Genomic DNA, 70,224 nt, shown 5'->3' on the forward strand with positions numbered 1-70,224 from the left:
CAGAAAATGATATAGTGAACCTAATCTTTTGCTTTGAATGCCTCTTGAGGAGCATGTCTATCTTCTTTGATCATACCTGGAGTCTCTTTAAGAGAGACTAGCCAAGTAACCTAAGCATGTGAAGTTTGAGCATCCACACCTCCACCATATCGACAGGAATCAATAATCCTTGAAAACTCAGCTGCCATCAGTCTTCTAAAATATAATCTCTCCATGCCAGGACTAAGATATGTTAATAGGAAACATAGGAAAAGCAGCTGTTCCATCTCCTTCTCTACTCCTGTTCTGAGAATGAATTATAGGGTTCCTTTTACAAGTCCCATTACCTTGGCACAATTTATGAAGTGACTATGCCTCCCGATTTGTGTGCCCAGAAACTCTTGAGTAAGAGTCAGATTTGTTGCTGAGGTAAGCAGCTACATCACTACTGAAGTCTTATTTTTCTGTTTTTCTTTTTCATTGAAGATACTTTCTTCTCCAAGGAGAAAACAACATCTGTGGACTTTTTTCTCTGCATTGAGGATACTGTAGCATGTGAAAAACATGTGTGTGAAGTTTTGTTAAGAGTTTGTAACTCTTACTGTAGTGCAGTGCAGGTCATGAAGGAGGAATGTATTCCTCAGATGTAATTATTTTCCTTAACATTTGAGGTTAAAATGTATGAGAAAAAGCATCATAAAGAGTTCTTGTATGAGGTACACCTGTATTACTGTTTCCAGTTAGGGAGTTCACTTCTTGTAATCTTGAGTCCTTACTTTTCCACAGGCAGAACTTTGGGCCAGGTTTTCTTCAGCCTGCAGAGTTAATGCACCCAGACCAGCAGCCACCTGAGGTTCAGTATTCCTCCAGAGGGATATACTCAGAGGAAATGCCATCAGTGGCACGGCCACGACCAGTTGGAAGCACTGCAGGTACACTTTACTTAAGTTGAATATGTGCTAAAATAACTGATCGTTTTCTGTATCTACTCTTACACTGAGGTCACCGTTAAGACATCAGTCTCCTTCAGCTGCTACACTTGAAATGTGATTCTTGTCTCCACTGCCGAAAAAAGTGATCACAAAGTGAGGTTAACTTTGTATCCATAGGACCTTGCAAAAAAACTCAGTGCTTTGCCACCTTTTTAGTATCTCAAGAGCATTGGTTATCACACAGCATATTTTCAAAAAACCCCTTTCTCTAAAAATGGACAATTACTTGTTTTAGAGCATACAGTGGATGCTAACTTCCCACTGCCAACTATTTTATTGTACTAAATGAGCTAACTAATGCATCCCAAATCAGCCTGCTAAATAGCAAATCTTTTTAATACTTCTCTGCATCTTTATTTCTAATTTCTCATCCTAGAAACATGCATAAAAGCAGGATCTTTTAGCTTCTGATGATATTATCTATTGCTGCTCTCCTGTATAAAATCTTCCCTTCCCTGATTCGGTTGAGGTAATTTCTGTAGCACTCATCAATGCTATCATGAATAAGATTCTAACGTCACATGGCAATTAAGCAGCGAACACTGATTCTAAGAATAAAAGATTCTATTCTTATGCAAATGCCACGGTTAATTTTCTCCCAGAGAAATGTTTCCTTCCTCGGGAGTTGGAAAAGACTGAAAATACAATCATATACTCCTGTCAGAGGCCTAGTTTTGATAGCTGCTATCCTCTCCCTGTAAATGTTAAATGAATGTGAATGACAGGGATGTAGTGACTGCTACAGTTTAATGATGATTGTGTTATTGTCCGATTCACACTATTCTCTAAATGTTCATGTATATTCTGCTTGAAAGTTTGGAGGCAATTCAGATGATTAGTTCCTGTCCTTCAGCATAATTATGTGCAAATATCAAACTTCTCAAATATTGGGATTTTTTTGAGAGGAAAATATGGAAGTGACCTAAATGTCCATCTGTTGTTTTTGTCTTTTCCTCCCTTTTTGTACATATGCACACAGTTTTCTCTTATGTATCTGTGGGTTTATTAAATGTGTTTCGTTTCTAATGAATAATAAAATACTATAATAATAATAATAAAATAAATTTTGTTTCCCTGTGGGAGGAAATTCAGGAAAAAGGGAAGCTGGCATGTTGTTACATATCTCTTGCAATTAATGGTGGTGGCTATCCTTGCATGTGTTTGAAAACAGCAGGAGGGGAGGGAAGGGAAGAGAAAAGAAAAGAGAAAGGAGGAGGTTAGCTTTCAGGCTGAAAGGAGATACAGTGTGTTCTGACCTTCTCGTTAGTCAACGACAGCATCGTTTAATATTTAACCACAAAGCAAAGCTGAAAGAACTATACTCTTTTATAGTCATGTATTTTATTCTCCTGAGAGATGGAATAGAAAGCAGTCTGGAGAGTTAGGGTCTTGCCAGTGTGATGCAAATAAGGTGTACCACAGAAGCAAATGTCTTCTCTTTGCTGCTAAGTAATTTACATGAAAGCATTGCCAGGGCTTTCAGTAAACGCTGTTTGGAAAGGGCTGGCATATTTTTGGAATGAAGCGTAGTCCATGTCTGAGACGCATGTATCTCAACCTCTTCTTTTCTGTGCAGTGGCAATGGAAAGCATCACACTCAAACTGCACAAAATGCACATAACTTTTCCTTCTTTATTCTACACTGAAGCCTTCTTTCTGCTGATTTTTTTTTTTTTTATTAATTGCACAGAAACAGAGCTCCAATTTCTTCTTTTTTCCTGCTTCCAACAAAGTTTTATGTTGTCATTTGTCTGCCCTACAAACTTAACTGTGTATAAAGATGAAAAAACAATATTTGCTTTTAAGGTTCTCAGATACAGCACCTCACTCAGGTGGGAATTGCTAGCAGGATCGGAGGTCAACAAGTGGAGATCCCCTCAGGCAGAGCAGGGCATGGCCAGCCGGGGGGGCCAGGGTGGCCCCAGTACCGTGGAGAGGATGAATATGCTAGGCGAGATGCAGTGAGTACTGTGTTACACATTTGCATAGTTTCCAAAGTAGTGATGATATGTTCGGGTATATTTTTTTCCTGCATTATTACTGTTTGGAACTTTTTTCCCCTGGAATACTTTCAGTTGCTTCTCTGACATTCTTTGCTTTGCTCTTCGAACCCTTGTTAGCTCTTTTAACTTTTGCTTGCTGTCACCTTTGCTTCTCTCTAACTGCTTTCTCTCACTTTACCCTAACCTGTTTTTTTTTTTCTCACTTGAGGCCTTCACCCATTAATTGCAGTTCACCCAGTTCTGCTTCTGAGCTCCAGCAGAGGTGGATACTGCTTTCCATTTTCTTCTTTGAAATATGCCTCTGTATTTTGAGACCATTGTAAGTAGAAAAGTTGAATTAAATTGTCCCAGACTACCGTCCTACTTTGTATTGGTATAGTTCTTTTGTCTTACGTATCAGTGCACAACAGCAGGAGCCAGGGCAATGGAATAAGGTACATACTTATACGTAAAAGTAGAGGTGTTTCTAAACAAGTTATTTTACTAGCTTCCGTGAGCAGGATGTGGTAAATTAATATGTACTCATTTACGAGTGCTGCCTAGGCAGCCATCATGATTTCATGGTCTTGGCAGTGGTGCTTCTAGAAGTTGATTCAACCAGATGTGTGAGGTTGAAGATGGTATATGGCCTTTCCAGGAAAGATACAGCTGCCTGCTACCAGTCCATATTTGATTACTTGCATCCTGAAGCAGACTGACCTGTGACATCTTTGTTGAAGTGCTCTTAAGAACTTTATGCTCTTTCTTTTGCTCTTTTGCTCAAAAGATCATTTTTCTGGTTTCTTCCTTGAGGGAGGAAGGAAGGATCTCCTTCTTTTGCATACTTAAGGCAGTGTGTGTTCACACTACTTGAAGTTACTTTGCAGTACTGCATGATCTCAAAATGGCTTTGCAGAGAAGAAATGCAACAGGATATTCCTTCTCTCTAGATTTGGGTGTAGCCAAGCTGCCACTACTCCAGATCAGCTAGAGAGGAGCAGCATAAAGCTTTTGAGAACTTGGCATACATGAGACAAACTTTACTAATACTATTCAGAAATTTCAACTGTCAAAGCTGAAAGATGTATTTGCCTGATTTAACTTGCTATCTGTGCTTAGAACTGTGACATTTGAGTGCAAGAACATCATAATTTCAGTTTACATGTAGAAGAGCACTTGCATGAGAGATCTTAGTGTTGCTCCTGTTCCATTTTCAGAGGCATCTCTAGGTTACCATTCATTGCCCCTTATAACTTGTCTGTCTTCTCTGAAAATTAAATTTCTTTTCTAGATCTGTGGGCCTTTCCCTTCTGTCCCCCAAGTGCATGTTCAGCTGTTAATTTCTTAATATTTTATTATATGAATTTCAAATGTTACTGAGAATTCAATTACAGACCCGTTATCTAAGATGCTATGCAAGCTGTTGGGTTTGACATGTTACCTGCACAACTTTAAAAGATTCATGGCCCAGTACAACAAGATTTGGTTGCAGTTTGCATCTTCAGTCACTGTTTCGGATGGGTACATGTCACCTGAGGCCAGGTTGACTTAATTTATCAGAGTTTAAAACATTTCCTCAGCTTTGGCAGAACTTTTAGCTCACTGGTTGCTGCAGCTCTTACGTTATTGCAGTGTTGTATTTTTCAGTTTGTTCTTTTTAAAAATGAAAAAAAGGCAAAAGGAGGAGATCATGAACTAAAGCTATTAGAGTATGGTATCATTCAGTTGTAGGAGAGCTTATCTAGTGCCTGCACTTTCCTTTTCCTATGAGGAATTCTTTCTTTTTTTACAAAGGATCATTCCCATTTAAAAAAAAAAAAAAAAAAGAAAGCATTATTAGTTGAGTCTTTTATTTTTCTGTAGTTAAATAATTACCTTCAGAGTTTGGATTCCTTCAGTAGGACAGAGCTCTGAATTTGTCTTTTCTCCTTTTGGAAAGGAGGTTTTACTTTGTGATAGTTATATTCCTTATGGTGTGGTATTCTACTGATCCTTTGTAAACAGTCTTACTGTTCCCTCATTCTGAGCAAGTTTTCTGCTTTTAAGATGATTAGGCCTAGAGCATTCTTCTCGCCCAGAAACTCAAGAAGAGTCTGGATTTGTCTTCCAGCAATGGCCCTTTTCCTCACACTATCGTCAGCTATTATTCCTGGAGTTGACACCTGATTCTCCACCGAAACATGACCTCTCACTTGTATCTCCTCATCCAAAGCCAGTGTGCAGGTTATCATCAATTCACCTTAATTCTTCATCTAGAAGGCCTGGGAAACCAGGTTAATTACAGCATTTCTTTAGCTGACACAAAATACAGTACCGAGAAAGTGGTCATTTGAGCAGCAGAATAGATGAAACCTCGTTTCTTACAGATGTGTATTGTCTTGCATATCCACCTCCCTACCACCTCCTGGCATCATTTACTACCCTTCTACAATCCGTATAGCTCTCCACTGTTCTCCCAAGTCATCTTCAGATTTCCAGTGTTTCCCTCAAGCCACTCTTATCATTTTACTCTATTTTTATACTCTGGCTGCCCACTGTAGTATCTCCAAACCATCTCACCATACTTCAGGTTGTCTCTCATGTCCCCTAGCTAACCCCTGTGAGATACATGCTGGCTGACAGCTCTAGCTACGCACAGCCTAACTTGGCCTTTCTGCCACTCAGAAGCAGATTCGGTGATGGCACAAATCAGGGTATGCTAATTAGCTACCTATTTTTGTGGATTTTATGTATCTGTTCATACGTATATACTTGTGTGTATTTATCCATGCAATTCAGTTGAAATTGGCCACAAAGTTCAACAGTTATTAAATGGAGATTAAAAAATTCACAATGTCATCTCTTACATCTTCATTCCTTAAGAAGGAAGACTCAAAGATATTTTTGACAATTGTTTTGTACTGCTGTTAATTATACAGAAGTTTCTATATGAAAATAGGTCCTATATAAAACTATATATTGTTACCTAACTAATATTATATAATATATCAATGTGTATTTCTGAAAAGAAATTTGAAAATTAAAAAACTCAGCAAAAATTTTTCCAACCTTTTTACTCTCCTTATTTCACTGATGTAGTTTAGTATAGGTTAGGTTTCTAAGCCAGTCTGGTTTGATTTTGATGGTGCATAGAGATCACAGAAACACACACTTCTGTTTTTCTGAGGTATTTAAGAAAACTTTAATAGCCTTAATGTTAAAAAACAGCCACTGCAGCCATCAGATTTCTTCCTAACTTCCCTTAATAAACCACTCTTATGGTGGTAATTCAGTGCAGTATGTGATAGGAGCTGAATCATGTAATGCATTTTAATGTGAAAGTACCCTGAACGTAATTTAGGTTGCTGTTAAGACTCGTGTCAAGGAATGTTTGCTTTTCCTATTTTTCATGTCACCTCTTTCCTATAAACCCAGAGCATTTGTCAGGTTTACTAACTCTAGACTTCATATATGAATTAGTTTCAGGTTTCACTGCCAGATAAATAACTGAACAATCAAAAGACCCATTCATTCCTTTCTGGTATTAAAATCACCTTCCTTTTATAACTAGTAAGACAGGATGATACTTGGAAAACCACCTTTATCTATCATTCTTCTATTAAAGCCTCTTTTCTTCTTAATCTCTCTCCCCAAATTAACTGTGTAAATGATGAGTGCTTCACATGAGCTGTAAAAGAGAATCAGAATCTGTTATGAGCTCTACTTTATATAAAATGTCTTAGATCTTAGTAATTTATATTATGGGAGATGTTAAGGAGCTGCCAGTTACGCTAGGTCCCCCATATCCTTCCCAGGCTCTGCGCTGTAATCCTTTCTTTCCCCTCCCTCTCACCCCCAAATCCTCTTCTAGCTGACCTTGCAGTCCTTTCTTCCTTCATCAGATTGCTCTCTCTGCTACTGCTCAAGGCTAATCCACAGAGAAGGGTAGTTAGTGCTCACTAAATTGTGATAACTGTGACCTGAGCTTGCTGCAGTGAGCTGCTCTTCATCCCCAGCGCAGACCCTTTGGAAGGGGATTACGCTGCTTTGCTCGCAGCTGAGCGTTAAATATAGTGTGTTCAAGTCCTTTGTGTCCAGTGTTTTCTTCTGGCTCTCAGCCTTCAGCAGTACAAGGCAAGAGGGAACGCTTGCTTTAGGGATGGAATTTGGATTTTTTCACAATGTACCTCGCGTGTGCCCATACGGGAGTCCATGGAGTTGCCTAGTGTACTGTAAATTCATGCTCTGTTTTAGTGTAAGCAGATTTTTTTCCAGATAGACAAGCCCATAAACTCAGGCTTCTGTTTTGTTTCTCTCTTGTTTTGTTAGAAAATGTACCTTACAAACAAATGGAGAATTAACCCCTCTCTACCCTGAAACAATGATTGTCCCTAACCTGGGATAGATTTTCTTAGATATGTAAACCAGCTATTGAGTATAAAAAACTATACAGTCTTTCTGATTTTAATGATTTTCTCTTGCTGCTTTTTCTGTTGACCATGTTTTCCTGGGCACTGGTCAATCACAGGGTCCTCACAAGTGTACAGCCTGACCAGGCAAGCCAGGCAGAGAAGGGGAAAGTGAAAGTAGTAGTATCTCTATTTATAAGTAGTATGGAGAAATGACAGCTGGGAATAAAGTGATTTGTCTGTTGTCTTTTAGGAATTTGTTAGAAAGCCAAGGAAATAGAAGCCAATTCTGTTGAGTTCTAGTTCTGTGGGTTTTCTCCCCACCTCCTTCCACTGCAGTTTCTAAACATACCATAGATTAGTAAGGGGGTCAGGCTTTTTAATGGATGCTAAAGAGACTTTAAAAATCCCTGAACTTGAGGCAGTCCAACAGTTTTGTGTGCGCTTGTTGTTTTGTGCTCCATGAGAGGAATCATTCATCCATACAACTGAAGAACAGTGGCAGCAGATAGAAGCATCTCCATGTTGCTTTCCCTCTGTTCGTTGCGTTTTTGCTTTCTTGTCTTTTCTGAGATTATCATGTTTGTTCAGGAAGTACAATAACACTTTCTACCTTTTTCCAGACGCATACGCATGGACACCAAGAATATTCCTCCTCACCAGTATTCCCGATGCCGAGGACTTCAGCCAGGCAGCCCTCAGCACCCACTGCTCAGCTTCCACACAACAGCCTTCAGGGCCAGGGCCTTTGCTACACCACCAGTTCCACTGAGGACCTCCAGCCAGGTCACTCTTCAGCCTCTCTTATCAAAGCAATTAGAGAAGAACTTCTACGACTTTCTCAGAAACAGACAACAGTGCAGAACTTCCATAGTTGATTTAGCATTCCCTTGCAAATCTGCCATGTATCTGCTTCCTATGGAAGCAAAGACTTAGAGGAATTCAGCAATGTTGTTCTCTCACAAGAATGAACTTCACAGCTCTGTTGACCACACTCTGGAAAAACTGAAAAAGGCAGCACAATGAGGATAGTAGGGAGAGATGGGGGACAAACAGGGAAAATCATCGGTGTCATCACAAGTAGTATTAATCAATGCTAATATTACGGTGCTTCTCTTCTCTCCCTGCCCTCATTCAATGCAACATAAATAAAACCTTAGGTCAAGAACTCAATGCTCCAGCAACAAAAAAAAATCACTGAAACTCCAAGTATTATAGACTCCTTTTTCTAAAGAAGTAGGTGAAGGCTTGAATAAACTGAGATGACATTTTGCAAGAGATTGCAAATATTCTGATTCTCCACTGCTTATGGGGAACTGGGTTTTGTTGCTGTTCTGCAAGACTACAAACTGTATCAGCTCAAGGGTGTTGAAGGTGTGATTCCACCTAAGAATCACTTTGGTTGTCAGGAACAGTGGGACTACTTAGAGTAAAAGTCTTTATGAGCTACTTGTAACAAACTGGAACAATAGTTGTTATAGCTCTGTGCTTCCGAATGGAGCTACCCTCTGCACTCTTTCTTGTTTTCCTTCTGGTGCTGAAGCTTCAAGTGTTCCTTCATCTTCAATGTTTGCAAAGTGAAACATTGGCCTTGTATAACTAAGAAAATATCTGTAGTCTCATTCAGGCTGGAAAAACAAAGCAAAGCATCCAAACAGAAAGGGCTTGGTATTTATTTTGTTTCAAAATTACTGAAAACTGGGAGAGGAATACTCAGCCGCAGTTGAATTTGGGGCAATGTGTACATATGTCTTTAAACAGTATCTTTACATAGAATATGCTTTTGCAAGACCAGCGATAAAATATTGCCACTCTGTCGTTTGCTTTGTGGACAGAAACCAATCCAGCCTGACTGGTACAGGGTCACCAGCATTATGTTATAAATTGATGTCCTAAATCATTGCTTATGTTTGGATCTGAATAATTTTAGTGAAAGTCAGTGACAGTTTAGAGCATTAACTTAGGCTTAGATTTGCAGTTTCGAGACAGTTTCTATATTTATACAAGTTTCCACTGTCCCTTTGGACAAAGGGTGAGCATTCTCCCCATGGTAAGAACGGTACGTGCCATGGAACTGTTTGTCGCTGTTTTTTTCAGTTTTAATTTAATATTAGCTACGAATTTACTAATATTTGGCCATTGCATAACTGTAACTGACATAATACATACGGAAGTTTTACTTAATGATTTGTTGGAGTGTGTTTATTTTCACTAAAGGTAACAGAGCGACACAGAGATAGAGGGTAAGCTCAGCATCTGTGAGGATGCTTGGGAGCCTTGCTACTTGGTGCTACAGTGTGGGTGTTTCGAACACTAGGAGATGGTAGTTGTAAAAGGTCTATGGGATAGTAGTCTGCCAAAGAGATCACTGGGCAGTTGACCGTGGTAGGGCTGCATTTCCTTCACTCACTGGGGTAGAAATGGCATTGGTAAAACACAGGTATATAACACTGGTGTGGTATGGTGGTCGCTGGCTACCAAATCTGTTCTTGGTTCTAGCGCACAGTTCGCTAACTGTGACAGAACTAACTCAGACTGAAATGAAAACAGGTAGGTGGGCACCATGAAAAAAACCTATGTACCTTGTTCATGAAGTGTGTACATAATATTCATTGTCAAAGCCAAAGCTAGGAAGTGACTGGCTGCTCACTGATGCGGAAAAAAAGGTGGTATGTTCCTCTTTATTAGAAAGCTGAGTTATTTTTTCTGTTTATACATGATCATCAAAAGGCTGTATGAAATTGTTTTGAGGGATTTATTGTAGTGAAGCAGTCTACTACTTAAAGTCTTTATGGGCACTGGTTGAGACGTGTATGGAGTCAGAACACCAGCATGGTTGTGAACAGCAGTACTAACAGGTTATGATGTCTTGAATTTTTTAAGCTTTTTGTGTGGTAATCACTTCCAGGATAAAAATAAAGAAACGTTTATTTTCTGCCAAGTTTGTAAACACAAATGTTGCCAGCACTTCTGCAAAGCGTCAGGTTTTGAACAATGAAGAATGTATCAATCAGGCAATGTTCATTTGGTCTTTTTGACAATGCTGAATACTGACTGTTCCTGTGCTCTGATTAAAACGATCTTTTCCAGAGCCCACGTCCTTCTCCAGCCTAATTCTGCAGTGAGGTCAAAGGCCAGTGCTTATAATATTTACATGTTACTGTGATTTCATTTCAAGAAAATGTGAGCCTCTAGAAAGTAAGTTCATTGTCTGGTTGCTGGTGCCAGCTATTTAAGAAGGAATATGAAATAAGAGCTTTGAAAGTCTGAGGTACTTAAGCCATTCCTCATTCATTTTTGATGGTGATGGTGATTCTAATGTGATATTCCATCTTTTAATGTTTGGAAGAATACCCTTTTTCGTTTTCAGTCCCAAATCTTCCAAAGAACGTGGGATACAGGACAAATATGTACTGGTAAATAAAAGAGGCTTTCTGATGCAAAAAAATCCCTTTAAAACTTTACAAGTTCATGGGGCAGGACAGTAAAATCTAAGTTGGAAAGCTGTGTTTGGAAGTTGTTTAGGGCAGAGAATTCTGTTTAACAATGCTGTGTTCTCAAACTGTCTGGAGACCTGTTCACAAAAAACCAGTATGGCATAATCTGTATCTTCATCTGATAAGAAAAGTAACACATAAAGCACCGTTTCCAAGGATGGTCTTAACAAGGGAGACCCACACTGTAATCAGTGCAGCTCCAGGAAAAGTTGGGTTTTTCATGTGCTGCAGAAGGACTGTGTAGAATGCATGTGCCAAAATGTGTGTTTCCACTTGGGAATTCAGGGGAAAAATAATCTGTAAGCTTCTACAGCCCCATGTGCTTGAGCTCTTTTGCCAGTGTTTTTTATTGCCCTGATAGAAGGGAGGGGAATGGGAACCAAACCTTTTTTTTCTGAAACTTGAAATATCCTGAATTTAAGTATCTGTTAATGAATCTACGAGTTTCTGAAAACACTTGATCAGATGAGAAGCTGGTATGGGCACAGAAAGCTGTTACCAACAGTTACATCCATTTCCATGACTAAACCATCTGGTTCATGGAATCCTCAGGCTCTTCTCTTTCTTCTCAATTTTCCTTGACATTTGTGTTTAGTCTGTGTTTAGTTTGGCATATAGAAGAACTTGGCAAGGTGGAAACTATGCAATTTAGTTCGGTTGGTTTGCTTTTCCTTTTCATGGCCAAAATGTTGACCTCTAGCCTGCTCCTTGATTATCCTTGGAGCTAAGTGCAATTTACAATTATTTTTCATACACTCAATTTGAAAGGCAGCACACACTTCAGTGCTATAAAATACTCTCCACCAGGATGTAATACATGGTCCTGTCAGCGGCTGTGGGCATATGACTCGGGAAAGAAAACCTTACTTTTAGGAGTGAATTGCATAGGTGCTGGACTTACCATGTTAAATATGCTCACTTTGGAGCAGTAAGTGGAATTTAAGTGACCCTTTGCAATGTATTGTACTTGCAGTGGTTTGGAACAGTCTTCAGATACAGTGGTTGGAGAGCAGCAGCCTCACATGAGGTCTATGTATCACCTCTGTGCCCAAAGGAGTGGTTGGTGAGATGCAGCTGCCCCAATGTCATGCACATTTATGCACACACATAAATACGTAAATAGATTGATCACCCAAAAGTGCATGTTCCTACCAAGTGCTGAAGCCAGTGCCTTTAAGTTAGACCACCGACAGCAGGGCTACAGTGCTCTCTTAAAAGAGGTTGTTGATAGGGATCATAACTTCTCAAGAACCAAAATGACTGACACTGTCATGTGCAAACTCACAGCTTGAAAACACATCAAGTGGATTAAACAAAGAAACTAATATGTATTTGAGCCCAAGTGAAGTCACCAGTTGTGCGATGCGGATGGCAGTTGAACTCGTCTCTTAACTCTTGCCCTCGCTAATTCTCCCCTTTCCCAGCTTTAACACTTTTCCAGCTCAAGGAAGAAATGGGCATTTCCCGTGCCATGCCTTACCTAGCAGTTATTTGTTAACAGGTGCCAGTCCTTGGAAAAAACATCTTGGCCAAGAGCTTTGAAGTGTCAGGATGAAGAACATTTGTGACTTTGAGGTGGAAACATGTTGTGGGACATGTTTTTGCAGCAGCAAAAGAAATAAATGGATTAAAAAGTTAAAAAAACACCACCTGTTTGGTGTATTCTGAATATGGACATAAAGCTGGAAATGGATTAAAAGAAAAAGGATGGCATCTGATTGTCAGAAGGCAAAGGACAGCAGCCAGGTCTCCTGGACCACCTGTGACAGTGCACTGAAAAGAGAGAAAGAGTCTTGGGGCTCCCCCTGCCACCCCTCAAGCAGATTCATGAACACAACCCCTGTTCTGTGCAGTCCTTCACCACTTGTGATGCTGGTTTGCACAAGTGAGAAACATTTCCTATCAGTCACTCCCAAAAGCAGTTGACCAAGTCTGTAGGGTTTCTCCAAGACTTTAGATATGCCTAGAGAAAAGTAGCAGCATAAAGTTCCCTTTATGGTGGGCATCTTTCCCTCTCCCATTACATTTATTTACAAATGAGGGAGAAAGCTTGGGGATGTACTGTACTGTCACTAGTCTGCTTGTCAGGCATGTACTCCGCTGTCCATAGGTCCTAAATACTGAGGAAGCAGAATTTGGGAATTAAAGATTTTCGCAATGCCAGTGAACATTCACTGTAGTTTTGCAGTGGTTTGGTGTGAGTGCACTTGAGTGCTTGAAAAGTCTGGTATCTGTCTTACAGCGAGTGTTGTCCCATGAAATGCAGCTTATGTCAGAAGGACTGTAAAAGTTTTCTTCCATCTCTCTGACACCAGTTCAACGAGGGCAGAACAAGCTCAGCTTGTGACAGCTCATACCAACAGGATTGGGATTTCGGAGCCAAGTGCTGGTCTGCGTATTGTCCCTGGTCGCATCTGCATGATGCATTTAGTTGCACATATGCTTTGGAAGGAGAATTTATCCTACAAATTCCTTAGTACAGTTTAGGATGCACTTGGCAAGATGTGTCTAGCTTTGACGTACAAGTCCCAGGATGAGTTTACTTGCCCTGAGAGCAAGAAACTTGAAGCAAAAATCCTGCCTTTTGAAAGAGACTTTTTCCAGGGTCGGACTGCAGTCCTGTGAATCCCACTGAAGACTGACAGATGAAAACGAAGTGACATTAGTACTAGAAAAATACACATTTATTTGCACTGCATAGTTCGTAGAGCTGGAATGTTTTGTCTTGATTTCTTGTTCCTTTTTCTTGATACTCCTTACATTTGAAGTCTATATTTTCCTTTGTAATGGCCACCACTGTTTAGTTTTGAGTAGTTCTTACTCCCTAACTGGAAGCTTGTGTTTAGGCTGTTACATTGTACCTTAATCAGAATGAAATGTTGGCACATTTGAATAAATGCTTTAAAGAGTCTTTCGAAATGAATGCTAAACTTCCACGGATCCCTGACATGGTGGTTTCCAGGTTCGCTTACAGAGGGGAGATCTGGATTAGACATTAGGAAAAAATCCTTTACTGTGAGGGTGGTGAGACACTGGCACAGGTTGCCCAGAGAAGCTGTGGCTGCCCCATCCCCGGCAGTGTTCAAGGCCAGGTTGGACACAGGGGCTTGGAGCAACCTGGTCTAGTGGAAGGTGTCCCTGCCTGTTGCAGGGGGTTGGAACTGGATGATCTTTAAGGTCCTTTCCAACCCAAACCATTCCGTGATTCTAATCCTCTTATTGCCACATGTAGAGCAGGCGAAGTGAAATGAGAATTAAGAGAGTAGAAGAGAGACTGAAAGATGAAAATTCTTGGTTTGCATTCCCAGTTCTGTTCTAACATACACACTTCTCAAGAGCTCTGTCATGTTTCCATAAAAACTTCTCTAAGATTTCTGTCCCAAGGCTTCCTGGAAGTTGGTTTTCTCATCCATGTTCTTTGAACGCTTCAGTGCTGTGCACGATCCAGCAGTAGCTGGGTATTGTTTGTGTTTTGGAAAAACTCCTTTATATTCAAGGAAAATCAATGCAGTGTTACATTTGGCACTGTGCTGTGCTCTTTTGGTCCTAGAATTCAGATCTGAAAGAAACTTGGCTAAAGAAATACAGATTTTTTTAAATACTGTAATAATAAAAAAGCAGGAACCATTTATCTTTACACTTAAGGAAACAGGAGAAGGGATTGTGGATTTGCCACTATTAGTAGTACTTCAACATAGTTGCCAAATATGAAATTGTTTGATAATTCAGTACAGGTGATCTGGGCATCCACAAAATTCATAAACCTTTTACCAGATGTGTCAGTCCATGCATTCCTGGATGAAATGGTTTCAGGTAAGTTGCCTTGCATTTCACATGGAACACTTCCTGTCCATGGATGAGTTTGATCCTTAGGATAGTTTCTGTCTTCAGGCTTGATGATGGTAGTTTTAAACAAAAAATTCAAGATAAAAGGTAGGGAGTCTCCTGTTTAGAGGACTTGTAGATGTGGAGTCAAGTATTTACACAACTGCTGCATCCTCCTATACTGCACTGTCATGTGAAATAAAATTTGACAGAGTGCTGGAAACCACATTCTTGCTTTTGCAGAGTAGAACTGCAAAGCAGTTAACAGAAGTTGTTTGTCACTTCCAGTGAACAGCAGCACTGGCACAACATTGCCTACAATAATCTCACTTCTGCCTGGGAGCAAAGAGCACTGTTTCCTGCAGCTTTGCACTTAAGCACCACTCAGCACCAGTGCTAATGAGTATTATTAGTCCTCTTTATTTAGGGATGAAGCAACATCTCCTACCTAACATTAGCACACATCTGTATGAGATGTTAGTATAGCTCAGCTAACACATGGTGATTTCTTCATATATATCTGTGCCCAGATGGTTGCCACATTAGAATTGAATGTTGTTGGACTAATGTAGTTTAAATATACGATATGTTGGAATGCCACCAAGGGGAAACAGTCTGGCAGAGATAGCTTTGCAGATATCTCCCTTCTCTTCCTCCATTTAGACAAAGCAGACAGAGCTGTAGAGGGCCTGAAGACGTACAGTAACTCTTGCTCCAGAAAGTCACGCTGATAAACTAATTTGGCTGTATGTTTAATCACGTAATCTAGAAGGTACAAGCTAGGAAAAGTGGTTCTGGTTCTCCCAGTCACTCACCAGCTGCAGTTCTGCATGTGGGCACCACTTCTTTTGTATTTATGATTAGATAAAGAGACTGGAAAAGCCACTGATGGGGTATTAAACAAAGAACTTAGTGAAGAGAAGTCACCAGAAAAGAAGTATCAGTTGAGGGTCAATTTGCCTTCAGTTCCCCACTGCAATGGGAAGAGAAGGAAAGGACAAGGCAGGTCTTTTGGGTTTTTGCCACCAACATTGGGAATAGCTGTGAGCTGGGAATAATAAAGGGAAGAAAACTAGTATATTGAATAAATACCCAATAGTAAAGGTAAAGCTGAAATGAGTAAATAGTTTGGAAGATACGGCAATCATAGAGCACAGAGATAGCAGAAAGATTTAAGTAGGGCTTGGGGATTTGAGAAATGTCTTCTGCATGCTTGTCTTAAAAAACAAAGCCGCTCCTGAAATAGCTGAAGGGTGACACGCTCAGTTTAAGTTGGTGCACAAACTCAGTAGTGAATATGTGAAGTCCATGGAAAAGGAGATCAATAGGAGAGAGAAGGGTGGAGGGAAACGGCAGTGATCAAAATCACAAGGGAAATGTTGAAAAGAAAAAGTCATAGAAAAGTCCTATTGTATGAAACTATCTGCAGTCCTCAAAGGATTCCTTTCAAAATGCCAGGGGGAAGAGCTGCTGCAAGCGAGCTCAGTTCTGTATTGGAAGGGTGCTGTATTTCACCTGTCAGCAGGCAGAGGAGGGGAGGGGAAGGGAAGATTGCTGTGTGCAGCGTGGTTTTTATCTTCTTCCCCCAACACCTGCTGTTGGGAGACAGAACTGGACTAGGGGGGCCTCTGATCCCACCTGTTGAAGCAGCATGCGGAAGGGCTGTACAGCTTGTGGCATCTTCATATAAATTAGGTAGTAAATGGCCCCAGGCTCTTTTGGCTCCCTGAAGCAGCACACCGAGTTCTGGTGGGGGCCTTTGGAAAGAGAGAAATGGCGGGATTTGGGACTGACACAATGTGAATGGTGCTTAGTTCATGCTGTCCCCAAAATACGTGTCTAGCAGGTTTACAGGTACAAGGTGTGACTTTACCACACAACAGCAGAGGCAGAAAATGTAGACTTTTACAATTAGTTTGGTTCTTTAGCTCTTGCAGCAAGGGGCACCATGACAAGCAAGTGTGGGGTGTGGAACAGAGCTTCATTTGCTGGCTACCGAGACTGAACACTTTTCCCCTGTGACTGCGGAGAGCCTTTCTTTTTGGAGGGAGAAGTCAATTCTGGGTGAGTTTTATGTCAGCAAGACATAGAGGCCATAAACCATTAATGATTTCTGATAGGCAGGCAAAATGGTTAACTGAATGTGTCTAGATTTCATACCATCAAATTGGACAGGAAAAGCCTGTCTCTCTTCCAGCTGGTTTTGTTCCCAAGCGTTCTGCAGACTTGGGAGACAATACTGTATTGTTTACTCCGTGTTAATTTCCAGCAGCTTATTATGAAATAGGAGTTAGAAATAAACCCTTTGAAAAATGCATGTTTGATTCTGGGACAGAAACCTGCAACAAAGTTTGAATTCCACAACAGATGCTGGTATCATCAATACCACAGAATAAGCAGGGACTGGAGCCACAGTGATGAGAGGGAGTGGTTGCTTCCCATGAATGCCTGTATTTCATTCCTTGGCTGTAATTAATCCCAATAATTTTCTGAAATCTGAGGTTTTGTAATGGCTTCATAAAAATTCCTACAGAGTCCCAGCACGGAGCGCCTTTTCTTATGAATTTAACCTCTGTCTTTTCTCTGTGTGTTTCATGTGAGCAGGAAGCTCCAATGCTTGCCAGTTTTCATCTCTCTAGTGATTTTGCAAAGTGTAATCATTGTAAAGTGCAATTGCTTAACATGTAGCTCATTCACTAAAACCCCAAGGATAAAGGCAGTGAGTAATGTGAGTCATTACCAGAGCAATGGTATCTAAAAAGATGAAGATTCATGCATCAAGTACCAATCCATTTAGTCTTGAATTAAGAATTTTAAAAATCATTATTCAGATGTGATAGATACTATCTCCAGGCAAATTAGTTACCCTGGAATGCTGTGCTGCTTATTTTTTTCTCTTTTGGTATTAGAAGTACTGATGGTGATTACACATCCCTACTGCTCTGTTTGTCCATCCGAGATCAGCAGCTTTCCCAGGTGCCTTCTGCACCTTTCTTTGTTCTGCATCTCTCTTTCCTTTCCCAGCACTACATACCTTCATGCCTGAAATTCAGACACTCTGTCCAGAAAACATGACCAGCAATGTTTATGTTCAAACTGGTGGGTTTTGGTCACACTTATTTTTATTTAGCCACCTAGGTTTCAACCATTTTTTTGCTTTTCCTTGTACTAAATCCTAAGAGCTGGAATAGCTTTCTTCTCCATCTCATTCCAGCAAGGAACTTTTTGTTCCAAGGACACAGAATTTGACTGCACAGACAATGTACTATAAATGACTGAAGCGTTAACACTTCTATCATCATTCTGAGAAGGTACTTTGCAGTTTAATAAGTGATATGAACTATAATCTCATTTTCTACATGCTTTGAGATGTAAGAGAGCCTAGAACAGCTCAGTGCTATAGCATGATGTTGCATGTTCTGGGGAGGGACTCTTCGTTTGGGACTGTAGTGGTAGGACAAGGGGTAACGGGTTCAAACTTAAACAGGGGAAGTTTAGATTAGATATAAGGAAGAAGTTCTTCACAGTGAGGGTGGTGAGGCATTGGAATGAGTTGCCCAAGGAAGTTGTGAATGCTCCATCCCTGGCGGTGTTCAAGGCCAGGTTGGACAGAGCCTTGGATGACATGGTTTAGTGTGTGGTGTCCCTGCTCATGGCAGGGGGGTTGGAACTAGATGATCTTTCCAACCCTCACTATCTATGGTTCTATGTTGCAGTCTGAAAGGGGTACCAAGGTTTAGCACAGCTGATAAATCAGAAGTTCAAGGTTTCCTGTGGGAACAAAAACGACAGGCTTCCTGAATTACAACAGAAACAACCCAAACGACAAAACAAGGCATGTGTTGGATGTTTGTGTAGCCCTCTTGAAGTCAACAGGACTTGGGCAGCATAACACTAGTTGGGGATCTGTTATTGGAGATATTATAATGATGTTATTAGGAATGTGAAATCATACACAATAAATGAATACACCAGTCTATGACACTGCTTGAAGATCTCATTTATAAGGCCTTGTACTTTAATTTGTGCATTAAAACCAGACCACAGCCTTTTACTGTGACTTGATTGGTCTTAAAATAGGGATTATATTCCGCAAGATGTGCTCCTGTGTGTTCCCTAGCTAAAAACATGCCAGGAAATGCAACAGTGGACCACAGATAATCTCTGGATTATACTTCTTGTTAATCAGGTATGTATGATCCATTTTGCATACTAATTTTTCTCTTTCTATCAATTTCTCAAGTCTTTTGGGTGCTACATTTTTATTCCACACTTTCTGTAACTATTCGAACCCCTGAAACACTGCCAGTACCATCCGGGTGTTTGTCCTTCTTTTGCATGGTGTCTTGCTTTGCGTTGTCCTTGTGATTGCACACCATGCCTAGGATCAGTACCACACGTAACTTGTACCTTGGGGAGTCTCTTACCTTTAATTTTTGTGCTGAATTGCATACGAACAAATGAGATGTTTACATTGGTAGCCTCTGAGCTTTTGAGATACTGCCACTTTGTTTAGGGATCCTGAACATACTGGGATCCCAGAGTGTCCCATAAATACGTTTTATTTATGTTCGTAACATTCATTACAGGATTATATTTTTCTAAATGACTCAATCCACTGCCTATGAAATGAAATGACTTGAAAAGACGAAGCTATTGATCAAACCTGGCAATATCAGATGTGTGATGCAGTTAAGTCAAAAAACAGTTGTATTAGATCAGAGGTTTACAGGTCACTGGTCTAGAAAAGTATGCATTTCATAGCAGAAATGATCTGTAAGGCACTGCATTTGTATACCTGATTTCGTTGAGACTTGGGTGTTACCCTTGAACACAGGTATATAAAATCCTGGGAGGCATTACATTATATGGAAAACTATGGGGGTTTTTATCTTTTTTCCACAGTTCAGTAGAGCTGGGAATCCTCAGCAGAAGCCACAAGAAGCAAAACTTGAGGTTTAAATCCACTGCATTCCTTGAAGGTAGCTACACACAAGCAGACTACTTTCAGAGCGTGAACAATAAGCTGTGCTTTTAAAAGCAGGCTTTAGGAAGCCTCCCAGATTTGTTCATTTGAAGCTAGTTTGTGGGTGTTGTGCTGGGCTGTACTATAGGACATCTAGAGCTTGCATCACATGCTTGCAACACTTCAGACTGAAACAGATACACTTCCATGACTGGCTGCATCCATGCACTAATAGCCTTAGCCAAGGAACTGTGAAAGCTACGAAACCCATCTCCTCAAAGATGAAAACCAGTGCCATATCCAGCAGGTGCTGCTGTGTTCCCAACCAGGAGAATGATCTCCTAAGACTGGAGAACTGCAGGAAGAGGTCTGCAGAAGGTGGGGACTAGTGCAATATGTGGAGATTTTCTCACAGTATCCATCATGTTGCTTTCAGGCCAGTGCACATTTTTCCACCATTAAAACTAGTAAATTGGGAAAAAAATGTATGTAGCTGGAAGATTTGTTGTACATCAGTGATTGCAGAACTCACTGTTCTTTCACTCAACACCAACAAGAAGAGGTAGGCACTTTGCTCAGGACAACTCTGTGCCATTTCAGAGTGATGGGCGTTGCACTCCAGAAAACTTTTTGTGTTAAATGATCCTAATGATAGGGAAGGATGTCTTCTCCTCAGTGTCCAACTTGTACCCATTTCTGTTGATGGTGGACAACTGCCCATCACTCTGAAATGGCAGAGTTGTCCTGAGCAAAGTGTCTGGTTGTGCCAGAACCAATTTGAGAAGTCTTAAACTGGTTTACTGATCTGTATCTTTTCTAACTGGAAAAGTTATGCACTGATAAGCTGAAGGGAGGCTTTAATGGTATTTAAGAGATCTCCAATAGAGCTTGCTTTTATTAAAGCGTAACTATGTTTAATTTCAGTCTGTGTCTAGCAGGTTTGCTAATCCTTTGTATGTCTATATGGGTTTAACACTGGTTTATTGTTTTAATAATAGACAGAAATCAAACTGGTGCAACTGCCCCAAACCAGACAGTTTGACTGCAGAGACCCAAATCCTCCTGCACAAATATTTCTTGTTAGAATCATGTTTCTAACAATTTGGGTTGAGTATTTCCTTGCCAACATAAGCTTTATCAATATAAACCAGTGAGAATCTTCCCATCAGTAAGATTGTTTATTATCATCTTGCATGAATAGGAATCCTTTTGTGTACGACCTGGATATGCTGGTTTAAACCTGCTTGCCATAGTTCAGCTTGGCACAAGCTGAATAAATACAACCAGTGTTCAATTCCTACAAAACTTCACATATGAACTGCATTGGAAAAACTAATTTTAATTTCAAAACAGCCCAAACAATCCTTAAGTTTCCAGAACAGAGCTTTCACTGGTACCAGTTAATAGACTTTAAAAGAGTGCAGGTTAGTTAGTGAGAAGGACTCGGTATAATCAATGAGTTACATTCACTTACTGATGTAGTAACCTGGTCTGTAGCTTAGTAACAGATCTCATAAAACCGATCCTCCAGGAAATAGCTTTATTTGCCCACTTTCTGTTTCAAAGCCGAAGGTTATGTACTGGGTTGTCTTAAGGTAACATGCTATAAACTGGTAACTGGTCCTTCAGTTTCTCATTACTGTCGGGACACTCATAGCCAGCATGAAAGGTCTTGGGGAAAAGGTTTTCTGTGCACTGTGGGACGTACGTGGTGGCTTGCAGGGATATGCCTGCTCCACACCTTGGTCAGCAGCTCTGACCTACCAGGGATGATGAAGCCCCAGTCAGTGCCCTGCTTAGATGTGGCTTTATTTGGCTGCAGGCACACTCCCTTTCTTTTTTGTTTCTTAGGAAGTGATTGAAATGCTTTGTCAGTCTGTCTGCACCTCACCGCTCCCAGTGCTGCTGCTTGCTGGCTTGCCTGGCTTCAGGCCACCAAATATTTGGGTTCGTCAGGCTGGAGTTTCATGGCCTTGTCCACACAGAGCAGGATGAGAGTCAGAAACCAGAGGCTCCAGCCAACAGCCGCTGCAATCCATCCATAATCGTCCATGCCCGTCGTGCAGCACATGGCTGCTTGTGTGCAGATGTTCACGTCTGGTGGAAAAGAAATGAAGTGAGCTGATGGAAGGCTAAGGACGTACCAAGTTTGTTTCGCTGGAAGGCAGGTGAGATGGTGACTTCACTGTTTGTCCTGTCATTCTGCCTTGGCATCTTTCCCCTAAGCCTGGCTCTTAACCTGGGGGATGGCAATACGCAGTTTTATCTCTACGTCTTCAAGGCTCGGTCAGCCCTGCTGGCCAAACACCTGAGCTGCTCCTCTTTACCACTCAGTCCACCATTATAGAAATCTTTTAAAACACCTATTTAGCATCTACTCAGTCACTACTAGGAATGGAGTATGATAGAAGTAGCAATTTAAAATTAAAAATACACCTGGGATGGAGAAACCTTCATGTGAGGTTCATAAGAGCATCTCCAATAGTTTAGGTACCCAGCTTTGTGTCTGCATCCTGGCTGGTAACATGGAAATACCAAGGGAAGCCTAGAAGACCATGGTACTCCTTGGGCTGGAAGAGAAGGCGAGTGTGAAACCCCAGGCAGCCAAAACCACCTTGCATCTATGTGCATTGTGTATTGACATGCACAAAGCTTGTCAGCTGTGAAAACCAAATGCCTCCTGATCGTGATGCATTTCCAAGGAAAATACAGTATTTCCAAGGAAATACAATATTCCAAGGAAATACAAAACACAGTATTTCCAAGGAAAAGCCAGGTGAAGCTGCTGCTCAGGTGCTCTAGTTCATGTACGTCAGACACAACTATGTTCCTGTGTATTGGCTTTCAGCACACACAGTACAGTTGTCCTGCACTGTAGAGAGTAGCTCTTCCCACAACAAGAGATATGGTCTGTGCGTGCCCAGAGAAGGGAGAGAGGTGCCTGCCCCCTATGCCATGCTTTGAAGTAGCATACCTCTATGTGTATGCATACTAGAATTTGGGAAGTGCAGGACTGTAGGGATATTTGACACTGGGGCTGGAGGATGACTCAGGGAGTACTGGTGGGCTGTGTGGTTGTCTGGGACTGGCTGTTTGGGGAAGACCCAGTAGGGTGGGGGGAAGAGGCACTCTTGGGAATCTGCGTTGTGCCTACAGGCAGGCAGTCTGGCAGGGAGCTTTAGGACACTCGAATTAGCTATGAAATAGTCTGTTCAAAGGTATGAGTCCACCTGAAGGTACCTAACATATTACGGGCATCCCAACGGAGGAGTCCGAGAAATGCGTCCTAGAGTTTCACCCACAATGGTAGCCTTGACAAAAGATAAATCCTTTTCCAGGACAGCCTCTCAGTCACCTGCGTAGTCTCATCACCTGACTTTATCATTGTAGTAATGATTTATAAAGACTTACTAAGACATGGTGCTTCGTACTCAGTTGTGAGCGTGGAGCTTGTTGAAACATTGGAGACCTCTTGTGCTGCTGCCAGAAGGAAAGCACAAAAGAAAAGGCAAGTTGGATTAAAAAAGGCATATGGGGCATCAAGCACAAAAATCTAGAAGACATTGGCCTTGCAGGGGTCTGTAGGATGGCAACAACCTGAAGAAAGCAAGTTTCTTCTCCTAAACATTGCTGCAGCAGGGTATGCTTTCTCATTCTACCACTGTGAACATAGTTCTCTGCAGAGACCTGCTCTAGCACCAGCCATAATAAGCACCTGAATCATTGTGCCTCTACCTGAGTATGACCCTGGTGTGAGCCATTCAATCAGAGCTCAAATTAATCCTTTCCTAAGCTACAGGAGCAGAACAAGCAAGGACTGGAACGAGAGAGGGCATTCAGTGGCATGGGGAGATCCATGGCCAGCGAGCTCTACATCTACCTCCTTCTGCCCTTAGAAAATTCCCAGTAACTCCAGGGTGCGCAGGATGTGGCAGAGCTGAGGGCTGAGCCCGTCTGTGGAGAGCGCCAGCAGATCCACCACAGCCTCGGTGAGGAGCTTTGGCTTTGCCACAGTTCAGGAACAGCTGTGCCTGAAACTGTTCTGGCTGGGCTCCAGCTCAGGCCAGCATGAAAACTAGCTCAGGCTGGAAAACACAACATACAGGAACAGTAACGGAGGGAGAGGGACAGGGGTTTCAGGGAAGGTTTTGCCTCTTTGTCCTGTTTCCTACCAAGAATTGGAGCACACGCAACTCTGGCACAGCTCTATGGCTTCTCTCCAGCCCTCCAAAGCCGTACATGCTATCACAGGCCAAAGCCTCCTGCGATTTTTTAACACCCTCTTGCCCCTCAGCTTCAGCACTGCAGGATCAGATGCAAGGACAGCCACAGGATGTGTGCATGGGAAAAGCACAGGCTGCTGTGGTCCCTGTGCATTAACACCAGCCTGTCCCCTGCTGCAGAAGGAAGGGAGTCGAAGAAATATCTCCTCCTGTGCCACTATGTACAGTTTGAGTTCAGCCAGGTGAAATATCCCATGCTGAAATACATATCCTCTGCAGAAATACATGAGAAACAGCCTTGAGAAGCTACAGGAGTAAGGGCTCCTGCTGCACACAGATGGAGGGGCTCCAACATGCCGCTTGTCCGCAGACCAGGCAAAAGCTTTGAGAGAATTGTTGCCAGCCAAACCATCCCTCTGAGCTGATAATTTGGAGTGTGACGATCAATTCCAGCTTGATTTCACTGAAGACTTAAAAGTAACGGCCCGGGTTTAGTTTCAGCTCAGGAGAACAAAACATTGCAAGACCTCTGACCAAACTTTAAGTTTGGTATTTTCCACGTAACAGCAAATAACCTGAAGTTGACCTGCAGGTGATGCCTCTCTTAGGGTCACCTGCTGTGCCCAGCTTTGCACGTTGAGCTGACAAGCAGCAAGACCAGAGCTGCCACACTGGGAGCCTGTCCCTGGGCAGCCTGCTCCAGGTAAGGGTCTGAGTACTCCCCATTCCTCCTTCTGACTCTGCTGGGACTTGCTGAACGACCTTGGCCAAGCCCACAGCTTGTTTTCTCGGTTAATAAGTACCTCATGGGGGCACCAGAAAGAATCATTAAGAACTGTGTGTGACCTGTGGAAGAAAGCCCTACAGAATGCCAACCACTGGATCACGTCTATAGACTTCGCAGCCTGAAGGACAGGCTGTCAAAGCTAACCCATCTTTAAATACCTGGCAGGTCTCAGCTGGTGCTGATACAGGAATGCAGGTAGTAGCCTGGTGGGAAAGGAGCAGCTCACAAGTCTCAATTGTGTTTTATTTTTAGGCAACTTCTACAATTAAGGAGGCACCAAAGCTGTATTTCCCACAAAAAAGCACCTAATAAGAGCTAAACCAGACTACAGTGAGCCTCTCGGGTGGTATTCCATATGGTCCCTTGCCTCAGCCAGGAGAAGGCCAGGTAACTGTGGTTTCCTATCTCCTTGCCATTCGGTGGAGCAACCTGCGGCTCAGTCACATCTACAGTGGCTCTGTAAATAGCTGGTAAAAGCACATCTCTTCAGAAAGATGCTGTGATCAGTCATGTCACTGCTAATTCTCATTAGCATTAGTCATTTCCAGCTCTTGACACCTTTTAGATGAGACAAGGGAGCCCACCTTGTTTTTAAGGAACAGATTACTGCCAGTAGGCAATGTATTTAGGTGTGGAGTGGGGGAAAAGGCAGGGTATAGAAACTGGAGTATAGAAGAAGAGACATACCTGCTGAGCAGGAACACCAGAGCACGGTGGTGCAGAGGAGCACAGTGGCGGCTGCCAAGGGCTCGCAGGAGAGGTGCTTCATGCCGGGGACAGGTCAGGCTGCTGTCGCTGGCAGCTCTGGTTCGGCAGGTCCTCAGCAGCTCAGGGAGCCGGTGTGCAGGGCAGAGGGTGGAGCAAAGGAGCTTCCTGCTGCCAGGACACCTTGAACTTTCCTGCCACAGCCGGGTGAGGGGAGAGAAGGGCTCTGACCAAAACAGCTCCCGCAGGAGCTGGATGCCGACACTGAGGCAGGTGGAGGGCCCCTGAAGGTCAAGCCAGAAGGTTTCTCCCCAGGATCTGCTGCAGCTGGAGGGAGGAAAGGCCTCTGGAGCGAGCCCTTCCCAAAGAGGCCTCAGGCAGGTTGCTGGTGCTCTTCAGCAGCGGTCACTCACAGTGACACTTCGGGTGCTCGTGTGAGAACAAAGCTGTCGGGGGCCTGTTCTGGGTGTGCAGCCATCCCACGGGAGGCAAGGGGGAAGGTGTCTGGGGTGGCAGTCCTGCTAGGACGGGCAGTATTTAATAATTCTCTTTGTTTTTTTCCCCTCCACGCTGCTGAAACCCGTAGGGGAGGGACGTAACAGACTTGCCACATGAATGGCACGGTTCATGGCCGCTGCAACAGCTGCAAGACAGTCAGGTTTGTTTGGTCTCCTTGAGAGCAAAACCCATGTAGCCTTAGCCCTGGCTGATGTCTCTGTAGGGTGACCCCACTTGTCCTCCCTGCCAGCCACCCCTTGCCACCAAAAACACCCTGCTCCTTTCCAGTTGCCACTGTTTCCATGCTGCAGCAGGACACAGGCAGCCAGAGGTTTGCCCTAGAGGAAGCACACCGAGATGAAGGCAGGCCCGCTGGAAGAGGCATGTTAGCCCACCTTGTCTCCTTGTTTTCATGTCAATACGCTGCTGGGGCTGGCAGAGTTAGGGCTGTGGTGGCTGGTCCATGACAGCCACCTCCGGCTGTTGCAGGTATGCACGTCCCTGTCCTTCGGCTGGCACCCAAGCAAGGGGTGGCCCAAGGTGTGTCGTGCTCAGCTGGCAGCCAGGCTGGGTGCATGACCCCAGTGGCCATCACTCTTGGCCTCAATAGGCACAAGTCACAGCAGGGGAGATGGTGTAAGAACACTCCAGCTGCTCAGAGTTGCTTGAATAACCTATATGGACAATAATCTTCATCTCTGCCTCGTTTCAGCATCTAAGTCCTTTCGTGCTGGTTGTCTTTAATTCGGGTTTTTATCTGGGCACTCTGTTCTGTCAAAGCTAAAACTCAACTCTTTGCTGGGGAAGGGCCTTTCTTCCAGCTTCACCTTTTCCTCCTGAATTTCTCACCCATGATAGCAGTTAATTTTGCAAAAATAACGAGTACAGAAGTGTTCTGTGCAGCACAAAATGTTTGAGGGGAAATGAAAAGACAAAACTGCTCTGCTAGTGCATGAATGATTCAGTTTTTAATGAAATCTCTTTTGAATTCTGACTATTACCTAAATGCTCTTTGTCACCTTGCAGGTAAATGTGCCAATTTCTAAGGGATGCTAAAAATGTTTTGCACAATTAACATAGCGTATTTCTTTTCCTTTCCAAAATGTGTTCCCTCCATGGCTCAGAAAGGGCCTGCTCCAAAGCCTCCTGGAGCAGTGAACAGGCTGTGTTTGGCTTCGGTGGTTTTTGGATCAGATTGGAAATGAAGGCTTTGCTTGATAAGTTCAGGCACAACAGGAGCCCTATAAAATCATCTCCTGACACAGATTTGGTTTTGTTTCATTTCTTCTTTGTAAGGCATTCATATTTCAGTGCTATGACTGCCTGAAGAGTGGTAAGAGTCTCCAAAGCCTTCCCTAGGCTTGGTTTTTATGCATCACATGAATGCCTGTCTCCACAGAGGTGGCCCGGCACATGAGGCATGAAGGCTGCACCAGTAGAGATGGGGGCTTCCTCTCCTTGGGGTCCCCTTTCCAGGCATTTTTCAAGGCAAGACTTCATTTACTCTCAAATTAGATACTTCCCCACTTCTCCCCTTGGAGACTCTTCCACAGTGTGTGGGTCAGCTTTTCCTGTTGATTATGAAGGAGGCAGTACCTACTGTTTGGAATATTTTGTGCCACAGAGGAATTTTCTGTGCCAGTTAAGGTTCCCTGGTGACCAAGGTGTACCCTTGACACATCACCACCAGGTGTGGCTCTCAGAAAGTTATTACCTTTGTCACACACTCACTTTGTCTACGTATGTTTTTTTCTGTTTACACAGGCAACATGCTTACATTTTTAATTCCAAATGAAAGCTGATTGCTGCTGCAATCCTGTTCCATCCCAGCAGTGACCAGCATGATGTCAAGTGAGCTGTAGCACAGTATTTAACTTGGGGCAAAACACACAAGTCACAAGAGCACAGCAGAGCAGGTACATCATCTCTGGCGTATCAGTGATAAGAGGATAAATCTCTCTTCCATAGAACACTTGAGGTTGGGTTATCTGCACCCCCACTCTCGTTTTACTGTACCTGAGGTGCTACTCTGCTTAGCTGCTCTGATAGGAGGGAGCTTTGGTGAAACAGAGCTCAAAACTTAATGTCTCATGTAGCCACGCAAAACCTTCTGCATGGTGGAGCTAAGCATGGGGTGACTATAACTGAGATACTGATCCCAGAGCCACCTACGGCTGCAGGAACCTTCCCCATGCTGCTGAAAGTGATGATAGCCCAGCTCTGGAGGAGTTGCTTGTTTGGGACCCCCTTAAGCTCTATGTGTTGGCAATTCCAAGGGCTCTTTGCAGCCTGTGAGATCATGGTGCTCCGCACCAAGGAGGATGCTAGGTGGTGTAAGACCACAGGATTGGACTGTCTCCTACACTTGCTTTGTGGATAGCAGAATCTCCAAGTGATGCTCTAGAAGAGGCATGTGTTGAGAGGGCAGGTCTGCCTGTTGTTAGCATCTCACTGTCTTCGTACTGCAGGGTTAGTGCCCTCCCAGGTGGCCTTTATAAAGCTCAAAAAAAGCTTAAGGGCCTTTATAAAGCTCTCAAAATGGCTTTAAAGAGCTCAAAACCTCAAGCCTGATGCCAATAATTTGTCCATCGGGGAGGGCCCATTTTGTTTAGTATCTTCATTGACGTGAAAAATAGCCATCTAAGATAAAGCTACCTATGAACAAGGGATTTGGTTTTTTAAAGTGAGGCAAATGGAGGAAAAAAAATCAAACCCACAAAGGTTTTACTCTAAATGAAAGAAGGGGAGAAAGGATGTGCTTTCTGTTGCACAGAGGCAAGCAGCTGTAGCGTTTTGGAAAACTGCCCTTTCTGTTTTCCAGTCCAGGCTGGGGTTGCTATATAGACAAATGTTGAGGCTGTGGCCTTGCTGTGACTCCACACTGTCCCTCTGGAGACCCCAGTGAGGGAGTGCAGGGCTGCCAGCGCTGACAATGAGCGCACTCACAGGGCTTCTCTGTATGGTGCCTTATCATCAGCTGTCACCATCTGATCTTTAATAATAAGATTATTATAAAATAACACTCTTACTTCCACATGCCAGAGGCATGAAATAGGATATGCTTTCTGCTGTTCTTCTCTACCTGGGAATGGGGCAGAGGGAAGGGTAAGAGAGATGGCTTTGTCCCTGCGCTCCGTGTTAGCTAATGGGATGGAGTGACATGCGTCGTGTGGCTTGATTTGGTGATGAAGTATGTGTTGAGGGCCCCTTCTGCTCCCCCTGTCCTGACAGTTTGTAGGGGAGTAGCTGAGTGTAGCTTTGGGGCTGAGTAAGAGCAGCGTAGGTACAAAACAGGAACATATCCTGGTATCGTCAAATGAGCACAACAGCTTTGCCAGGGGGAAGAATGTGCTGTGGGTTCAGAGGTGGAGGGAGTAGCCCAAGAAGCTGCTTTATTTTGTTGTGTCAATATCGATCAGTTGATAACTGAATGATGACTTGTCTTATTTAGCATTATAGCACAGACTGGAAGGCAATGTCCTTCCTTTCCCACCCCAACTTCTACACAGCCCTGCATGATGGATGTGGGGTTGATGGCAATGACTTCACCTCTGCCTTACCAAGAGAAGTTCTGATTTCTCAGCAGAGAGTGCTGCCTTTCATCAGCCTTTGCTCCCTTTCTTTGGTAGCACTGATGGAGAAAGCAGAACTGATCCCCAGCAGTGGCTGGTACAGCAGGAGCACAGTGCAGCTAAAGCAGGTAGGAGGCCAGGGAGCCAGAGGGCCAGCTCAGCTAGGCTGCTGCTGAGCAAAATGGAAGTTTTAGGCCCACCTATCAAAATTATCTTATAATTTTGAATACGTCCCTTTTGGGTTGTGCTGATTGAGGCAGCTGGATTTCAGAAAGTGGCAGGAGCCCTCTCACACTAGCTGGTCGCACGAAGCAGGGCCATTCTTTGTTGCTTTTGAATCGAAAACCTCTGTGCTGGGAAACTCCCTGCTGTTACTCACCTTTCAGCATTGTTCCATTTGGACAAGCTATACCCTTCAGCTTGTCCACTCAGGTTACTGGGTACCCCTGAAAAAAACGGGTCTGAAAAAGCATTTCTTTAGGGGTTAGTTTATGATTTACATATAGCTGTGCATTTTCATTAGCTCTTCTTTTGAGATAAATCTTACCAGTGCTAGATTTATTAGTGACCCAGCCAGCCTTATTTACCAGGATGAAGCCCTGCCTCCTCTGACCTCTGTGGGAGCTAAGCCGCTGGTTTCAGGAGTGGCTGAATTTCCCTCTGGAGCTCCTGCTTTAGCAGCTGAAGCAGGAGAAAGTCTATAAAGCCACTTTTTCCCACAGCATTTGTTATTTCAAGGGATGAGAATCAGGTTTCCTGTCAGCATTGCCCCAGGCGAGCACAGCTCTGCTGACTGAGCCCCTGCCCTCCTAGCCCTCGCTTTACTGTCCAGCTCTGCCTGTCCCCTGGCTGCAGCAAAATCATTAATCTCCCATTGTTTCCCTGTCCTTTCCCGGTCTGCCTCCAGTGAGAAACAGCTCAGAAGTTTTCCACGTCTCTTCCACGTCTGATCCTCTATCCAGGGCTTGCAAATGAGTTTTTTATGGGTTTATAGCTCTCCGTATACAGGTTTCAAAGGTTCTTGCTCGTTTTCGGGTGGCCGGGGCGGTGTGAGCCGGCATGCCCCATCTGTTATTAGTCTCAACAAGCCGTGTGCTGCTGCAGCGCAGCTCACACTTGTTGCAGCCCTGATACAAGGGTTGTGGCTGAGCCAGAAAGTGCTGGGTCCGGACCACCCGAGGGGTGTTTCAGCACGGAAAAGGTTTCCCTCCTCTGGTCCAGACCAGTTCTGGCCTTAAAGGAAGGGTTTGCTGTGCCCTGTGCGAGGCAGGACAGTTGGCCAGGGTGCTTCGCTCACCACCTTCCTCGCCCGGCGCGGTGACTGCAGCCATGCCAAAGCACCGTCCTGCTGTCGCCGCCTGACGGGACCTCCGGCTAGCTGAGGGGGAGCTCGCCCCTTCCCCAGGGAGAGGGCCTGCCGGCAAGGAGCGCGGTGGCAGAGGTAAACCTGAGTACCGCCTTCTCCAAAGCGACTTGCAGCACCGGGGTTTACCCTGCCTGGAACCCGGTGTGCTTAATGCACTTCACTGCAGCGCACTCCTGCTGGCAAACAGCAGCTGGGGAAATTAACTGTTCCTCTGCCACAGTGAAAAACTGGAGGGAGGGAAGGAGAGAAGGAGGATGTTGATGGAGGCATTGCTGGCAGCAGGTGCCTTTGGGAAGCCTCCCGTCTCTGCAGGAATAGATGGAGGGTGAATGCTCTGCCTTCCCAGCAGGGCCGGGAAGGGTTTCCTGGCTGGAAAGAGGTTTCTCTTTATTTTTCATTTTGCTCTCATTCCAAATCAGGACGAAAGTGAGCCTTTGGGGGGTTTTGCTGACTGATTACCGAGGAAAAGCAGAGCCCTGGGTTTGGATGGTTTGAAGCAGTTTAACTGAGCTATTTCCAAATATTTCAGTTGTGTGTTGTTCTTTTAATTCTAAGGTTTAAATGCTTTTTTAATGGAAATTAACTGCAGGTTTAGAAGCACAAACCTGTTTTAAATTATAGTCTCTTCACAGTTAACCAGTCTAAAGAAGTTAAGATGGAATATTCTGATGGAATATTCTGATCTTTTAAACTAAGAGGTAAGGAATATTTTTACTTTCTGGATGAGTACTGAGGCTCTCTTGCAGCTTTTGTGTCTTTTTCCTGTGAAAAATATAGCTTGCTAAAACATACCCAACCAACTTTAAAGATTATAGCCTTACTCAACCCACTGGAGCTGGCACATTGTACATTTTCTTTTAGCAAGCTGCTTGTTCTCATATATTTTAAACATCTTAAATCGTTTAGTGAATGGCTACAGAGAGTAAGAAAAGGAAAACTCACAGGATAATAGACCAAATACAGGCTCGTTACTATGGTGCTCCTGTTAAACAAGCCTTTAATATCTTGCAAAGTGTTTCTCTCATATTTAAGATAAATCTTTCACATGGTATAAAGAAAATTATTAGAATCCACGTTTTAAAGAGTGTCGCAAGACAAGGTTCATGGAAAAAGAGAGACAATAGACTTCCCATCCCTGACAACAAGTAGGAGTGAGGTTATAAAGGGATTTTGTTTTGCTATTTATAGAATGTAGGCTTGCTGCAAAATTGTATGCATGCAAGAAGTGTATCTACTTGCATGTTTTTCTCTGGGAAAGAGGAATTATATGTGCATGCCAATCAGTTAATTCTGTGCAAGGACAACTAGTGGCAATTCGTATGTTCAGGTTATTAAAAGTCGATAATAAGAAGCATATAGACAAAGGGATCTTTTGTGAAATGCATGTGACATTTTGAAAACAGTCCTTTATGGGGAGAAATGCTTTTTAAATCTGAAAATTTGTTTTAATTTAAATGAAATAGTCTCCTCTTCTCCCCTGTCCCCATATAACATGTTCCAGACGTGTTTGCAATGCTGTGTTCACACTCCCAATGAAAGCGATAAAAACCAGTTAGGCTTCTTTCACCCATCTAATTGCAAGGTGAAAATAATGATTTTTCTTCTCTGTGTTATGGAAGACAAATAGAAACTGAGTTCTTCATTAGGTCATTGTGCCAAAACCCAAATAAAGGGCCAGAGTGCAGTGGCCAGAAGCATGTGGCAGAAGACAGGGCAGGGTATTTGCTCATCATCTGTCCTAGGGACCAGTGGCTCCCCCCTTTAAATACATACTTGAGCATTCATCACCGCTGGTGAGATGAAGCCTCATGTTCAAGGAGGCTTTTAGGAGGTAAAGAAACTCTTTTGAAGGACATGATGGGCAGCATTGGGTTAGCTTCTGGTATCGTAACTCAGTGATCGCAATGTTCTTGCAGTGTTTTTCACCTTCTGGCACCTCCCTAGGTAAGGAAGACTGTACCACTGCCACCAAGGCCCTCACGGACACCCGGGTTGGAGGAGGGCAGCGAAATGGCCTCGATCTTCCGGAGCGAGGAGATGAACCTGATGCAGCTCTTCCTGCAAGTGGAGGCTGCCTACTGCTGCGTGGCCGAGCTCGGCGAGCTGGGTCTAGTCCAGTTCAGAGATGTGAGTAACACCCAGCCAGTGCTGAGCTGTGGGAGATGTGCCCCGGGGTGTGCTTTTCCTTCCCTCAAAGCAGCTGGGGAAGATGCACCTGCAGGGTGGTTAAAAAGCCCATGGCAGTAGTGGGACTTCCCAAAAGCTGATTTGAAAGCAAATCACCATGCTGAGACCTGACCCATCGCCGAGTCCCCATCCAGTGCTTTGCACCCTCTGAACAACCTTAGGACAATTCCTTCCACTACCAGAAAGCAGGGGATCTTTCCGTAAGAGTCCATCTCTGACACCTGCTGTCACAGCAAGGCTGGGTGGAAATGAGCCTAGTGTAAGGCCACAATGTCCTTGGCCATAAGGGAAACCCAAGGTATTGCCCTGTCACTGGGTGTCTGTAAGATGCAGCAATGTTAGCCAGCTGCACCAAAGGCGTTCATTCTTTTCTGATGTTAAAAATGAGCACAGCAGTGTGCAGCCTCCAGGCTTGTTTTCCCTCCTGTTTTTAGCTGAATGTGAATGTCAACAGCTTCCAGAGAAAGTTTGTGAATGAAGTGAGAAGGTGTGAATCCTTGGAGAGGATCATACGTAAGTAAATGCTTGTCAAATGCAGTCGGCTTTCTGCCAACTGGTGGTGTGGGATTTCTTTCTTTGTTAAGTGCTCTCACACTCTGGAGCAGAATTAGTGGCAAGATGGTGATGTTTTCATCTGAGCCCCTGCAAATGTTTTGCATGCGTCAGCTAATTACCACTTCACCCCATATGGGCAATAAATTGCTGCCCCTGTTTTGAAGGTGGTTAACTGAACTGAAAGGAGGTTAATTAGCTTATATAAAATCACAGGATAAATCTGGGGCTGGGCAGGAGGCTAATCCAGATAACCTGACTGTTACACCAGTGCACACATGCCTCCTGTGGCCATGGGCTTCAGCCTGGGGACAAACCCTTAAAGCCCAAGCAGCAATGCTTGTGGTGTCTGCTCTCCCATGGACGTGTGTTCGGTGAGTTCTGCACTTCCCCACCAGTGCTATAGCCACTCTGGTAGCACTTGCCATTGGTAGAGCAGAGGAATGAAACCTGACCTTGCTGTGTGCTGTATTCACTGGCCCAAGAAAAGGGTTTTCCATGCTGGCTATAGGTTCAAGGGCTGAGGGTTCCAGCTACCATGACTTCAGGAGAAACAGAGTCCTCAATGAGGAAGGATGCTGCCAGGTGTCCGGTTTTTGATGATTGTGCATATGCACTTGGATGATGGCCCTTGTATATCGCTTCCTCTTGTCACACCTCCATATGATGCCTCAGTCCTGACAGGGGCCTTGGCAGCAGCTGGTGACCAGGATGGTGCAGCAGGGACAACTCTGTATAGACACTTCTGTGTCCTTTCCTTGCAGGTTTTCTGGAAAATCATATGGGAGACAGTGTTGAAATGGTCAAACTAGAAAAGTACCCAGAGACCCCTCTGCCTCGGGAAATGATTGATATGGAGGTACAGAATTTGGAGCGGACTAAGGAGAGAGAGAAGGGGATGTGCACCAGGATGTCTGTGTGATGTGCTTGATACAGCCCCCCCTGCAAGAAAGCATCTGGTAGCTGAGGCTGGCACAGCTCTCCCTGCCTGTGGAAGTGTTCTCCAAGTTGCTGTCTCAGCAGTTAGGTTAAGCCTGGTCTCACTGTAGGTTCCTAATGGAGCCCAGTCTTTTTACCATTCTCTGTGAAACATCCTTGTCCCACATATTAATGGAAAGGTATCACTATCACAGAATGCCCCCATCACCCTATAGGAGAGAATAAGAAGGTTTTTGGTGATGAATCATAGAATACCAGGGTGGAAGGGATCTCAAGGATCCAACCTTTCTTGGCAAAACATGACCTAGACTAGATGTTCCAGCACCCTGTACAGCCTAATCTTTAAAATGTCCAATGTTGGGGAATCCACTGCTTCCCTGGAGAGATTATTCCAGTGTCTGATTGTGAAAAGTCTTCCTCTAGTGTCCAACTGGAATCCCCTCCGTAGTAACTTGTACCCATTACCCTCCTCTTTCCCATGTGACTCCTTGTAAAAAGGGAGTCTCCAGCTCCTTTGTAGCCACCCTTTAAATACTGGAACACAGTGAGCTGATGTTAGAACCAGCTTCATTGCATAAGAACCTCAGGGCTGTCTGCCCTAATAGGAGTACGGTTGTGATATTGAGGCCTGACACAAGTATTTGTGCTTTGTTTTTGTTTGTGCAAGGGATGTTTTATTCTAGCTCAGCTGGAAGCTAAGATTACTGGCAGGGGAATTTTTACATGCTGCACATGTTCATGACTAGAAAGAAATACCATGCTTTCCAAGGGCTTCAGCTTCATGGGCAAGGTGGTTGTCTGGTGTGTTTCTAGACCCACCTGAAACATTCATTCTCACCTAATTTTTGGCTGATAGCTATGGACCTAAGCTAACGGCTGTGTGTAGGCTGCTTTTGTAGTCAGCCTGTTTTCAGGTGTGACAGCCAGTCCACCTGGGGTCTGAGATGTCCTGTGGGAACCACAGAGGTGCCAAGACAGGCTGATACCCCTACACCATGCACCCACTTACCTGTCTGTGCTTTGGTCAGGTGAGTCAGAACTCTAATGCCAGAAAAGGACAAAGCACCCAGCAGGGAATGTGACAATGGGAAAATGAAGCATTGGCATTGATGAATATCTTCCTACAAACTCAGTGTTTATTAAAGTGCTCATTGAATTTGTGTATTCCCTCCTGAAAAAAAACCCAACCATCTGTTTGAGAGGTGGTTGTTAGCTGAAGCATTGGTCTGCTTCAGAGTTTTTATGGATGTGCTTGGACCCTAAACAGACGGTGCTGAAGAAACTTGAAGCCGAGCTCCTGGAAGCCAACCAGAACCAGCAAACACTGAAGCAGAACTTCTTCGAGCTGATGGAGCTGAAACATCTGCTGAAAAAAACTCAGGACTTTTTTGAGGTGAGAGGCCTCTTTGCTCTTCCAACGTGGAAGGTTCCTAAAAGTACTGGTATTTTCATTTGGTATGTGTTGCTGTTACTGATTTTTCATCAAAACCCATCGGTCTTTACCACAAGCCAGTAAGATATGTTTGCAAAAGCACCTCAGTCACTTTGGAGCCTGCATTGCTCCGTGAGTCAATGGGGCTTAAGAAATCAGTTCCCAGTTCTCTTTGAAAAAGGCATTTATGCTTTTTGGTTGCTAAGATACAATTTACCTATTTTTTTCCCTTTGGTCTAAATCTCTGTGGAAAGCTAACTTTGGGGAGAAAATGTCAGGAGAAAAACGTGAAAATAGTTTTCAAGCTGGAAGTGCTGAATGTTTTTTTTCTAACTAATGTTTTCCAGGCAGAAACCAATCTGCCAGATGATTTCTTCAGTGAAGACACATCTGGACTGCTGGAGCTGAAAAGCACTCCTGCTACAGGTGCCAAGCTGGGGTGTGTATTGATGATGGCCCCAGCTTGGCCAGGCTTCCCACCTGCACTTCATTGCTCTGACACTGGTACACTTAGGCTTCTTAGCAGAAGTTGCTCACCAGCCTCTTCAGCATAGATATTTTATGAAGATGAAAGAGTGACTGTCCTCCAAAGTTATTAAAACTATGGTCAAGTTATGGACCAGTGGGACAAATGGGCTTTTACTTCCAGACCACCAATTCCAGTGACCCCTTAGTAGGTATTGACTGAAAATTGACATCTCGCCTGTGGCTTCTGGACACAGGCATCTGGCTACAAGCCTGGTCCTTAGGGATGGATGTTTAACCATACAAAAAGCTGTAGGATTGCTTGCAGTGGGCTTTGTCTGCGATAGAACGCAGTGAGGCACAGAGGGTGAGAGATAAGGGAGTGGAAACACCACTGTGCATATTGCTAATGATAATTCAGTGGACAGCATACACTCAAACAGCTTTCCTTTGTGTATACATCAACTAGGTGTGGTGAAAGTTGCTAGTGATTTTAGCTGCTCATGCTGCTATTTCTGATGTCCTGTTCAACTCTTAGGAGCAAACATATGCCTGCAGAGGGCTTGCCTTGGTGGGTGTATACCAGCATGTCATGCTGCAAAGGTGCAGTCTGGTGCTTTCTGGGAAAAAGAGAACAAGAGGGAGTAAAGATAAACCACCACTTCAGAATTGCTACCTCCTTCCTCTGTTATTCAGGCACTCTCTGTTTGTGTGACTTTAAGCCTCAATCTGTTTCTCCATTTCTAGCTAGGATTGTCTCATCTCTTCTTTTTCTGTTGGTCTGGAGAAACTTAAAATATTTTGAAGAAAGAACAACAGGATAAAGTCAGCAGATTGAGACAAGAGCCAGGCTTGAGCAAGGACTTCTTTCCTAGTAGTGCCTACAGTAACAGCAGTGCCATGGCTATCATGGACTAGGAAACGAGACTGTAAAATCATTTGTGCTACTGGTCCTAAAAGACTTAGAATGGGCTTGTAATTTATTTATCTTTTAACTCTGCTCAGATTCACAGCAGGGGTAATAAAGAGGGAAAGGATGATACATTTTGAGCGTGTACTGTGGCGAGCCTGCAGGGGAAATATCTACCTGAGGTACACCGAAATGGATACCCTCCTGGAAGACCCTGTGAAAGTAGGTGCCAACCTAGTTTTACTTCATGCTGCTTTTCATGCATGCCTGTGACCTGTAGGAACCAAACTGGTGCCCTGGCTGTGCTGCAGCACCAGCTGCCTCACCAGAGCTGGGTGTCTGAGGGCAACCTGTAGAATAAAGGTGGGAAGGTTTGAGGATTTAATAAGTTTATTTGACATTGCTTTCCCTTTCTGCCATTATTGATGCTTATTTTTCCTGCCTGGTTAAAATGCTTGTGAACCCTAGCAAGGTGGCTGTGTTACAGGGACTCTTCGCTCTTGGTAGCATCAAATTCTGCTTGAATTGTGTTGCAGAGAGAAGAGGTGAAGAAGAACGTGTTCATTATCTTCTATCAAGGAGAGCAGCTTAAGCAAAAAATCAAGAAGATTTGTGATGGGTAAGGCAGTCCTGTGGGCAAGGCAGAGGCAAGTAAATACCTCCATGGCAGGGACTCCCATGGAGGTATTTACCTGTCAGCTCAGGCTGGCTGAATTTGGAGCTGTAGATCTGATCTCCAGCTCTCTGGCAGTCAGCTCTGCCACCAGACTCCCTTCTCCTCCTCAGCTCTGCTGCTCTTAATCATGAAAGGTGTCCATCACCTTGGCACTTGGAAATCAAGGTCCTAAATTTTCCAAAGTGACTTCAAGATCTTCGAGCTTCACTTGTTGTGTTTTTAACTTGGGATATCTTAAAGGGGCATGGTTTTTAAGAAATATTCAGCATCCTTCCCCTGAAAAGCAGGGGCCCTAACTTGGGCACTGGGAACATGGTAATCCCCAGCCTGTTCTCAAGCTTTCCTGCATTTCATCATGAAAAAGAAGATGCTGTATTTTATTCAATCCCTTCCCAAGGCCTTAGAGCAGTATCTGTGCAATCAGAGACAGAGCCCAGGAAAGAAATGAAAGCTTCATACAACCTGACTTATTTCTACCCTGTTAAGCATCTTGACAAGGTAATTCAGGTTGAATATTTTGTTACTCTTTCATAACGCTGATGACCGATGGGCTTTGTTGCAGTGTAAATCAGATTTGATGAGAGGATCTGCCTGTTGTCACCAAATCCATTTCAGGTATATCCCTGGCCAAGTGGGGCCAGCCAAGTGGGGTCAGCCAAGCGCCTGCGGGCTGCAGAAGGTCACAGGGACGGGGTGAGCAATTGCTCTTACCCAACTTGTGTGCTTAAGGCAGGTCTTTCCTTACATCATGCCTTTAGTCAGAATAAAAGCAGGAAGATCAGTTCATCCAGCTGGGATAACTGAGTTCATTCCCATGAAGCGGCAGATCCCTGGGGACTAAGCTATTAGCAACTCCTGCATTAGAAATGGGGGCCCTCCAAGATGCCTTCTATAGGCAATGAAGGGCAGTGCTCATCCTGAGAGCAATCCAGCCCTCCTGAGGTGGGCATCTCTCTCTCTTTCTGAAGAAGCCACAGGAGCATGGCCAGCTGGGAGAAGACTCCCAGCTCTCAGTCACTGCTTTCTGATCCTGAACCTCAGACGTGAAGGGAGTTCTGCCATCACCACTGTGCAAGCTCAGTCTGCTGCTGCCAGTGGCCTTCAAGCTTTCAGCCAGTCTCATTCACCTGGATTACAGTTTCCTGCCCATGGCCCATTTCTTTAGCTGCTTTTCAGATGCTGTTCAGTACCCTTCTCCCCTTCTGCACTCATAGGCAATTGCTGGTGATGAACATTTCCCATTGCACCTGCCCCTGTACTGATGGCCTTGCAAGTTGCAGGCCATACATTTAGAGCTAGCTGGGGTTGCCCACGGAGTGCTGCAGGTGCTGTGTTTTGGAGGATTTTATTTTTCGTTTTTCTTCCTCTGCAGCAATTTAAATTCCCTGCAGTTGAAAGCTCAATACTGTTTTTTACTGGGGAGGGAGTAAAAGAATAGGCACTGCAATTCCTATCAACATTTTCATTATTGATTGAACCGGAATCATCCATGCTGGAGGCACGACTTTCTGCGGCAGGGTGCAGCTGGGAGCGTGAGCAGATGCCTTCAGGGTGGGTCACGACATGCAAAGTTGTTGCAAGCTACTGGCATGGATGTGGTGGTAGGTTCATAGAAAGGAGCATAGACTAGTTTCCCCTCAGCCTCTTGTAACTGAAGAAAAACATACCTACCTAAGACAAATTCACAGGATATCCTTTGCAGTGCTGGTGTACTGGTTTTTGTTTATTGCCAGATAATCAGGCTACCCTTGAAGTCATCCTCTATGCCTTTTCTTCCACCCTTTCAAATCTTTTGCTTGCTAATATGCACATATATAGGGATGTTTTGCTGAGTGGCAGTTTTTTAAGTAAGTGCATTAATTCCGTGATTCTTCTTTTGTGCTCTGTGGGCCATCAGCCATCCCTGGAACACAGGCAAAGTTATTTTGGTCTCGTCCATCTTTAAGGCAGGGTTAACAGTACCTAAAGCAGATGGCACTGTCATTCCAGCCCCAGCAGGACATTTCTGCTTAGCACTAAGTCATCATTCATGACAAGTAAATACCCTGCAAAAATCATGGGACTGGTATAAGCCAGTCTCCTACAAGGCAGGCTAAGATTTGTTTGCAGAGCAGTGTGCCTCAGGTTACACTTGTAGTCCCTGCTTGACTCTAATTGGTAACATTAGTCTGCCAATTTCATGAGCATTAAGTCCATGCACAAATTTATTAGTGGAAGGTGTAGAGGGAGCAGGGAGGAGGAAAACGTATGAGTTTTTCTTTTCCTCCTTTTCTTGGGGCTGCCTCAGTGCTAATGTGAATACTAAACTGGGTTTATCAATGTAAGGATTCCCTGCTGAATTCTCCTGGAGCTTTCAGAGATGTCTGTGCCATTAGGGCAAAGCCGATACTCAGTATGCAAAATGGCTGTTAAAACATCAAAGCAACATTGCTGCAATAACGTTATTGGAAATGGGGGAACTGTACAGCACGGAGGAATAAGCTTTCAAGTTTGATTAAAAATCCTTATTAAAGATGAACTAAGAGCTGTGAAGAATAAGAAGATGGAAATAATTAGGTAGGGTGAATAACCTTTGGAAATGAATACCAGGTGTCGAGTGAGGAAAGATTCAATTCTGGAAAGGGAAGTTTAGCTGACAAGCACGTGCTGTCACTGAACACGGCTCTGCGCTGATCTCTAGGAAACTGCAGCATGTTCTGTTCAATTTGCAACTGTCCTCACTTCTGCGTGTGCTGGAACTGATTTTGGAGAGCAGGTGGTGATATATTCTGTGCCCAGACAAAGCCAGAATGTGACGCTTATCTGTACACAGAGCATGCACATTTTTGTCTCTTAAACAGGGATGGACCCCTATGACCCTGTTACATCTTTTTTTCATTCATCTCACATGCAGAAAGGCAGCCCATCAGCATCCCTAACTCAGTGTAAGTCCACTGCAGGATGGTAGAGGTGTGTTGCTTTAGGTGGGCAGAAGATCTTCACTCTGTAAAGAGGAGTGAGATCTCTTCCTTCAAACCTGTTGAGGCAATATAGAAGAATGACATTTACAATGCCCTTGAAGTGGTAGGGCTGGCACAAGCACTACACATTGCTGAACAAACTGAGTAGGAAAAAACTGAAGGATCTCTGCTATTTTAGTTACTGCAGCACCTCAGTTCCGTTGAAGCTTGTAGGCACAGAACCTTGCAGCAGCACACCTTGTGGTCTGCGATATCCCAGTGGGAACACCTTGTGCCTGCTCTTCATGCATGAAGTACACTCTGGGACTCGTTTTGCAGGCAGAACAGGTAACTGTACACTTTTCAGAGAGACATGCAACTTATTTCTAATTGGCTGTATTGGGTTCATCTAGTGGCTTTGCGACATCGCAGTGTGCTGTACTAGTATAAGCACCTTTACGCAGGTATGACTTGCAGTTGTACTAGAGAAAATCATGTTGTGTACTATAGATGAAGCAGTATACAAAACCTGCATGGAGATGAGACCTTCACTCATGTATTAGAAGCCCAAATTATACCATACTAAACAAAACAGCTGAATCTCCCAAATACAGCCGTGGGGGTAGGCTTATAAAAGCATTTCTACTGGCCTGGCCACATCTAAGCTGACATAACAGCTACTGCTCTCACCCATCTTTCCCTTGCTCACAAACTGTCTAGCCAAACAGATGGACGAGAATTCAAGAGCCGGCTGTACAATCATCCTCCTTTTGTTTCACCCTGGAAATACAGTCTTTTTGTTTTTCTTTTCGTTTTCTATTTTTTTTAGCAGAGTTATTCACATCCACAGCCTGCAGGCAGGCAGGGTGTTTTCTTGCTGTGCAGCAGTAGCTCAGCTGATGCCTTCTCCCAGTGACTGGGAGAGGGTAGTACAGGGACGAGGTATTTTTCCAGCCTCAGTGCAAGAGGGACATCTGTTGGCTACTGTGTTAAAGGAGCTGCCTTTGCTACGGTGGGTTTTTCTATGGCTCTTCGCTGCTCAAGCAGCTTGTGGGCATGAGGGAGGTGCTGACCACTGTGTAGTATCATGTAACTTGTAGCACCTGAGACAGAGACTGTTTTTTCAGCTAGAACAAGCGAAAGGATCTTTTTTCAAACGGAAACATAAATGTACCTCTTCCGGCCTTTCTGGGAGACCAAGCATGACTTTGTAGTATGTAAGAGGAATATATTACTGGATGAGGATTAAAGTACAGTTTCCCCATCTTTTGAGCTGAAAAAAGTCCAGAGAAAGAACACTCAGTCAAATAAATGGTGTTTCTCACTTCTCTCTTACTGAGGCTAGATTTCATGCCACAGTCTATCCCTGTCCGGAGTCTGTCACCGAGCGCCGAGAAATGCTTGATGGGGTCAACACAAGGATCGAGGATTTAAACACAGTAAGTGCAGCAGTTTTACTGGGGTCTGAATCCTGCAAGTGGGACCTGCCCAGACATTTGTCCTGTCTGACACCCTGTGGCCGTGGGCAGATCCCAGGCTTGTTCTGGGAGCTGGCTGTGAAGAGTTGGCTGGGCACTGGGCATGAAGCTGTCAGCCCGGGAGTTGTCCTCCCACTGGTTGCAGAGACCGGTGCTTGTGCTCTGCTCTGCCCATTTATACCCCCGAGGAGCTGCTTGGGGACTGCCTTCCATTTGAGGGACCCAAAAAATACTTGCTGCTGTTGGCCATGCAGAGGTCAGAGATTTAGGCTTTATGATATGGGGCTACAAAGTGGGATTTAATGTCATCAGCAGGCTGCAGGTATTGTAACCAAATTGCACATGGTCCAAAGTGGTTTCATCTAGATCTTACAGCAGCTCACAAAGTTGTTTGGTCACAACTGTAGTACTCTAAAAATTTCTTTTGTATTTAAATTGGGTTTTCTTTACTGGGGAAATCTTGGGGTGCTTGTCACACTAGCAGTAAAAGCCAGTACTGCTGTTATAGAAGTACAAGCCTCCAACCTCTTTATTCCAACATTTGACACAGGGCTGGAAATGACAAGTTCGGTTGTTACGGGTACTCACTAGCTTGTATATCAACACAGTGTATCAGGACTTCACACCTTAGGAAGGGACTCCTGCCTGTGACCTTTGTATTATCACACATGACAGTCAGTGGGTCCCGAGGCCAGAGGGAGCAAACACCCTGTTTGCCTGAGGTGGCCCATCTGGCAGTTGACATCCTGCTGTCACCCCTCTTGTGAACACCCGTGACTGCCAGGCATGCACGCAAGTCTGCTTCCAAACTTGACTTTCACTCCTGAGCATTGCGGGCAGCCAGGTTGCTGGCTTGTAGCAGAGCTTCTAGACCACACAGGTCTATAAGGCACATTTTATCTGTCACTTGTTTATGCAGCAGTGTTCTGGTGGCCACATCATGCATGGAGGTTCCATTGGGGCCATGAGCTTTAGCTCTGGCAGTGCAGGCATACTTGTGGATGTGATGTGCCCCAAGTTAACGGCACAGAGCTGCTTGCAGGAGATGGCAGGGTGGGAGTGCATGGCCAATCCCACAGCCCAGTACCTCCCACAGCTCAGTAACTCCCAGTGGTCTCCTCTACATTTAGAGAGGCTTGAGGCCATGCAAGGAAAGCCCTTAGTAAACAGCATTGTGCAGCTGGTGTCAAGTGCTCCTGTGTTCAGACCTGCACACAGTATCCTTCAGGATACCACACACTATCATACAAATCACTCCCTTTCCACAACCCTCTTCCACCTGCCTTCCCCAGATAACTGCTGTGTAGGTCATGCCACTTAGGCCTTTCCTATCTCAAGCACTGCCTGTGTTGTGCCTACAGGTGATAGCCCAAACTGAGTCCCATCGCCAGCAACTGCTGCATGAGGCAGCAGAAAATTTGTGGTCCTGGAGGATCAAGGTGAAGAAAATCAAGGCCATCTACCACATCTTGAATTGCTGTAACATTGACGTCACCCGGCAGTGCGTCATTGCAGAGATCTGGTTCCCAGTGGCTGATGCTAGCCGGATAAAAAGAGCTCTTCAGCAGGGAATGGTAAGAGACCAACATTTTGGGTCCCAGAAGATCTCACCCAAACTTCATTGTTTATATGTTAAGCATATGTTCAGACTTCTCTTTGTTACCCTGATGTTGTGCTCCCTTTTATGTTTTAATTAAAGTAGGGGTTGTTGCATGATCACTTGGCCTCAGGGAGTTTAAGGTCAGCATTTAATCTTAGCAGGTTTGTGATTGACTCATGAGTCAGCAATGCTGGCAGCTTTCCCTGAACAAATCAATAGGACAGAGTATGGAAAAATCTGGATATTAGAAAAAGGGTTGAGGTATAACACTTTTGAGCCCAGCTTTCGTCTTGCTGCCTGCACATATTTGGTCACAGACCATAGTGCTGTGGGGCTGATCCTTCTCTGCTAGCCACCCTGACTGCATCTGTCCTTGTCACCGGGTTTGCAGGAGCGCAGTGGCTCTACTATTGCTCCTATCCTTACTGCTATACATACCAGGATGGCACCACCTACCTTCAACAGGACCAATAAGTTCACAGCAGGATTTCAGGACATTGTGGATGCATATGGTGTGGGCAACTACAAAGAAATTAACCCAGGTGAGAAACACTCATCTACCTGCACCTGGCTTGCTAGAGCTAAATTAAAGCGTTTGAGCTCTGTCACTATGCTGAAGCATTCACTCATTGGTGAATGAGGTATCTGAATGATATTTTCTGCTGGTAAAAATTTATACTGTTTGGTGCATAGGCATGGCTTTTCCCAGGCAAAGAATTTGGCCTGCAGTCTTCAGTGCTTGATTGTGGCAGGAGTAATGACTACACAAATACAGGATGGGGAACAAATGGTGAGGTAGCACCTCTGAGGAGAAGACCTAAACTCACAAGCCAAATATAATATTTTGCCTCAGCATGATGACTCAACTTGTCACGCTGAGTCAAAAAACCCCCAAAGGGACCTGATAAAAGCATGAAATAGTGGTAGGGAATCTCAAAGAGACCACTGAGAATGAACAGAAACCTAGAAATGGAGGCCCATGGAAGGGTTGGATGAACTCAGATTGTTGAGGCTAAGACTGAGAAACGTGATGCTAAACTTCAGGTACATCATTCTGTAACAAAACAGAATGCAGTTGTCTATGCATGGTGTTTATTATGGTGAGACAAGAAATGAAGGCTAGAATTGCAAGGAAAATGCAGGTCATACTGAACAATCTGATGATAAAGCTAGTTCTGCACTAGATCTGACTACCTGGTGAGTAGGGGAGGGATCGTGGAGGCCTTTGAGGGCAGCTGCAGTGAGAAATGGTCCAGTAGGGTGGACTGCTTCTCTGCTGAGGCCTTTTTGTTTAGGAGGGGCTGAGCTTCTTGTCCTTTCCTTCCTGCAGCTCCATACACTATCATTACCTTCCCCTTCTTGTTTGCGGTGATGTTTGGGGATTGTGGCCATGGCGCTATCATGCTGGGCTTTGCACTCTGGATGGTCATTAATGAAAAGAGCCTTCTGGCCCAGAAAAGCGCTAATGAGGTGAGTACCAGGGAGCCGGTGCACCCTATTAGCGTAGGAAAAGGCTCATCATCCCCATTTGATAAAGAGGGCATCCAGCCTCCCAAAGGATGAGTGGAGCTCCTTCAAAGATGCTTGTGAGGCAGAGATTTGACAGGTGATTCTGTCTGCTTCTACACAGAGACCTGAATGGGCCCAGGGGGCCTGGAGTTTCCTATGAATTATTGTATATAGATAGATGAGTACAGTCATGTTTCCTGTTGGCTAAGGCTCACTATTTGATGGGACTGCAGGTACTTTGATAACTGGCACTGCCTTCTCCTCCTTCAGATCTGGAACACCTTTTTTAATGGGCGCTACCTGATCCTGCTCATGGGCATATTCTCCATATACACTGGCTTCATCTACAATGAATGCTTCTCCAAATCGTTCAACATCTTTGGCTCTTCCTGGCATATCATCCCCATGTTTAAAAATAACACTTGGAAGTAAGTGGCTAAATGTGAAAATACACTGAATGCAGCACATAGACTTTGAAAGAAAGACATAGTGACTGCCTGTGTGGGGAAGGGAAGAACTCCCTGCTGTGGATGCAGTCATGAATGAATCAGAGGTTTTGTCTGACACACACGAACGAGCTCACTATTGAAATGTAAATGTAGAGTCCCGGGGAACATGCCTGTTTGTTCAGGCACTGATGTGCATAAAAATCTGCAGGTGTCCAGGACTGATGCATAGAGAATTATCAGTGTGATGGAGACTGTCATTGTGTAGGACCCATTTATAAACACACACATGCACACAAGCCCAGAATAACAGTTCACAAGAGGCTGGAGTCAGTGACACATATCATGTGGTAGTCCTCAGCGCATCTCACAAATATACTGTAGGCTTATATGGTGAGATTAAGCTGCAAAGGTCATTTCCTTTTCCTCTTGTAGCAAGGATGTGCTTCTGGGCAATCTGGTGCTGCAGCTGGATCCGGCAGTCCCAGGAGTCTACTCTGGAAATCCATATCCATTTGGAATAGATCCGGTAATTAAATTAAATTGCTCTAAGATAATTTGTATTTCATTTCTGTTTCTACATATCAGGTACATCAGTGGCTCCCTGCTCTGTCTCCTGAAGCTCTGCTCTTCACTTCTTGCTCTTTGCCTATTCTTTACATAGTTGTGATGCTTTTCTATAGCAGTCAAGGATATATGTATGTTGCTGACCATTTCGCACAGGCAGCAGCAAAATGGTAAGCAGGAATAAGAGTGGTCTTGTGCTGCAGTCTCTGCCCTGTCACCAGACTGCTGGTCTCAGTTTTGAGTACTTAACCCATTCCAGAGCTTCTTCACAAGTCTGAAGGCAAAGTCCTGATTCCCATGCAGTCTATTTATTGTATGAAGTGTGAATTAAATGCCAGTATTAGTTGACTTACTCGGATTTTCTTCTCTGTGTCTGTCTCTTCTCTATGTCCCTTTTCTTGCCATTCTGTCTTTACCACGTGTTGAAACATAGTTGTTAACATTAAGCTTTCCTGTTTCAGTCTTCATATTAGCCGGTTAACCTTTGCTCTGCTGGATGTATGCTCTTATCAGTTGGTCACACAAAGAAACACTGGCTTCCCCTGGTTTGCAGAGACATTGACCTTGTAGTAAGCTTTTCATAAACCCAGCTCTAAAGCTGTGCCCAGGACATAGGCAGTCACGTCCTGACAGAGGAAGCTGAATTTTCTGTATGTTGCCCTGACACTTCCCTAAGTTAGGTTAACCTAGGCTAGCCCCTCTTTGACCCTGGCTGCTGCCTGCTTGAGAGGCTGGTACCCGTGGCTGGGAGGGAGGAATTGCTGACGAGTGCTGGCAGGGAATGTGTGGACTGGAAAGCACCAGCCCTTGCATGGCCCTCTCTGTGGAAATTGCCCATGTCGTCTGCCCAGAAGGATGGATGGCTCTTTACATTTTGCAAGTCCTGACAGGATGGTTGAGGTGCATCTTGGAATATAAAGTCACCCTGAGGTTAGTAGGCTAGGCAGTCTCTTTCATAGCCAAAGAAGAGGCGAATCATGTTGTACAAAGTCTCATAAACTGATATTTTTGCTTCAAAATAATCCTGTCTTCATTCTGTTCAGGTACTATACTTTGTGTCTGAAAACAAGTATCTATTTACCATCTCTGGGGTCAGATGACTTTAGGGTCTAGGAAGTTTTAGAAAAAAGGAGCAGCAGCCCTGAAACTCTGTAGCATAAAAAAGGCGATAATCTGGTCTCCATGGTCGAAGTGTTGGAATGAGGTTTTATTTTGTTCAAACAGAAAGTTTGAACATGCTTTGCCCTGGTTACTTCTCTGGTGAAGGTGGAACAAATTTACATAGCAGCAGAAAGGATTTTCTCATGGCTTTCCACCTCTACTAGTGGATATATGACTCCTAAGGGCAAGGAATGACACTGAAAAGATCTAGGCTCTGCTACCAACCTTTGCATTGGTTTCTGGAAGACTGAAACAAAGTCACATAATTTTAAATCCCTGTTACTTCCTCTGTTAAATGAGGATAATACTTTATACCATTTAGATGGGAAGCTTGGCAGAGTGAAAAGTATAAGGAACATCTAGATTTTCATCACTTGTTATCTTTCTACTAGAACTGGTAGGAATAAGTTGGTGGTGTCAAAGCAACAACTTTCAAAAACCTGCTATTGATTATACACCTGAAAATCTTGTTCTTCTGTCTCTCTCTGCTCCTTTCCCCAAAGATCTGGAGTCTTGCATCAAACAAGCTGACTTTCCTGAACTCCTACAAAATGAAGATGTCGGTTGTCGTAGGGATAGTGCACATGATTTTTGGGGTGATACTCAGTCTCTTCAATCACATGTAAGTTTGCTTCACTGAACTAGTGTACTTCATTCAGAGAAAGCCTCATATTTCAGAGCAATGACTTGAATTTTGTCCTTTCCCCAATGCGAGCAGAAATGCCCCATGCACTGACTGACTCACACCACTGCTGGTACAGAGTGCTGAGTCTGAAGGCTGGAAGGACAGCTGTCACATTGCAGATATTCTCTTGGATAAATTCTCTTTTTCACTTTCTCTCTTATATGCTTGACCCTGCAGAAATACTGAAGTGCACTAACTTAAAAATATAGCTCACCTCCCACTATTGATAACTTTTGCCACACTGAAATTTTCACAGTAGGTGTGTGTGCATTTCATCTGGCTTAGTGAGCCTTTGATCAGGATCTGTGTGTGTGTGTGTCTGTAACTCTGCCTTTATATTTTGCAAGAAAAAAATAAGAAATAATGCTAGGGTGGAGGAGCTGACACTACTGTCTTGAGAGACTCTCCAAAGTGGGAAGTTGTGTAATGACCTTGAAGGATGGAAAGTGTTTGTGGATGACAGAGAGGAGGACTGCCCCTGCAGAGTTGATTCTGCACCTCGTTCTGACCTTCCTCAGGGTATAATGCTTAAATTTGTGAATTAGCCATATGTTTTTAAATTAGCTTTTATTTCAATGTAGTAATCTTTTGAAGTGCTGAGATACTGACGGGTCAAGTACAAAAACCTAGAAAATAATCAGTATAACAAAGCTTTTGTATTTAAATAATGCCTTTCATTGGTAAAGACTGCAATTACAGACTTCTTTCTTAGCTAGTGATAGTTGGATGTTTCTTACGTTATTTTCCAAAGACTAAGTAGTCTACTCTACTGCCATAGTTGGGTGCAACCTTGTATTAATACCTAGTGTATTAATTGCAGTTATCTTTCTTGATTCTTTCCAGCTACTTCAAGAAACACATAAACATTATCCTTCAGTTCATTCCAGAGATGATTTTTATTGTCTCTCTTTTTGGCTACCTAGTCTTCATGATTATTTTCAAATGGTGCCATTTTGATGTCTACTCATCCCAGAGTGCACCAAGCATCCTCATCCACTTCATCAATATGTTTCTGTTCAACTACAGTGAGACTTCAAATGCTCAATTATATCTGCATCAGGTATAGATCAATCCACTGTAGCTGGTTTTGGGTTTGCAGTGGGTGGTGTGGAGAGTGGGCATAGAGATGGGGAACAGGCTCAGAAGTTCAATTGCAACTGCCAGTCACGTAAGAGAAGTTTGTTCCACTGGTATTTGTGTTGACCTTGAAGACAGGTAAGACAGTGAAGCTATCAATCACTGATGCAGAGGAAACCTCATTCTTACTGTCATCCTTGTAAGAATGATGATGCAACTTCAGATGCTTTTGGGGAAAAAAAGGAAAGAAGGGTGTTTAGATGTGCAAAGGTGAGTATAGCAGATGAGCTGTCCTGAAGTCTGGGCACAGTGCTAGAGACAAAGCAAGCTTTTCCTTACCTTGGTAATTTCTTACTTCTTTGGAAAACCTGAAAACTTTATATTTTCAGCTGAAAAGGATTTTCTGGCAACTTTTTGTCAGACATACCTCCTTTGGGGAGTTCATTTTAAGAAGGAAATCTCCCCTAAGAGAAAACTTCTTTTAAAGTCATCCCTGTTTATTTGCTCAGAGCATGGATTTTTTTTTTTCTTGCTTGATTTTACATCAGCAGCATCAGTGAAGAATTTGTAAGCAAATGCTACCTCCAGCCAGATGTATGCATTTACAGCTATACAGTTTCACACTGGCTTTTCAACATGAGTTCAGTTTTAGGGCTTCTGGTGAGTCAGTAGAGAACCCTAATCAAGTTAACTGCATTAAGGTTGCAGGAGAGTTTGGGAAAACACAGTTTTCCCAGCCTTCAAAAAGTCTTCAGATAACACTTTGCTTTTTAACAACCCGAAGTCTTTCCAAGATGGTACTTTTATTCTTATATTCCTGTCACACTGCCCCACCAGTGACTGTCTGTGCCATCCACCTGGATAGTCTGAATGCAGAGATTGTATGAGACCAACCATAAGGTAATCGGAGATCTGAGACAGCTTTAAAATAATGCAAAAGTTATAGTTTGGGGTGGTTTTGGTTTGAGGTTTGGTTGGTTTTTTTACCTTCTTTAAGTACAGTTATGTTAGGACAGCGATAGGGGTGGCACACTGCAACAGAACACCTTACATTATGGGGCAGTGTGTTATCAAACCTAAGCTATGGGGGTTCAGTTCCCTTCTGGAATTGCAAATGTAGAGCATATCCTGGTTTCCCTGCTTTCCAGGGAAAGACTTGAATGACTTGGCTCTTACTGCAGTGTTTCTAAGTTGATCAAAGCAAGACAGACTCACTGGCCTACCCAGCAGTTAGGACACTCACTTGGGACACTGGACAGCCAGGTTCAAGTCAGAAACATTGGGGTTTGGCAAATTAATCCTTTCCAACATGAAAGCCTTTCATTTCTGAGTGTCCAGCAATGTCTATATGGCAGTGCTTTCTGGAGCCTTGAGTGGTACACATTTATTTTCATATCCTTACAAGCAGAGGAGGCTCAACTGATACAGGGAGTATATCTGTTGTATAAAAAAAATACCATTTTATACAATCAGGTTTCTAATTGTAACTGTAGTTGGTTAAAGGAAGTAAAGCAATGTTTTGCTCTTGTTGTTTTGTCTTTCAGAAAGAAGTGCAGAGCTTCTTGGTCATACTTGCTCTGATTGCTGTTCCTTGGATGCTGCTAATTAAGCCTTTCATCCTCCGAGCCAACCACCAGAAAGCACAGCGCATGGTAAGAGATGTGGATCAGGCAAGAGGGATTCAGTACAGCAAAGGCAAAGCTGAGGAGACAGACCCCAAAAACTGTTTGCAGTGGTCTAATTCTGCTTTTCTCTGATACAGAATCATGTTACAGAATAGTCAGGGTTGGAAAGGACCTTAAGATCATCTAGTTCCAACCCCCCTGCCATGTCCAGGGATGCCTCACCCTAGATTATATCAGAGTTTCTCTGGTGATTTCAAGCTGTGTTTTATGGCACGTGCCAAAAGCATGTGTATGCACATTTGGCTGAGCCATCTAAAAGGGAAGTGGGAGCTTTGCTCACAAGGCCATACTCTGTTGGGAGAGGAGTTAACCTGGCACCGAGCTTTTTCACATGTTGCATCCAAAACCAGAGAAGGTTTAGGAAGACTGAACTGCTGATAAAGCCAAGACAGGGCAAAGACGTAAGTTGTTAGTCCACAAGCACCGCTAACCACTGGTTGGCTGCTCTGTAGGAGCAGGGCATCTGTGATACTCCTGGCCTTGGAGAGATCAGTGCTGCTTGGAGATGAGGCTTGATTTAAAAGCTGGGGTGTGCTTTCTTCCCTAAGTGATTGCCTTCACATTAACAGAGCCCTCCTTCCCATGGGCTCTGTGGTTTGCCCAGCTCTTCAGGATGTAGCTGCGGCAGCTGCAGTTTCCCAGTTGCTCATTAATTCTCTCCTTTATTACACTAACAGGACTTTACTTGTCTGTCAGGATTTACTTCTCTTTATAGTTGGAGTTAGTGCCTGGAGTACCTTTTATAGGGCACAGATGTTTCCATTTGAAGAAAGAGATGCTGGCTGTGCTGCCTGACCTTTTCCAACCCAGTCACTTCTGACCTATACCAGAAAGCCAGGTCCCTGGGAGACCTTTGCAACCCTGCCTCTGAGCTGTAATTTCTTATTTTGTCATTCTTCAGGGATTTGGATGAAAGCTTGACATGGCTGACTCCATCTCCTGCTTTTGTGCTAGCAACATCTGACAGCTTTTCCCCACCTCCTATTATGCCCCTGTATTTCTGCTCCTAATTCTCATATGTTAGCTGTCTGATCACATCTTACATTTACCCAGATTTATATGTTTGCAACAAGGCCTGTTCTCTAAGCCGACATCCAGGTAATGCAAAAATAAAGCGTGTGCAACAGTGATCACTGCTGCAATAGGAAACAATATGTTATCATGAGACCTTGCCCATGAAACCTGCTGGAAGCTATAAAGAGTGACAGGTCAGAACCTGACAGAAGCTGTGAGGTCCATGTTTCTTTATGCTGTATAATAGGACTGTTACAGTTATATAATGTAGGGCTATTCTTATGCTGTGCCGTCATTTCTGGAGAGAAGCTCAGATAAGCTTGTTTAGGCCTCTAGAAAAGCTCTGCAAAGAATGATTATGGAGAGAAGATGGGTTGTCATGAGGTTTTTGTCAATCTGAAATGAATCAAGAGATCTGAACTGCATTTCTGTCTGTATCCAGGAACTGTGTCACCTTCACCAAGTCACCTGATCCTTTCAGGCTCCATTTCCCTTTCGTTTGATGCTAATTCCTTTGATTTGCACCCATCTAATTGAGATCATCAGTTTTAATGTGCTTCAGTTTTCTCATTTGCCTAGAGTGATAGATCTTTTAATGATAGGTATAAAGTATGTATTGCGAGAGTAGAAACTAGCTCCAAATTAGTTGGAATCACTGGAAAATGCTCTAGGATGGAAAATATCTAAGTATTATTAGCCATTCCGCTGGAGTACTCAGTCTGTGCTCCATGATGACTGACTGTTGTTAAAACTTTTCTCATGTTCGTGATACAGTCCTTTAAATGTTGCCTGTCATGAGGCCACTGGAGTTCTGTGCCATGGTCTGCTTCATTTTGGTATCAACCTGTAGCATGACACAAAAGACGTATTACATTTTGTTTCTGAAAGATGCGGTCTCAAGCTGTCTCAGGAAAACCTGGAGGTGAAAATGAGATAGATGTCCCAGAGACTAATAATTCCAAGAAAGCTTCCCAGGGAGACCACAGTGGTGGCCATGGAGGACATGAAGATGGTGATGAAGAGGTAAGAAAATGTGGGCAAAACATTATTCAGACAGACACAATAGTAGAAGACACAAAGTCAAGCAGAAGCCTTTTGCAGAGATGGTAGCCCTTCTTTTTAGCAAGATACCAAGACACACTGTTGGAACAGTTTGTTTTTCCAAACACAGTAAGCTTTGAATTTCCATAGAATGAATTCCTCTGGTTTTTCCTTTAGGAGTGCAAGGGCAGGCATTCTTACAAACCTCAAGCTTCCTGGTGAGGACAGGCACTCTTACAAATCTCAAGCTTTGTTTCACTAGGGGCAGCTCTTTCACTTCCATATCGCACCCAGAGAAGGTCAAGCCTTCCCCACGAGTCAGTGTGTTTTCCTTCCCTTAAATTGCAAAGGACTGTTTAAAAGTTGGCAGCCTGCAGTGCTGGCTAGGGAGAAAAGTTTTCCTTTGGCAGATATTGTCAAGGGCTTTTGCAGTATGCAGCAACAGTTAAAAACTTGACAAAAGTGTCTGTAGCAGTTGGGAGTACCAGCAATATTGAGTGTGGATATAGCTGGCTGTTCCCAGTCACAGGGAATCTTCACAGTATTAGAAGATGTGCTTATTTGGTGGTATCTCCCCAAACAGGTATGCCAATAGGTAGGCAGTCTGAAAACCCCTGTTTTATCTAAGAATTTCTGCTTCTGTAACAAATCACAAAGATTGGTAGCAGTTGGATTGAATTCTAAAGATTTGAAATTATATGACTGGAATATGAGCTGTTGCCTGAATATTTGCTTTTCAATGGAATTGTATTTCTCTGGGGATAGTGTATGGGAGGATCATATGGAACTGACACTTTTCAGAGCAGTCTCTTTATCTGGGAAATATCATTGTGTTGCTCAGGTCATAGCAAGGAAAAGGGAGGAGTATGAAGATCCTTTGGTCTAGTGTTGATCTGTTAACCAGGGAGCCCTGAACTAAGAACTAATAAGAAGTGTTTGGTTTTATGTTGTTTCAGTTCAATTTTGGAGACATATTTGTCCACCAAGCTATCCATACCATTGAATACTGCCTCGGCTGCATCTCCAACACAGCATCCTACTTGCGGCTCTGGGCACTGAGCTTAGCCCATGCACGTGAGTGATTGACTACCTGCTGGTTACCTCAGCAGCAACTCCATCTCCATCAGTGCTTCTGCCAGTGTTTGATTATTGCTACGAAGTTCTCCATGAAATCAAAATTCTCCTTGTGGATGTTTGTGTGTCAGAATGTTTTGCTTTAGGTCAGATCAATCCAAGTGTTTTGTGGTGGCCATCCCTGCTTTTCGGTAGTGATCCCTGCTAGCTATATCACAGGCAGTTCCTGACCATGTTTACTGGCTGGGGCCCCTTTCCCACGCTGTTCTGTAACCACCCCTCTGGAATAGTCCTTATGGTGTGTGGCATGGTTAGGGTTAGGGAAGTGCAGTCCAAATGGATAGTCCAGTCCCTAGAGGTAAAGGAAGTATGGGAACCATAGCTTCTTTGCCCTAGTGGCACTTGCTATAGCCTTAAGGTATGCAGATAAATGTCAAAATGACTTGAAATAGTTATTTTGATTGGGTTCAGCAAATTAGAAAAAATCTGGTTCAAGAGCTCCTGGACGTCTTCATTTTCACTGGGATTTTTCCCAAGTAGCATTTACTAGAACCTCACAATCCATGAGAAATGTACAGCATTTCAATGTGTTTTGTCTTGATTTAAGATAAAAACAAATCATGCTCAAATACTAGAAATTGCCTCAGGCTGGAACTTTGGATTTTCAATGACCCTAATTTTTCTGAAATGTTTTTTATTAATACTGCTGTACTGCCTCTGGCTAGGAATTGTGCCTGCCCTAAAGAATTGGGCACACACTAAAGGAAAACAAAAGGAGGAGGCATGCCATGGATTGGCAGGGGTGAGCTATAATTCTAGGCACAGAAATAAGCTTGACAGGAGTCACGTGGAATCTGATACACATTAGCTTTTACATGGACAACAGGTATCTAAGTAAAATAAAATAAACCCAACTACAAAGCGTAGCTAAGGGCACTCCTATGTGTTACGTACGAATTCTGCCTGGAAAACCATCACATTCCTTTCCAGACTTATAAACTGGCATTGGCAGTTTTTTTCCTGAGGGCAGGGGTTGCAAGGGATCCCTTGCGTCTGTTGTTGAATTTGAATGTGGCTTAAGGACCAATGACTGGCAAAATGGAAGGCTGAACTGGTGGCTGGATCATCTGAATAGAGGAGAGCTGAGCTAAGTCCTTGCTTTGCCTGCTTCACAAGAGGAAAATTGCTAGGCCATGAATCTATCCTGAGTGAATGGGGTAGTTAAGGTAGGAATATGTTATTGAGCTGACAGGACACATCAGATGTACCAGTGCTGTGAATGTTGATATAAACCTGTGCAGGAAAAAAAATCTTCAAGAGCATGCAAGCAATCTAAACACTAATATGGCTTGCCTTGGGTATGATCAACCAGTTGCTTTTTATTTTCCACCACAGCTTCTCCATGGCACCCGAAGAGTGGTGGTTTGGAGAACAAATGGGAATGAAGTGTTTCCTGTGGGATTTAGCTAGCATCAATCAGTACAGCTTGTAACCTAATCTACATATGTATCGACTATGTCAATCGATCACTTCACTGGGATTTAGCAGCAGGCAGTTCTAGAAGGCTCCACATACTGCCTATCATCTGCCATGTTAAAGAGGTGCAAATGAAATCAATGACTGTATCACGCCAGGGTAATAGCAGTCTTGGTAGTGTGCTTGCATAAACTTGTGCTGCAAAGCCAAGCCAAAACAGCACCATCAGCTTCCAACACAGTGAAGACAAGCAGTGGAAAACAATCTGCATCCACTTTACTTCCCCAGTCATCATGGAGAGGCAGGGTGGCCATACATGATTCCTGTCATGTACATTTTATCCTAGGCCAACTCTAACTGAGAAGCATGGGTGAGCTTCCAGACTGTGTACTCTGTCTGTCCACAGTTATTGCTCAGCACTGTTTTCCCTTTATTTCCTTTTGCAGAACTGTCAGAGGTCCTTTGGACCATGGTGATGCACAGCGGGTTAAGCAACAGCAGCTGGGCTGGCTTTGTCATCATCTTCATCATCTTTGCGGCATTTGCAGTGCTGACGGTGGCCATCCTGCTGGTCATGGAGGGGCTCTCAGCCTTTCTGCATGCCTTGCGTCTGCACTGGTAGGTGGTGAGGTCTTCTGGAGCTTTTCCTGGAGCAGCCTTTAGGTGGGATCAGGCTGTGAAGACGGGTGGCCATACCAGCCAGTGTTAGACATGCTGTGTGTACCTAAGCATTAGGACATCAGTCCCCTTTGGCAAACGCAGCAAGGGAGACTCCTCCAAAGGGAGGTCTGAGCTCCCTGCTTCATCTCTGAGCTGCTCCTTGGAGCAACTTGCCTGTCCTCCTGAGCTGTGGGCACATGTGGCAAATCACAACCTGCATTTCTGTTCTGGTAAAGATGCAGAAGCACCAAGGCCACCTTGACCTGCATGATAACGCCTGAAGTGGTACATCACAGCTGCACCACTGGTTGTGTATTCCACCAAAGGTTACCATCAAACAAGACAGCTGGGGACTACCTATGGCAGCAAGAGCTCAGCTGGGGCTGCAAAACCAGCTGTAAACCTGGGTCAGCACTTGTACCATTAGCACAGGTTGAGCTCCAGCCTGTTTTGGCTTTTTGGCAAATCAGTTTCAAGTTAGCTTGTGTCTGTCTTAACTAGATGACAGTCCAGAGAAGGACAGCAGTGTGGCACACCATCAGACTAGTATCTAAAGGAAGACCAGCATAACAGGTCACCCTTCATCAGCACCATAACTTGGCATCATGCCTGAACACCCAAGCTGTGGCCTTTTTCACCACATAACATCCCACCACAAACACTGCAAACTGTGGTGCAATTCTTTGTCACTGTGCAAGGGGAGGTGTCTGTCTCCCACCAGTGTGTAGGACCAACAGGCAGTGATCCCAGTTCTCAGAGCTGCTAGAAGCAGTTCAGAGGGCAGGCAAGGTCCTGCTGACTGGCCTCACAAACAGTATTTTTGTGCTGAGGGATGAAGAGCCAAAGTTGATGCATGCAGGGTTGCTCCCTGGACTGCCTATGTCTCATTGCTGGCTCTAGAGGGGCCTACATCACTGCTTTAGAGACCACCATCTCTAACGGTCTCCCTTTTCCTGTGGGTACCACGTTTCAGTCTCTCAGCTAAAGGTAGGTCCTTGACTTTGGGCAGCACTGACACCCTGCTCTGCTTCTCCCCAGGGTGGAGTTCCAAAACAAGTTCTACATGGGAGCTGGGTACAAATTTTCTCCATTCTCCTTCAAGCACATCATCAGTGGCACCGCAGAAGAGTGAATCCAGTGCATTGCTGCTTTGCTCCTCAGACCAGGCTCTATTTTCTTGTGGTAGCTCACACACAGGATAGGGTATATGGGATGAAACAGAACGGCATGTGGCCCTTGAAAGAAGAGCAGCTGTAGATGAAAATGTCCGAGCTACATTCACATATACTGCTGCATCAGCTGAGAGATGAACTACCTCAGCCGGGATGGCTGGACCCTTGGCTGAGTATCTCCACTGATGTCTTTGCCAAGTACCTGGTCCTCAGCATTTGATAGGTCAGCTGCCTACTGCTTGGTTGGAAAAAGGAGGTGCAGCTTTTGAGTTGAATTGGTTATTAATAATCAACTTGCATGTGTTTTGCTCCATTTGCTGCCTTGTCTTTTTGGCATATTTCTTTCAGAGGAAAATATGTTTTGGCTGTTGCTTCAAGCTGTGGTTGATCATATGACACGATTAAGTCCCTTACAAGATTGCAGCCCTTCATTTAGCACACAGTGCAAACCAGCTCGAAGACAGATCATATTGCAGACTTGCAATTTTCTCCATGCTTTAGTACAACAACCCTCTTTTTATCTGATTTGCTCCAGGGCTTGACAGCACTGGATTATAGAAGTTTGCACACGTTATCACTTAACAAAAGTGTTAGTTTCGAGCTGTGTAAATAAAAGAGAGTGCCAGTTTCCACAATGGCAGCCAATTTATTTATCTCTATTGACTTGTTTCTCACTGGAGACTTAACTCCCCATGTGCTGTATTTTTCAAGTTGGGAATGTTACGGTAGACCATAGAAATGCTAATACCTAATGAACAGAAAGAAGAGGGGAATCAAAACAGTTGAGAATAATTTGAAGTATTGATGTACTGTGAACTTCCTAAATATTCATGAATTACTAGTCTTTAAAACTGAATAGTGCTAACCATAGAATCGCAGAATGGTTTGGGTCGGAAGGGACTTCAAAGATCATCTGGCTCCAAGACCCTGCCATGGGCAGGGACACCTTCCACTAGACCAGGTTCCTCAAAGCCCCATCCGACCTGGCCTTGAACACTGAGGGGATGGGGCAGCCACAGCTTCTCTGGGCACCCTGTGCCAATATAACACTATTTTTTATTAACCGCAGATGATACAAAATATCAACACAGCACACCAATGGATCTGGGAGGTGACAGTGCTCCCTTCCATGGGGTGTGACCAAACAAGCTGTATTTTCAAACTTCACAGTCCTGATACCCAGCTCTACCAAAGAAACCCACCTGGGAGTTTTGCCAGCAGGACACACAGTGTGGCAGTCACCAAGGGCCATGCACGTGTGCAGAAGTCAGGCTTGAGAGCTACCTTCCTGCTACATTGCCCCAGGCAAGGCAGTTGTTCCGCTTCTTGCCTTGCGGTCTCAAGAAGCCATACTGGTATTGGGCAGTGGTTACCAACAGACATGTGAGCCTTTTTCCCTTTTAACAACAGCTTGGGTTTGAAGCAGCAGCTGGAGCTGAGAAGTGAGAACAGGAGTGTGTCTATGACCCATGCGTAGCCTCATGTCACTGGTTCTTTAGGCATGGATAACCTACGGTAACAAAAACCACATGGATGTGGATGCAACTGGTTTCACAGTTGCTTGGTGTGTGCACATCACTTTTGTTTCTTTCTTCCAGCCTGTTCTGTTTGTTACTATTCAGGAGAAAAGCTGTCATGAAGCAAGAAAGGCCAAACTAGTTTGATGCATTACAAAACACAGAGAAAACAATTTGCTTTATGAAACAGTGGGCGTATATTCTGCACAAACATATTTTATCTTCATTGCACCCAACCATGTGATTGCAATGAAACTGAGAAGGTGTTTACCTGAAACAGAATATCTGTTCCTTTTAGAGCTTCTTGGTGTTTTGCTTTTTGTCTGAGGTTTCCATTTTAAACAGGAAATACAAGTTATCCTGTGCATACTGCAGGTGACAAGATGCTCTGTTGTTTGCTGTACTGAACAGCTATTCAAACATTTGGCTTAATTCTGTATTCAGCTCTCCCTTTCTGTGTGCAGCTGAGTAATGCAGCAGAGCCTGTGGCTCGCTCACTTGAGCATTCATGATACGAGGATGGCACTTCCCCACTCCATAAGAGGACCAAGCCCACTTATCATCAGGGAGCATTCAGACAGAATGCTGCTGGAAGGCAGGGTTGTTCTTGCACACTTTAAGGAGAGCCCTGGCTTTCATCTGGGTTGTTTTTAAGACTTCTTTTAAACCCCACAAATGTTCCAGAGAGTGCCTTGTTTTTAAAAGGTTTTCTTGCAGAAGATGGGGGGGAATTTTGGAGTAGAGCAGTGACAACCCATTCCCCTGTGCAGCTATTAAGCTGAATGGGACCATGTTTGCTTGCTGGTTCTGTGCATGTGGCCACCAGATGTGGTCAGATCTAGCAGAGACCACTGTCACAGACTTGTAGACCTTGGTACAACACCCCCATGTCTTTGTCTGAACTTCACCCATTGCTAGAGGAGGTGAGATTTGTAATTACCTGACTGGGAACTCTTCAGTGTGCTCCCCCAAGGTGGACTTGGGATCAGTGCCTAGGGAGGAATGGGTGCTTCTGGATCCAAAGCTCATCCCATCGCTAGGAAGGTATTTTGGTTTTGAGAGCTGGTGACATGGGTTATATTATTTTGTAGGAAAGTATATGAAAAGCCTCAGTGAATGACCATGTAGGAAGGGAAAGGGATAACAAAATCAATCAAACTGGTGTCAAGTCACTCACACTCATTCTCTCCTGGATTTTTAATTCCTTCTCATGAGAGCCATTGCTGTGTGTGGCCAGGCCCTCCCGCCAGGACAACTTTGGTGATGTGAAGGATCAGAAAGGCCAGGTATCGAGTTCTTGTCCAGCCTCTTTGGTCCTCTGGACTGTTGATGATGAACTGGCTTTTGGACTGAGTTCTCATAAACTTCAGGAGTCAACTGTTTCTCGAAGCCCGGCCTCTGGCTCCTGCAGCAAACAGTGCTTTCCTCGGTGTTTACTCATACGATGGCTCTCCATCATGTCCATGGCCAGCATGGAGACCTTTCTTCTCACCCTCGTTCTTTTGTTTCTCCTGGAGCTTTCACACATGTAGACATTTCCATTTGTGCTTTGCTCTGGTCAGTCTTTGCATTTCCCTGGCAAATAACTAAAATACCATGAAGTGGTTAAAAAAATGTAATAGACATAGTATCCCTTTGTTCAATCCCAAACACCTGGGCCTGAGAGCTCCTATCTTTGGCTAAGTTCACTGGTACTTTGGTCATTATTATTATATTTATTTTATATTATATTATTATATTTGGTCATTATTGTCATGCCTTGGGTGACATGGTCTAGTGTGGGGTGTCCCTGTCCCTGCAGTGGGGGTGGAACTAGATGATCTTAAGGTCCTTTCCAACCCAAACCATTCTATGGTTCTATGCTGGGAAGCTGGAATGCCTAAACATCTGCACCCTCCTGTGGTTGCACGCATGCTGTCTGAGTTTTTGCAATGAAAACATAATGGTATGGATCTGGCAGCCTGGATCATGCATCTAGTTCAGCAGATGCCAATAATGGCTGTAGCTGAATATTGGATATTATTAAGAAGAAAATGTAAAATAAGGCTGTTAAATAGCATATGTTGGCTGGTAGAAGATGTCTTCCAGATGCTTGGAAACATGATATTTAGCATGGGAGCTACACGCTTTGATAAAACTATTGCAGCATTGCTGCCAGCTCAGTGTAGGTATTTCAAAACAGAAGGATTTGGGAACCCTCATGAGGGAGAGAGAAAAAAACATCTCAGTGTCTTTGCTAGCTTTCAGCAATGTGAATGCTCTTGAGTAGTAAAGGTTGACATAGATGCTCCTAGTCTATAGCACAATACCTATCATAACTCAGATTTACTGACCAACACAACCTGGAGCACTGAGATTTGCTGCATGGTAAGGTCAGTATCACTGTGGCAGTTTAAGTCATGAATGCTCCCTGCAGTTTGTACTTGGTCATGAAATTTAGGATGAAGCAGATGAATAGGTCTAACTTCTTTCATGGTGCTGGCACCTCAGTTGGTTTCATCTGGCCTAAGAGGGGCTGGTGGCTGCTTATGGCTTTGCAGGGGATGGAAAAGGCACCTTACAGGGGCATTGGTGCTTCAGGACCTGCCCCTGAAACCTGTCAGCTAAAATCTTGCTGGTGTTGCAATAGAGATGTCTCCCCAGCGCCCTCCCTCCATCTCCCTGAGGTCATCCCCACGAGAAGGGATGGGCAAGCACCATCACCTGTTGTGGATAGCCCCAGTGGAGGACCTGTAGGTGCCACAGGACTAGCACAAGTCAGCACTGGGACACCCCACCAGCAGGGTATAGGCAGGTGGAGAGGGACCCGCCTGTACCCAGCAGGGAGGAAATCTGACTCTCAGGACCTGGATCCCAAAACCACAGCACCATCAGCACTGCAAGAAGAAAATAGAAGGAAAAGAAAACAGCCAGAAAAGGTAAGTTCTGCTCCTCCGTGCCTGAGACACTGCAGAGTTAAGAAAGCTTCACTTGAAAAGAGAAAAAGTATTTAATCAAGCCTTGGCTTAATAGTGGGGGTATCTGATCATTTGTATGTCATGTGCAGAAGCTCTCTGACTCTACTGACAGAATTCCCAGCTGGTCTCACTCACGGCATTGCAGACTGTGTGCCCTTCGTGGCCTCGCAGCCCTCTGGTGTGGGATCACAGCATCTCTCCGCCAGGTCCCAGCGGCAGTTTCACTGCACTCTTAGTTGCTTCCCTCTGGATACAGGATCGCTATTTTCCCTGCCAGCAGCAGCTTTCTCACTGCTGGTCTTTTTGCTCATGTAATTGGTATTTAGTATTTTCAGCGGGATTTACAAATAGTGGCAAACTTGTGGCTCCCCAAAGAGGTGTAGTACATATTAGCTACTCCCTCAAGGCAAACAGGGCTGCAAAAGTTTGGGATGATCAAACTGTGGGTTTGGTAGGAGCAGTTAGGAGGTTTACTGAAGTGTTGCATCTAAATCTCTGTCTTTTGAACATAAATGCTATGTCAGAGTGTACAGTGCCAGGGACTTACCTTAACAGTAAGACAATAGGCTTCTTGTCTGCCTATGGATGAGTGAATTTTGCTCCAGCTGCCCCAATATTTGGGCAGAGGGGGATGCAGATGCTTCCACAGATTGCTGGTGTTAGCTGAGATGCTTAGAACAGGTATCCCATCTGCTCACCCACTGCTATTTGAGAGCAGGATGTGCCTCCCACAGGTGCAACCCACCATCTTGATGCCTCTGAGGGTGTCTTTGCTACTCTGGGGTGTCAAGTGGCACTGCACCCTTCTGCTTGAGCACCTGAGCCTCGCTGGAGGATCCACATAGCAGTGCCAGGGATTAGGGCTTCCTCCCCTTTTCTGGAAGAGCTGCAGCACTTCCCAGAATGGTGGCATGTGGCCCAGAGTGGGTGAGTGCCAGTGAAACACACCAGTGCTTCTCAGCAAAAATTAGCAGAGTATCCCAGCACCAGGAAGGGTGGGCAGGGCCCAGGGCTGGATCCTTGTCCTGGATATGCCCCAGTGCCCAGGGCCATACTCACCAAAGGCTTCAGAAGACAGCAGCTGTCTAACCAGACACAGGTGTGACGTGGCAGCTGAAGGCAGAATGTGGTGGCAGGTTTCTAATCATAAAGAAACAGAACAGGAGAAAAGCAGGTCCACAGACTTTGTTGTTGCAGAGCCCTTTGTGATTCAGCCACACAGTAAAGCTTTACCTCTTCTCCTGGGCTCTTCCAAGCACCTTGTTTGGTTGCTTCTGAGCCAGTTCCACTTGGAAATTGTCCCTAGCTGGCGGTCAGCTGGTGGCACTGTGTGCTGCTGGCAGCTATTGCTGCCTCTGATTACACTGCTAAGAAACAGTTGTAAGCAACATCCTACGCATCCTCTTGCGTGTGCTGGACTGTAATGATCTGTAACAGCAAGGTCAGTGTATGTGACCCAACCGACTAATCTGCCAATAGCCCTTAATGACCTCCTTATAAATGTGCCACAATATAATGCTTTTAAGGTATCCAGCTTGGGAGTGCTTTCTGTGCTTTCTGTGTTCGTACTGCCCTCTATCTCAGCTCTATCCCTCTATCTCAAGGATTTTGTATCTTATATTTAACCCTCTCAGTCATCAATTCCCTCAAGCTTTCAACTTACTGCAGCATCCCCAGTCACTGCTGGGTGGCTTTGAATGCTGCCTGCACCAAGCCCAGCACCCCTGAAGGGAGGTAATCAAAGGAAAGGGTGTCATCAAATTGAAGACATGTTGAGCACTCAGCAGGGAAGCTTGTGGGTTAAAGCAAGTGGTGTGCTTAATGCCTGCCCTGGGATTAAGACAAGCTTTTCTGACCAGGAAAAGTGGCTATGATCAGGCCAAGGGATCTAGCACTGGAAAACAGAAACATGGGTGGAGGAAGCCAGCTCTCCCCTGTTGCAATCCAGAACACATGACTGTGTTTCTTGACCTGAGAGGATGGGGATTAGTGCAGCGGGGTGTGAGGCAGAGGATCGGGTTTGCTACCCTGCTCCTTGGCACAGCTATTCCCACTCGCTGGCTCTGCCTCAGTGGGTGCTCCCATGAGCAATTACAGAGTGCACCAGCACCTCTACAGCCCTCTCAACCCCAGCTCCCAAGTGGCAGCAGTTTCTGCCTTCAACAGGGGCAACCTGCTGCCAGTCATGTCATGTCTTGGCTCTTGTAGATGCAGCATCTTTCACCTGCCTCTGCATTTCACTCTCCTCTGGGCTGGGGAAATCATCATACACTCTGTTAGTAGGTCTCCAGTCTTCCCTAAGGCAATCCCTGGACATCCCATAAAAATGGCCAGTGCAATGCAGTGAGTGTTCTCTGTCTGTCCAAGTAACTTACCTTGTGAAGTTTCTATGTATTTTTTACCAAACCCACTATGGGATGGGACATGTCCCAGTAGCTGCTTGAAACAAACTCATGTTTGAGCATATCTGAATGTTTGCACTCCAGCACAGGAAACTGCTTTGCTGGCTTATAGCTCGAATGACTCTGTGACTGCCCAGAGGTTTCACAGTCAAATCCCAGCCGTGCTTGACAGTGAAGGTGGACCCCAGCAGGAGCTGAGATGGCCACTGCACCAGAAGAGGCAGAAAATACCATCGGTCTGGAGGAAATCCACATGGAGAGACAAGAACCCTCAAAAGGTGGGTTGGTGTTGGCAGGACTAGAAATTTGAGTCCTCATTTAGCTGGGGTAGAGAGAGGGTCCCCAGCCCTGACACTCCAGCTACCTAAAACCAGTGAACATGGAAACACAAGTGTCAGCTTTGTACTGCTCTTCTCCCATCCCAGCTATCAGGCTGGTGGCTGCTACCTGTGGTGGTGGGCACAGCTGGCTTGGCTTTTCTAAGGCCTCTGCTTTGTGTAAACATTTTATTATGTTGGTAATTCAAGGATTCTTTTATTTTTAGCAAATAAGTAAATGCATTCTACTTCAAAAGGATTTTAAAGTGAAAAAAAGAATTGTAGAAAACCATTAAAAAGAAAGGTCTGCATTTGCAAAAAATAGTTTTCTCATGAAATTCTTCAGTAAGTTCTGTTCCATTTCAGAGGTAATGTTGATAGGTTTGAGATGACTTAGTTTGGAGATAAATGACCTGACAGAAAAATTTACACAGCTCTGACTTCACCTAAATAAGAGCTTAAAAGCATACATACACTGAAAGCTTTCTGCCAGGTCTGTTTATAAAGGCACCCTAGCCCTGATCTTGGGTTGCTTTTGTTTGATCTTGAAACAGGATGGAAAAGTCAGGAATAAAGGCTTAGGAGACAAAACTGAGCCTAGAGCTCCCGGCTGTGGTTTTCTTGCAGGGTTTTGGGGCTGGGGCAGCCCTTGGCTCACACTGCCCATGCGGGGAGTGGGCCCATACCCCAGGAGTGCAGCGGGACTGAGCCTCATGGCAGTTTGCGCAAGGAAAGGGAGTACACCAGTAGGCGGACTCCAAGCCATGGGTTTCCAAAGCATCTGGGGTAATTCAGTACAAGGCTGTCCTTCCTCCATGCCCATGTCCTCTTCCTTGCTGGCTGCTATTTCAGTAACCCCCTGACATGCCCAGCCACCAGCATGCCTGGGACTGGTCAGTGGACACACAACTGGTAGATGTTTCCAGCCTTTTTCCTGGTGTGGTCCCACAGTGGCATGGAGAACACTGATATTTCATACAATTTGACTGCTGACATGGGGTTGTTTTTTTGGGTTTTTTTGTCTCTTTCTTTCCCTTTGGTGTTCAGGACAGAAGACATATACAGTGGAAGAAGCTGTGGAAACCATTGGGTTCGGCAGGTTCCACATTGTGCTTTTCCTGATCATGGGCAGCACTGGGGTAGGTATCTGCAGCCATCTGCACTGGCCCAAAAAACACTTTCCTCATTTTCCATATTATGTGTGGTACCAACCATAAGCACCATATTGCAGCCCATTTTTTTCACATGTACCTTCTCAAGCAGGATTTCTGCTGTTGTCATCTTTGCCCAAAATAGATCTTGGCCACAAGTGACATTGTTATTTCAGGGCAAAGCTGAGCAGGATGGCTTAGAGCATCCTGGCCTGGCCCCTGTCCCGGAGCACTGTCCCACTGGGCAGCACTGAAGAGCTGTGTCTTCAGTAGCACCTGAGGGTTAGGTTCAGCCTCCCAACAGCATTTTTCAAGCCTTTCCCAGGGCACCCAAACCCTGTAAAATCTGGCTGTTGTCCTCTCACCCTTGGCTACCCAAAAACCTTCCCAACTGTCAGGATCTTGCCAATTAGGTCTGATTTGTGAACCGAGGCAAAAGCTTGAGGCCAGGCTGGGGTAAAGATGCAATGGGGCCATATCCATGAGAATCACTGCAGCTGAGATGTAAAAGCCTCTAGCTATGTGTAAATGATAGTCTCATTTCTTAACTGAAGCCAGCTGCTGGGGCAAACAGCCAATAGAGCAATGAAGTTTTTAATAAAAAACAGTTTTAAGAGGTCATCTTTGTGCTAGGTGCCTGAAGTCACAGCTAAGTACCTAACCAAGCAGCTTGGTTTCCAGAGATAGTTGGACATCTTCCACTAGCACATCCTTCTGGAAAGGATGAGTCTTTCCAGTCTTCCTAGTTACACAGTGTACCTAGATATCTGCTTTCTAGGTACACCTTTCTCCACTCTCCTTCCTGTTTTCAAGTGCTTATGCCTTCCAGATCAGGCACAGGATTCCAACCATTATGGAGACATCTTGGCTTTACAGGGCTGTTTTGATGTGATGGGACTGCCATAGCTGCAGTCTTGGTAGGATTGAGGGACTTTCCCCTGTGGGCTTCTCTTCTTGCTAACCTGCACACTTGTTCCTAAAGGTGGCTGAAGCCATGGAGATCATGCTAATAGCTGTTGTGTCCCCTCTCATCCGATGTGAGTGGCAGCTTCAAGACTGGCAGGTGGCTTTAGTGACAACGGTGAGTGACTTGTGTTCCCCCCATGCAGGTCATCCACCATGTGGTCATTGTCAGGGCACTGCCACAGGCTTTGTAAAGTACATTTATAAAGGGACCAAATAAATTCCTAGGGTCTTCTCTCAGGGACAAGAACTGTAGGAAAACAGAAAGTGAGCTGTTGTGAGCACGCATCCATGCCCAGAACTGTAATACCAAAACAAGCCCCCACTTCCATATTCTTATTTTGAAGTCCTTGCCATCCAACCCCCATTTTTGAGGGCTGAAGCAGTGAGTGCCTACTTGGAGGAAGCCAACCCCTGATGAAAGCCACCTTGCTCATGGTTCTGGCACTGCAGTTCATCTTGCTGCTTGGAGAGCATTCATCTCACCCACAGTTCAAAGAGCAGAGCTGCCTCATGCTGCTTGGGAGTGGGCCCTCCACAGCTGTGTTTCAATTCCCTTTAGATGGTGTTTTTTGGCTACATGGTCTTCAGCATAGTGCTCGGGCTGCTGGCCGACAGGTATGGCCGCTGGAAGGTGAGTGGGTGCCAAGGGGTGCATGTCCTTTCCTGAGCCCCACAGGAGCCATGCACCCCACTGAGCCCATGGTCTGATGACCCTTATTTTTCCCTTTTTTCAGATTCTGCTGCTCTCATTCCTCTGGGCAGCCTATTTCTCCCTGCTGACCTCCTTTGCCCCATCCTACATCTGGTTCGTGTTCTTGCGGGCCATGGTAGGAGGTGGCGTGTCGGGCCACGCACAAGGGTAAGGTTGTGCTTCACACCTTGTGGCACAGGCAGAAGCAAGCCAGCCTCCATGGGGAGGTTAGCAGGGGCACCCATGGGCCCAGAAGGGCTGAGTTCCTGGGTTTGCAGCAAGAAAGGCTCTTCAGCTCATTTTGGCTGCCCTTGTCAGTGCGCCTGCTTTCCCCTGTGCTGAGCCTGATAAGCCGTGGCTGTGCTGCGACCTGGAGGAGATGGCTGGGAAGGGGCCTCCATGGGGGCTGGAAGAGGAAAGGGGAGCAAATTCCCACATCGCCTTAAAACAAAATGCTGTTCTGTAACTTCAGTGAAGCCCAGTTGATTGACCTAAACTGCAGTTCCCAAGGACTCACCGAACCCTGGAATAGAGGAGGCAGCTGGTTTACATTAAGCCAGTGACAGAGGGATTATTAAACACATATAAAACCAATTAGACAGGTAACAGATGAGCAAACGCTGCTTCCTCGTTAAGTTGTCACAGCAATTCTGCTTAAGTAGCAAATTTTTCTTGAACTGATGGAAAACGTTCCCATTTCAATGAAACTTTTTGCCCTGCTGGGGTGGAAAGGGGGACATGGAGGGGGAGAGCAGAAATTCACAGTATGAGCAACCACTGTCCTAGGAGCCTGGGAAAAGAAATTGTTTCTTTCAGCTCTCTCAGGGAGAGCATCTTCCATGGCTCCATGGAGCCTGGTTGCTGCCCAGGCAGAAAAACCCAAACCAGTTGTGTTGACCCAAAAGCCCTTTGCCAAGGGAAGGGCAAGAGGGAGATAGGTGCTGGTGGGAGGAAAAGGCACCCTGCGCCTGCATCCCACATCTGCTGAGCTCCCAGCACTGCCTCCTTCACAGGAGGGCCCCCATAGGCTGCTAATGAGCCTATTGAGGACGGAGGGAAATTGCACGAATTGCACATTTTATAAAACACTTTGACAGCTGAGATACAAGGAGCCAACATGGGTCTTTCCCCACCTCTCTCTCTTTTCAGCCAAGGAAGCACAATTCCCACCTGTGAACTTGAGAGCTGCCAGCGAGAGGTCCTCCCCCAGGGGCTATCCAGCCACTTGATAAAAAGTGGAATAGACTGTTTTCTTTAATGAAAAAGAACAATTCACCAAAAATTGTCCTTGCCTACAAACATACTCGATGCCTGTGCTGACACTTCAGTCACCCCACAGGACCTTCCCATAGGTTTCCTGATACACAGACTGCAGTGTTACCTGCCTGTATCCTACAGCCATGGCTGTGGGAAAGGATTCATGCTGTGCATCTCCCTTGCATGTCATTTGGTGCCCGAGTGGAAGGCATATTGAACCGGGATCCCCCATCTCTGGGTGCTGCTCAGTGGTGGAAGAGGGATGGTGGTCTGTCTACAGGCAGCAACATCCAGCACTGACTGAGCTGAACTGCTACTTGATTAGTATAGAAATTCGCACTGTTTATGTATTTCTGTATTTTTTCCCCCTTTTTTACTAGGCTTATCATAAAAACGGAATTTTTGCCCACCAAATACAGAGGATACATGTTGCCCTTATCTCAGGTAAGAGTGAGCACATTACTGTTTTTTCTAGCCCCAAGTCCCAGACGATTTGTCCTGCTGCTGTTTGGGAGCCAGATCTCCAGAACATCAGCCTTTCTCCCAGACTATTCACACACACATGTCTGGGTCTGAGTCCCAGAGTGTGGCAGCTGCATTACTAAAGGCAGCTGCCTGCAGAAGAGAGGCACTAACATCAAATAACTGGATGCTCCAACCACTGCATGTAGACTTTGAGTAATGGCTGGCACCATGGCTTTAACAGGGCCAGTGCTGATGGGCTGGTAGGCACTAGGGCTAGTGGCACTGCCAGCCTCCTCCAGGCCTGGGCTCACCCCCTCCTCTCTTTGGACCCCCATTGATAACAAGTGGTTAATAAGGTGATTCCCAGATGAGGTCCTAATCTGTGCCTCTCCCTGTCCCTGCACATTGGACATTGTGCAGGACAGGGGTGACACAGATTCCCAAATTTGGCCCCATACGTGCTGGGAGAGCTGTGCCCGCTTGCTGGGCAAAGACCACAGCAAGCATGACTTGGGTGGTTGCTTACGCCAGATTTCTGCAATGGGCACTTGCTGCATGTGCAAATGATCTGTGGAGGCCTCATCAAGCACATGAATCCATCTGACTGTTGAACCAGAAGTGTTTGCATACGGTCTTGGTGGAAGCAAATTTGCTTTTCATTACTGCTTGTTTGATGCCAGGGCTTGGTTACCAAAGTGTCATCAGAAACACAAGGTTTTATAAAAAGGAACAATGTTATTTATCCCCAGAAATTTGTTATTTCTGCACACAGATTACTCATGAACTTGTTGTGGCTCTTACGTGTTTGTTTGTGCTTTGTGTTGGCTGAGCTCCGTTGGGTGGTCCCCTGGAAAGGGATGCGTCTCCTGAATGGCAACAAGTGAACTTAGGGGAGGAATGTACATGCAGATCAGGGGCCAGATTCTCCATTGGTATAACTTCGCATTGAGTCTACTGGAGACCCACCAACTTCCAG

The 70,224-nt window shown here is 44.6% G+C and overlaps 4 protein-coding genes across 4 annotated transcripts in view; 3 read left to right on the forward strand and 1 right to left on the reverse strand.

Moving 5' to 3' along the window:
* The window catches only part of KIAA1549 (KIAA1549 ortholog), an 18,093-nt gene extending 9,564 nt beyond the window's left edge, over positions 1-8,529 (forward strand). Inside the window, exons 6-8 of the mRNA XM_010009333.1 lie at positions 766-911; positions 2,778-2,932; positions 7,965-8,529. Coding sequence (XP_010007635.1) covers positions 766-911; positions 2,778-2,932; positions 7,965-8,219 — 556 coding nt within the window. The 3' untranslated portion in view covers positions 8,220-8,529. The remainder of the gene's footprint in view (positions 1-765; positions 912-2,777; positions 2,933-7,964) is intronic.
* Positions 8,530-21,556: 13,027 nt separating this feature from the next.
* TMEM213 (transmembrane protein 213) lies at positions 21,557-25,408 on the reverse strand. The gene is made up of 3 exons (XM_010009334.1): positions 25,327-25,408; positions 23,041-23,109; positions 21,557-21,726 (listed from the first exon to the last, which is right to left on the reverse strand). The coding sequence occupies exons 1-3, from the start codon at positions 25,406-25,408 to the stop codon at positions 21,557-21,559; spliced, it is 321 nt and encodes a 106-aa protein (XP_010007636.1).
* Positions 25,409-32,790: 7,382 nt separating this feature from the next.
* On the forward strand, positions 32,791-57,485 carry ATP6V0A4 (ATPase, H+ transporting, lysosomal V0 subunit a4). The gene is made up of 20 exons (XM_010009335.1): positions 32,791-32,907; positions 33,402-33,480; positions 34,284-34,378; positions 35,726-35,851; positions 36,238-36,329; positions 37,361-37,487; positions 37,802-37,884; positions 42,226-42,319; positions 43,720-43,932; positions 44,350-44,500; positions 45,289-45,428; positions 45,738-45,895; positions 46,349-46,442; positions 48,145-48,263; positions 49,170-49,386; positions 50,948-51,055; positions 52,991-53,125; positions 54,100-54,217; positions 56,140-56,311; positions 57,392-57,485. The coding sequence occupies exons 1-20, from the start codon at positions 32,791-32,793 to the stop codon at positions 57,483-57,485; spliced, it is 2,532 nt and encodes an 843-aa protein (XP_010007637.1).
* Positions 57,486-64,600: 7,115 nt separating this feature from the next.
* The window catches only part of SVOPL (SVOP-like), a gene marked incomplete at its 3' end in the record, with an annotated part of 7,658 nt that continues 2,034 nt past the window's right edge, over positions 64,601-70,224 (forward strand). The window contains exons 1-6 of the mRNA XM_010009336.1: positions 64,601-64,679; positions 65,766-65,857; positions 66,852-66,950; positions 67,395-67,466; positions 67,570-67,694; positions 69,164-69,227. Coding sequence (XP_010007638.1) covers positions 64,601-64,679; positions 65,766-65,857; positions 66,852-66,950; positions 67,395-67,466; positions 67,570-67,694; positions 69,164-69,227 — 531 coding nt within the window. The remainder of the gene's footprint in view (positions 64,680-65,765; positions 65,858-66,851; positions 66,951-67,394; positions 67,467-67,569; positions 67,695-69,163; positions 69,228-70,224) is intronic.

The sequence above is a fragment of the Nestor notabilis genome, unplaced genomic scaffold (genome assembly GCF_000696875.1).
Source record: "Nestor notabilis isolate BGI_N333 unplaced genomic scaffold, ASM69687v1 scaffold1272, whole genome shotgun sequence".
In the NCBI taxonomy this organism is placed as follows: Eukaryota; Metazoa; Chordata; class Aves; order Psittaciformes; family Psittacidae; genus Nestor; species Nestor notabilis.

Bases quoted from the DNA above. Each gene is read 5' to 3' on its own strand.
- ATP6V0A4 (XM_010009335.1), top strand. From the start codon at position 32,791: ATGGCCTCGATCTTCCGGAGCGAGGAGATGAACCTGATGCAGCTCTTC. The intron at 36,330-37,360 runs GTGTGTATTGAT...AACTCTGCTCAG, and splicing joins GCTACAGGTGCCAAGCTGGG to ATTCACAGCAGGGGTAATAA. The intron at 37,488-37,801 runs GTAGGTGCCAAC...ATTGTGTTGCAG, and splicing joins TCCTGGAAGACCCTGTGAAA to AGAGAAGAGGTGAAGAAGAA.
- TMEM213 (XM_010009334.1), bottom strand. From the start codon at position 25,408: ATGAAGCACCTCTCCTGCGAGCCCTTGGCAGCCGCCACTGTGCTCCTC. The intron at 23,110-25,326 runs GTATGTCTCTTC...TCCTTCTGGCAG, and splicing joins CTGGTGTTCCTGCTCAGCAG to CAGCACAAGAGGTCTCCAAT. The intron at 21,727-23,040 runs GTAAGTCTTTAT...CTTTTCCACCAG, and splicing joins GTACGAAGCACCATGTCTTA to ACGTGAACATCTGCACACAA.